This window comes from Myodes glareolus, chromosome 3, assembly GCF_982192425.1.
Source record: "Myodes glareolus chromosome 3, mMyoGla1.1, whole genome shotgun sequence".
NCBI lineage: Eukaryota > Metazoa > Chordata > Mammalia > Rodentia > Cricetidae > Myodes > Myodes glareolus.
The window spans coordinates 90,228,977-90,301,065 of NC_142028.1; the positions used below are offsets into that span (position 1 = coordinate 90,228,977).

At 46.8% G+C, this 72,089-nt stretch overlaps 1 protein-coding gene across 3 annotated transcripts; it reads right to left on the reverse strand.

Moving 5' to 3' along the window:
• Nucleotides 1–3,636: 3,636 nt before the first annotated feature.
• Ak4 (adenylate kinase 4) lies at nt 3,637–60,272 on the reverse strand. 3 transcript variants are annotated; one of them, XM_048453159.3, is made up of 5 exons: nt 59,669–59,913; nt 26,822–26,941; nt 10,671–10,843; nt 7,787–7,905; nt 3,637–7,227 (listed from the first exon to the last, which is right to left on the reverse strand). In XM_048453159.3, exons 1-5 carry the CDS (start codon nt 59,811–59,813, stop codon nt 7,113–7,115), a joined length of 672 nt encoding a protein of 223 aa, XP_048309116.3. In that variant the 5' UTR covers nt 59,814–59,913; the 3' UTR covers nt 3,637–7,112. The 3 variants fall into 3 exon arrangements, with proteins under 3 accessions (XP_048309116.3, XP_085542435.2, XP_085542434.2); XM_085686309.2 differs by lacking the exon at nt 59,669–59,913 and adding an exon at nt 58,722–58,982; XM_085686308.2 differs by lacking the exons at nt 3,637–7,227; nt 7,787–7,905; nt 10,671–10,843; nt 26,822–26,941 and adding exons at nt 59,041–59,323; nt 60,153–60,272.
• Between the last annotated feature and the right edge of the window lie 11,817 nt (nt 60,273–72,089).

Below are 72,089 nucleotides of genomic sequence, written 5' to 3' on the forward strand. Positions count from 1 at the left end.
ATTCCATGGAATCTTTGTTCTATGGGTTTTTATATAAATCCTATCTGTTTCTACAAAGGCTCCAGAGCTGGTACTGATCTCCGATATTTATTTCCCCATCCAAATAAAAATTTGCAGTATTGTGTCCTAGTTATATATGAGTTAAATACAATTTTATCCTGCTTTTGTTGGCTTTATTTTTTTAAGGATGTGTGGACTCAGATTTTAAGTAGCTATTGTTTTCAGAGTCCTTATTTTCTTGCCAAAAATTGTACATACCAATATTAATTTTTAGGCAAGACTTTCATGTGGAAATTACATAATAGGTCTAGTGTATTGGGTTCAAACTAAAGAAACTATTTTTTTTTTCCTTCAGATAAGACAAGGGTCAGTGAGATGACTCAGAGTCAAGGTGCTTGTTACCAAGTGAGCTTGATCTTTGGAAACACAAATGGTGGGGGGGGGGGAAAAGACCAACTCCGCTCACAATACACATAATGGTGTGTGTGCTGTGTGTGTGTGTTTGTAGGGAAAAAGATCAAAACAAGTAAATGAGAAAATAAGGGGGAAATTTAAATAGAGAAAATGGTTTTCTCAGGTCTAAGCAATTTTATCCTTCCTTCTTCTCAGAGTATTGTGGGAAGGACCTATGACCCATGTACCCACGGTTATGTTTGTCCTGCAGTCACCATGAGTCATCTGAAATGGTCTACTTAATGGTGTTATAATCAATGGATCACTGTTGGTATATATAGACAATCTCCAGACACAGTGGCTGCTCTAGCTTCATAAAGCTGGATTTGGCATCCATCTCTATTTCTGATTACTCCTTGTCGGGAAATTGTGTTCTCTCCAGATCCATGGCCTTAGATGTTGGGATAGAGAATGTCAGCACCTGATCAGATATGAGAGAATCTCTCCATGGGAGGCTTTCCTGGCTTTTTAAAGGGACTATCCCCAGGACCCTGGCCAGGAGAGAAACCTGACAGAGAACCTAATTGTTTAGTTCCTTGTCAGTTGATTTCTTACCATCTTGACCAAGACCCAAAGTATCAGGATAATGGGAGTCAGAAAGAGGAAGAGCTGAGCGGTGGTCAGCGAAGTCCCTTAAACCACTGACTGACCGAGTGGACAGGCTTGACCAAATCCATCAGTCTCGGGTCATTCTGAGTAACTGATGCGTGGCCCACTGCCTGGCATCAGACAGCCCACCGTACCTCCCATGATATTCACATCTATGCTCACATCTAACTAGTCACCAAGACGACTCTCGTTCCTTTATTGTCCTCTCTAAAGATATTGGCCCACGAGGATCTGCTATTTGGCCAATTAATTTTCAGTTAAAATCTGAAATGGCAAATACGCACGAACTACAGGTCTATCTGGGGAAAGTGAACAAGTGGGTGATGACAAGCCCCATGAGGGCAGTGGCAGCAACAGGTTAGCAGCAGTGGCTCCCTCTTGTCAGAGATCATTCCACTGTGTCTCATGCTCGCCCCCATTTTCTCATCTCGCTCCTCACTTCCTCCTGGGAGTGGTTCCCTTTTTCTGCTCCTGTTAATCTAATCATCCCCTTCACTGAAGTCACTTCTCAGTTCAGATCTGCGGTGGGGTGGGTGACTTTCTGCCACGCAAATTGGACATCATTTCTGGCAGGGATTCTTACCTGTCTCTCTCCAGCCAAGTGCAAGGCTTTCCCCAGCCAGCCTCACCTGTCTCGCAGGTGGTCCCTGCCTGTCGTGCACACCCAAACCTCCCTGCACACTCTACCACAGCTGCCTAGATGTCCTTTCTGGCAAAACTTAGCTCAAACATGAACCATCCCTTGGCTTCTCCTTAGCGAAGAGTTCTTTAAATGAATGGGTTAATTGTAATGGTTATAATCACTCATGTTCTCCAGACGACTGGGAAAGTCAGGGGTGAAAATGTATTTACATTTGTATCCTTAGAATCTAACGAAGTTTGACAAGAGAAATCAGTAACAACTGGATGGCGAATCGCACTCCTGGGCCCAGCTTCCTTAGTCCTCTTAGGCTATGTCATCCTGCAGTAGTAATAAACCCAACCCAGAGCCAGCAAGATGGCTCAAAAGGTAAAAGTGCTTGCCATCAAACCTGACCGCCCAAGTTTGATCCCTAGGACCCACACTGCAAGGGAGAACTGGTTCTCACACATTGTCCTCTGACGTCAGTGCAATGCAGCAAGTATTTTAGAAACTAAAGTCTCTATAGTTTTTAAAAACCAATTTTATTTTCAGATACTATTCACCCAGTATGGACGGGGTGCATCTTTGCTCTGAGTTTTCCCTTTTAAGAGTCCCAAGGCATTGTTCACCTCACTAGGATTTCTGACTCTTCCATTGTCAGCTCCGAAGTGGCACAATTTGTCTACCCTTACTTCAGTGACATCAGCGAGGCAAGTGTCCAAGGATGAAGAAGCCCAGAGAGAAGGGCTGTGAACTCCTCCACCAAGGAGGGAGCGTGGGTGTCTCAGGCATCTGACAACCTGTCACATAGACATCCCATCCAGATGGCCTTCCCCTGCCCTTCCTAAGGACATGCATGGGTTTAGAACTTGCTTCCAGCTAGTTTCAGTTACTGGAAGGCCCCCCATAGGAGAAGGCCATACCAGGGTTGTGAAAGGACAGTAGGTACTTCTTTCATGGCCCAAGCTCCCACCAGACAACAATTACAAAGGGCTCTGGCTTCAGCTTCTGTAAAAACAAAACTAACGAGCAGAAGATACAATGGAGGGAACCTTCATCTGGCGATGGATGGAGATAGAGACAGAGACACACATTGGAACACTGGACTTAACTCCCTAGGTCCAAATGAGAAGCAGGGGAGGGAGATCGTGAGCAAGGATGGCAGAACCAGAGGGAACCTTCATCTTACGATGGATGGAGATACAGATGGAGACCCACATTGGAGCACTGGACTGAGCCCCCAAGGTCCAAATGAAGAGCAGAAGGAAGGAGAACATGAAAAAGGAAGTCAGGACCGTGAAGGGTGCATTCACCCACTGATACAAGGGGACTGAGCGAATGAGAGCTCACCAAGGCCAGCTGGACTGGGACTGAACGAGCATGTGATCAAACCGGATTCTCTGTGGCTGACATGGGAGCTGACTGAGAAGCCATTGACAATGGCACTGGGTCTTGTTTCGTCTGCATGGACTGGCTTTTTGGGATCCTGGTCTGTTTGGATGCTCACTTTCCTGGACCTGGAGGGAGGGGGGAAGAACTTGGATTTTCCACAGGGCAGGAAACCCTGACCACTCTTGGGAATGGTGAGGGAGGGAGGAGGAGAGGGAGTGTGGGGGAGCAGGAGGGTATTGGGAGGAGGGGAGGAAGTGGAAATTCTTTAAATAAATAAATAAGGAAAAACAACAACAACAACAACAACAACAAAAAACTAACGAGTAAAGGGCAGGGCAAACAAGGAACATGCGGGAACATTAACAAGCCAACAGCAGGAAAACGAACAGGACAAGAAGCATGGCTTGCCACCACCACTTGGTTTAGGTTACATTCATTGTTTGCCTTGTTTACACATTAGGGGCAACTGTGGCTAATGGAAAAGCCATCATGTGGCATAAACAACCAAGAGCAAACTCCTGAAAACTTTAGTGCATAAACAGCCACAAACACTAAATGAATTGATTGCATCAAGCAGGAAAACGTTTATTTCTAGCAAATTGAATACAAATCAATCTTCAAGCAAGATAACAACAAAAAAGAAAAACCAATTAATACAATGAATAGTTAGGATAGCATATACAGAACACATTCAGATACTTTGAATTAAGCATATATGCCAAAATCAGGAACATCAACAGTCACACTAAAGAAAAACAGGCCTGTCAGCTCCTGGAAAACTTAAGCCGTTTTTCACAGGCCAGTGAAGGGAAGACAGGTGGCACTGGGCTAGAAGACTGCCTTGAACTTCGGGAGATCACAGTGAGATGCCATCATAGCAACATATTCCCCCAGAGACCTGCCCACCTCAGAAACAATGAATTCAGTAGTACAAATTCTAACAAAAGTAGAAAAGCCTTGAGCCCGAACATCGCTTGCAGTTTCCACAAAGACAAAATTTTCTTCCCTTCTAATCCCAGAGAGGTAATGATCCTTTCCAAAGTTCGAGACAAGGATCTTTTATTGCAAGACTTGTGTTCCCTATAGCTTTCTGTCACTAGAGATACAGTCTACATGGATGTTATCTGGGCCAATAGCATAGCCTGTCTCCTTCACACCCAACTCCATACAGAATGGCCAAACCATGGAGTGCCCAGGCACAGGTGATGACATTTATTCTGCCAAGAACTATGCAGTTCACCACAACAATTAGGAATAGCACTTATGGATCCCTTTCAGGTTTTAATAGATGGTAGGTTTTCTTCATATGGGATGCATGGCTTCAGATACCTGAATTGAGGCCAGTCAGCCTGGGTCCAAACCCAGCCTTGTAATTAGAAGACTCTTCTGGCAAGTTCCTTTGCCTAAGCCACTCCAATGATGTCTGCCACTCTTCCTGAACCCACAAGCACAACTGGGGGCGGGGGGTGCTTAGGGCAAGACAGACAGCTAACATCCAATAAAAATCTGTGGTTTCTGAAGCAGGAAAACCTGGGAGTGGGTCAAAGCTGTACTGTTCACTTGTATCAAGAGCCTGGGCAAGACTTCCCAACCTGGACTCCTTGATCATCAGAAGGATTGGTTGTGTCTACTTCATGGGAAGAGTCACCAAGATGCTTATGGAGGCCCTGAGAGTACACAATCCACTCAGAAGGCCTCTTTCATAGCACCTTTATGTCATAATACTAGAGGAACTGACACACAGGGTTTCCCAAGCTCTAAGCAAAAGGGGGGTGGGAGGCAAACTGAATGAAGAGCTGGGTGGAGCCTGTGAATTAAGATCAGTCTGGAATCTCAGAAACTACCCAGACTCTTGGCTTCCATCTGAGGGAAAGGCATGCACGGATGGGAAGGACAAGATGCTTCTTTCATTCTACCTCTGTCAAGGTATTTTCAGTATTAACGCTCTTTTGACAAAGTCATTTAAAAAAAAAGAACAGGCAAGTCTGGTACAGAAAACCAGATGTCCTTTTTTCGGCCAATGAACGTGAAAATCAGCAAAGACCTTGGAAAAGACATTTTTGCCTCTTCCTGGTCTCACCAGCAGACAGACACTCCTGGCCCCTAGTGTCCCAGTGCTAGCTACCATAGACTACTGAGCTTGAAATGCAAACAGAAAAAAGACGGAAGAACAGAGTGTGCAGGCAGCGACCTGGTCACACCCCAATCTTTAAAAGAGGTGAAGAAATTAAGTTGGAAGTTATTTCCTCCCCTCCTGAGTTACCCCAAATTCCTTTCAGTTTCTACTTCCCTTGGTTTGTGGAACTAATCTCAGGGTGATCCTCCTCTAGACAGCAAGTAGTTTCCCATGCCCGACCTGCCTCCCTTGGACTTTATATGTCTCCCCTGACCCCTACCAAATGACATCCAAATGCAAGCTTCCAAAAGTAGTCAGCATCAACATTGACAGCGCCCACATGGTCACAGGCCCGAGCCAGGCGTCTCCACTCGAGAACATGCGGAGGGATGCTGGTCTGCATTTCCATCAAGACAGCTGAAGAACATGCACAGGGGAGGACACTGAGAGGAGCCACAGAGTCCAGGCAGCACAGTAAGGAAGACAGACTCATCGGTACACAGAACAGACCGCAGTGAATGGACCGGGGATCCACAGACACCTTCCAAATGTAATGTGTCAACACCACTAAAGTGCTATGCCCACCCACACCCTGCCCCCACAGACTATGAGATGTCACACTAAATCACCAGTAGGAAAGGACACTCCCTGGGGGACAGGCGGGGGCAGGACACCTTAAGGCAGCAGGAAGAAATGTCGCCTCTCTTCCCAGAGAAGAGTAAGAATTATACAAGGTGGCCAACAAGTCTGGAAACCAGGGAAGTCTTTCAAACAAATGTTTTATTGACATGATGATTGACAAGATATTAGCATCTTCATTTCTGGACTTCATGGCCACCTATAGACTGCATCTTTGGAACAGGAAGAAAACGAGAAGATTCTGCGTTCCCACAGTGGCAAAGCCGTCTTACTCAGTGCAGGTGCACTGGATGCCTAGTGCAAGAGGCTCCAAGCCCACAGGCTTGCTCCCTTAACTGACTTCTTGCCATCTGCCAGGATCACTCAGACAAAAAACATTGTCAGCATTATAATTAGCAGCACATTCAATATTCACCTTGCCTTGAATAAAGAAGCCGAAACCATCTCATTAGTCCAGTGATTTCCACGTGATTACTACTTCTATGCAGAAGAGACGATCGTCCCACATTTCCTTAAGTGAACATTTCCCTTGTTGGTTTTGTTTTTTTTTTTGAGAATTCCCAAAAACTTTAGGGAATCATTTTTAATCGTTTTTAAACAATAGAAGGTACAGAGTGGGTTCAAGACAGTCAGAGCAGCTGCTTCACAAAGTGAGCTCTCTGCCTGGCTCAGTTCCCCTGGTTCCCAGTGTGAAGAGAGAGGAGGTTAGAGGGATAAAGGCGGGGACTATCATGTTACCGAACAGCTTATGAAGAGAGCGAGCAAAGGAGAGAGGACACAGTCAGCAGAAACTAGGATGTCTGAGATCAGAGGGTGGAGCAGTCGCCGTGGAGAAGCCGTCGCTGAGTGCAATTAGCATCAATTCAATTATCATCAAGGAGGGTACGGCGGAGGACAAGCCAGGACCACAGTTCTCAAGCTGACAGCGCCGTGGTTCACTAGCCTGTGGAAGGTGGCACGAACCAGAGATTCCACCACCATCGCGTGCAAACAGATCACGACAGCAGCGCATGGCTGCAACCCATCTGGAGTACGGGCTCAACACGGGTGGAAATCCAGCCTGGGCTCGCTGTTGCCCCTGCAGAGCTCTGTGTTCTCTCTTCAAAGGCAGGAGGAGGGTGTCTTCGTGGATGCTTTCTACCCACTAGGTGTTTCCTCATTACTTCATTCACTGAAACGGACGCAAGCTATCTCAGCTAGCTTCTAATGTGGCCAGGGCACCAGGGCTACACGCATGACTGAATGAATGACCACGTCTTCTGGGTTCTTCCGAGGGCAGGCTCAGTATGCTTCTTTGGACTGAATCGGCGTGATCTTGTTTGAGAAAAGGGTATAAACATAGGGCCATATTTTGTTCGTCTCCGTCCCGGAGAATTGGTGGAGCACTCCGCGGCTCCTGGAAGGCAAGCCAAGTACAACATCGTTTAGGGTGTTTAACATCACAGGGCAGGCAGAGAGCCGAGGGTAAAGCAGGCACCACCCCCTGGTCTGTTTATAGTTAGACAGTCACCCTAGTCTACCTGGCTCGCGTGTTTACATGAAAGAATGTCAAAGTATCTAAGGCAATTAAATAAGACAATGAGGGCTGGGTTGGGGGGGGCGCATTGAAGCACACAGATGGAACACCTGCGTAGTATTCGTAAAGCCTCAACTCCAGCTGCCAAAACCCACCCAGCCCTCCTCACCCCCACCCCCAAAATTAGACGTCCGGACATAATACAGACAGAGATAACTGGGTTTAAGCCCTCATGGTCTCACAGGTTCCTGAATAAAGGTGCTGGGCCTCACCTCCCACGGACCACTCGACTACTTCCCAAACCTTCTAGGGGGTATAGACCTCCTTCACAGGCATCTAGCTGGAAGAAGCATTACCTAGCTCAGCCCAATGCTCCTCCCATCAGGCCCGATGGCTTTCTGGCCCAACCCTTCCACGAACAAACTAGGCACACACTCACTTGTACAGTTCGATGACGGGTTTTGCCGCATCCTTGTACCGTCGTAGTTTCGCAGCGACTGCCTCGGGTTTATCATCTTCTTGTTGGACAAGTGGCTCACCAGTGATGTCATCAACTCCCTAAAACATCAGAGGAGCCAGGTAAGTAGGCCAACCGGGTCATTTCCAAGGTCAGAACAAGACCACATGATCAAAGGGGACTCCATCCACATCCACAACCCCGGGCCTGGGGCTACGCTATGCTGGCCTCATGTACCGAGAAGAGCACTAAATCTTCCTTGGCTATTCATATCTTTATAAACACGTGCCAGTGCTACGGCTAAATGGTACTTTTAACACTGTCTAAATTCTGGGAATCCTCCCTAAACATACCTACATAATGCCATGCTGGCCCCACTAAATGTTCCCCAAACTAGTTTTTTTTTTTTTCCTTCTAAATTCTGGCTTCTTATGGTGTATGTGTGAGAAACTGACTTAAAGACAAACTGGGGAGCGAGCAAGGTGGCTCACAAGTGAAGGTGCTTGATGTCCAGCTTCATGAACCTGGACCCACAAGGAGAATCCTGCAAACTGACCTTAGTCATCCACACCTGTGCACTGCACAAGCATGTATCTGTATGAACATGGACACAAACAAGTAACTGTGATAAAGGGGGCAAAAACAGAAAAAAAATTGGTTCTGTATCATCTCTGTCAGCTTTCACACTGCTGCGGAGCAGTCTCTGAAACCAATGGCACATGCTGAGGTTTATCAACATGAGGTTTATCAGTAGGCCTAATTTAAACACCCAGGACCATCAGGAACAAGAAATGAGACATTTAAATATATAAAAATTTCAGTGGATGTAGTTGCACATGCTTTTAATGTTAGCAGAGGCAGGTGGCTCTGTCTCTAAGTTCAGGGCCCACCTGATCTACATCGTTAGCTCCAGAAGAGCCAGGGATATACAAGCAAATCTCCTTTTTGGTACTTTGAATCCCCTAGGAAGCACAGCGATCCACACACAGCACAGCAGTAGCATCAGAATTCTGCTCAAGCCCACGCAGTCCTCTCTAGGGAAAGCTGCAGAGCGAATCTGTCAAAGGCAGGCTAGGGAGGATCTACAAGACTCTGGCAACTCTCATGGACCATGAGAAGCCGCCCGGGAATTTAAAACACACTGAAATCCTGCTGCAGCCGGGGCCCACACTGATGACACATGACAACACACCATTATCACAGGTGGAGTGTCAGCATGGCAGAAACGCAGAGGCCGTGACTGATCTGTTTTACTGATGGCCACAATGCTTAAATTAGCAGCAAACACAGCGTTGCTTCCAGAAGAAAGAGAAGGACACCTGGGCAGCAACCTCACTCTACCCCACCCAGGGAGGGTGGGGGAGGGGAGGGGTTATCAGTGGCTGGTGGGGCTGGCCATTCACTTCCACAGCTCTCTCTGGAAACAGCATTCACTGTAATCAGGGGTTCTTTCAGGTAGAGTTGGGCTTTGGAAAGTAACACTCTAGTAAGTAAAGCTTTTCAGACATTGTAAGAATTGATGAGCATGTCTGAATATGGCCAGAGGAGCCTTTGAGATAGTCTTCTGTTTTTCTGTCTACGCTTTCAAACCCCTTTCTTCTCTCCCCTTTTATTTTCCTATCGCCACATCTTGGGTTACGCTTCAATGGCACACTGTCGACCCAGCCACTCAGAAGGTTAGGACCAGCCTAGTCAAAACAATGAACCTGGGTCTAAGGAATAAGTGAAAGACTGAATGGGCAAACCAATTAGCTAGGGTGGAGTCCTCTAATGCTCATCTCAAATGAACTGGCACCAGTAAGGGCAATATTGGCACAATGGCGACCAGCAGTGGTGATACCACCTTAAAGTAGCTTTTCACTGTTTCCATCTGCATTCAAGGCTTTTTCCATATAAAGATTTGATACCATGTTACCTAATCCAGTCTACAGATAACAGGCAGAATTCATGCATTAGTTCAATCAGTCATTATCAGGGAGTCAAGAGAAAAAAAAATTAACAGAAAGATCATCACAAGTACCTTGAACCAGACATAGGATGCACACCCAGAATCTCTAAGGCCTTTGGAAGACCAAGGCTAGAGAACTTTGAGTTAGAAGCAGCCTGGGCTACCTATGGTCGGTGGGAGGGTTAATCAGGAAATGGAGGTGTATGTACCTCTGTGGTAGGATTCTTAATAAGCGTACACAGGGGCTCAGAGGTTCTGACCCCTAACACGGAAGGGCAGAGAAAACTCTATAGTCATTCTTTTGACCAATTCTGTAACCTAAGACCACACAGACACAGTCCGACAGATGAACATTCCTTTTATTTGCTTTTTTTGAGCAACTGTAAACACTGAAACAAGCGCCATTCCCACAAATGCACATTGTCATGTGGCTCTACAAGGGATCGCCCCAGCACTGAGTCTGAGGTCAGTCTAGTCTACAAAGTGAGATCCAGGACAGCCATACCTACATAAAAGAGATCCTGTCTCAAATAATCAATCAATCAACCAACCAACCAACCAACCAAACAATAACCATCAATAGCTGGGTGTGAAAGCATACACCTTTAATCCAGCACTCAGAAGGCAGAAGCAAGCAGATCTCTGTGAGTTCCAGGACAGCCATGCCTGTTACACAGAGAAGCACTGTCTCAAAAAGTCCTAGCCCAAAAGATAAATAAATAAATGTTAACGGTTTAATAAAAATCATGAAACAAAAAGGAGGATGCCCTTTCCCCAGGCCTTGCTAAGCCTTTACTCCTCGCTCTCCCCTCTGACTGCGACTCAATCTCAACTTTGTCTATGCTTCTTGGCCACATAGACTTTATTTTCCCTGAACAGGATACTCAAGTCCCCTACCCAGCACTCGGTCTATCTTACCAGCACTTGAGGAGGGTTGAAGTCCAAGTTATAGACTCTCCCGCTAGAAGGGTGAATCCATCTTTGGCTCAGACGATCCTTAAGTGTCTCAAAAGGAATATTCAGACTAATCACTAGGTCCACATCACAGATTCTGTCCAAGGCTTCTGCCTGTACTAACGTCCTCGGGAATCCTAAGGGCCAAAACAAAAGATCAATTGCAAGACACCATCCATTGAGTATGGGGAATAATGAAATCCACACAACCCAAAAGGAGCTAACTAATAACTTGTGACTACCTCTGTAAATATGTTCTTTTATAGCCCAGATTACATGCGTGGTCTAGGAGCCACATGATTCAGAGTAGACTGCACTGAACTGAACGAAAGCCCCTAGCCGAGCCGGGGCTAAGCTTTGCCTTAGCCACCCCCATGTGCTGTTGAGCAAGTTGCACTTTCTTCATTTCTTCTTCTGCGCTAGGGAGAGTACAGACTTCTACCTGGGGCCTTTTAGCTTACAGTCTGTTACCACAAGTAACTGCAGGCATGTCTTTGAAATCCTGAATCAACAGGCGCCTTTACCCAGATAATCACCTGGCACTTTTTGCACCGTGTAACCTAACAATCCCATATGGCGCACTTGAAATATGCCAGGAAAATGGATGCAAACTCTCACGATTCCAATATTTGGGAGGCTACACCAAGAGGGTCGTGAATTCCAGGCCAGTTTGGGAAATAAGTGAGACCCTGTCTCAAAAAGGAAAAAAAAAAAATACCTAAAATATCTAAGCCCGACTAAACATGGTAGAACACACCTTTAAACTCAACACTGGGATCGGCAGAACTTTGAGGCTAGCACGGTCTATACAGCAAGTTTCAGGCCAGTCAAGGCTTTATAGAGAGGCGATCTTTAAGCCCGATCGCAAAAGTAACTAGTCCTTTGCTGCAAAAATTATAGGTCTGTATACTTTTCTAAATGTGGAAAAATAACAAAATATAAATCTGGGCTCATGACATTGCCTTTTTCTTTTCATAATAAAGTATGAGTCTCAGTCACAGCGCTGGAAGTGGCTATGGGACAGGGAAGGCTAGCCTGTCTTTTAGTTCATGTCCACTAAACAACAGTGGTTAGAAGGGGCAGACCTTGAAGAGACTCATCAGGACAAGTGTGGTATCCTAGACCAAAGACCTTGGAAATACTCTGAGCCTCCACAGCTTCTGTCATGGGAACTGTAGAGCAGGCTGTCGCTTTGAGTAGACAAGGCAAGGCTTTGAAAATGCCTTTCAACTACTTCCAAGATTTTCAAAATGGAATTCTTAGCCTCAGCTTGATATTCAGGTTTAGGGTTCAGACCTAGACAGGAGTACAGACTACGGTCTTAGGGCCTGGAGGTGGTAGGTGGTGCCTTCTTCAAACTGGTCTACATCGCTGTCTCAAGCTGGTCTGAGCACAGCAAGTCATTTGGATGTAATTCTAACATTGCAGGCTGCCAAGCATTTGGAGAGGGAAAAGCACGGTGAACCTGGCTCTTTAACCACTAGCGGCGGCACATGCAATTTTGAAATGAACAAGCTGAAAAAGAGTACAATGTGAAGACTTATTGACCAAGAATGTCTGTGTGAATGAGCCATTCATAGATGCTAGGGGCTGTGCAGTCTAGTTTCTGGTCAACATATGAGGGCTTGCCCAGCGGGTCTCCAGGTGAGACAAAAGCCCACGGACAGGGACAGTCTCAGTCAGCATGAACCAGTGGCCTTCGGGACAGCACAGAATATTGCTGGGACCATGCAGCCTGCGTGCTGTCTTCTCTCTTGTAATATTAATGATTATCTTGGCAGTTTTAGTGTAATTTTGTCAATCATGCATGGGACGCATATGATCGTTTCTGGAAACTAGCTTTATCTCGCATATTTTCCCCAAAATTCCTTGGGAGCTGAGGTTTCATGTCTGGGGGGTACCAGCTGTCACTTCAGACCCCGGGGAGCTGTTCTGATTCAGTGCTGACAGGATCGGAAGCAGATCACCCCCAATTTTCTGTAAATATGCTTTGAACAATATCGCTCTTGAAAATGTGAGCCTGTGTTCATCACCCTTAGTTTTGAAAGGACAGGATGTACCCGGTTCAGTGTTTGGCCAAGCTAGCAATATGATGAGCGTTGTTCTGGGTTTAAAGATGTGTTGATGTAAAAGCTGGGAAAAACGTATGTGGCAAATTTGTTTTTGCCAGAGGTTAATGTTGGAGGACGGGGAAAACGGTGTTTGTTAGTATGGAAGAGTATGCTTGTTTCTGATGTATGAGTAAAGATGGCTGGAGCTATTCGGGGCCAGTCTCGCTTGTGTGAAACTCGTCTGGTGGACAGGCACTCCACTTCTTCACTGACACCCTTTCCCCAGCTCAGGATCTGAACCCAGGCTGCACCTGGACCACAGCAGATATAGACAGAGGCGGGGAGATTAAATGTATGTATGCATTTGTTTCTCTGATCTGTATAGAAAGTATTTGATATCTATTTGCTCCCAGTTCCCTTCTAGAGATTGACCCTAGGAACTGAATGGGACGCAAACTCCTGGATCAATGACTGAATTGTTAGGGTACTGGCTTTTGAAAAGAACCCCTATATAAATTCCAAGTTAAAATAAGATCCATAAAAAATCTTCAAATAGAAAAATCCGTATCAGTCACATGGTGGTAACTCACGCCTTTAATCCCAGTGCTGGGAAGGCAGAAGCAGAGATCTGTGTGAGTTCTAGGACAACCAGGAATATTACACAGAGAAACCCTGTTGGGGGGGGGGGGGGGAGAAAAACCCATATTTAAGAGAAGCAATTTCTGGAGGGTGTGGAGAGCAACTCAGCAAGAGGGAGGCTGTGAGACCCTGGACTCAAAACTTAGAACTTGTGTTCTAAGAGGGAGGAGAAAGGGAGAGGAGGGCAAGACAGACAGAGTCTAACAGGCTACTACTCACAATGGTGAGCCCAGAGAACCGCGGACCCAGTGCGGCACTTACCCCACTAAACTCAGTTGCTGACAGACCCTATGAGACCTGGGTAGTGTCTATTTCTGAAGTGCCCAGAACTCGGGGAGATGCCACCTGGGCAGGATGGTGAACATGGATGGGCTGCACGTGCACACTCAGCCAACAGGTGGCAGCATTTACAACTTTTCCAGGCATAGAGAATTACAACTGGGCAGTGAGAGAAGCTGACCCTGTAAGTCAACATCTGGGAGGAGCGGATGTGATGATCTCAGGTCAGTTTGGCCACAGAATAAGGCCCAGTTTCAGAGATAACATCAGGGGAAGGGAGAGAAAATTACCTGTGGATGTTTGGGGGACAGGATGCTAGCTGCCTTGTGTCTGATTAAATATCACAGCAAAGCAGAACATTAAGACCATGCTAGCAGCCAGTGCTTGTCTCCCATGCATACACGGCTTACAGGATTGTCTTCCTCATTTTCCTACACCTATCACCAGTTGCCCCTTAACCCAGCCTAAAAAACATGCTCTTGCCCAGGCCAAATAGCCGCTCTAGAAGGCAAGCCTGGAATTGCCACACTGCACCACTAACCACGGCACCAACAGGCCTGTCTCCCAAATCCTCAAGGATCTGTGTGGGACAGTGAGAAGAGGTTAGATTCCTTCTGGCCGCTGGGATTTGGCACCTGGCACCCTAACCACGAGCCTGAGGAGGGCAGCTGGAGCAGGATGCCACGGCAACAGCTGGGGCAGAGGCGAGGGCAACGGAATCAGGCTCCATCTGTTTTTCTAACTTGGAGTGCAGTGACAGGGAGGTGCAGAGCCAGGTTTTACGGCCATTCTCGGGAAAAACAGGACCTCTGCCTGGTGGAAATAACTGAACAGGTCTGCAAGGCAATAGTCAACTAACATCTGCCCGGGCTGGCTGGCACCTTGAGAATAGTCGTTCCCCCTCCACCCCCGCCACACACACACACACACACACACCTATCAAGTCTCTAGTTACTTCTGCCCAGACCAGCGTGGGGCTACTCCCAGTTACAAGCCATGGGGACCAGCTATGGCAGGAGGCAGGTGGCATTCTCCCAGTCTTGCCTAGCGAGGGAGTGCAAATTGTTCACACTAGCCCAGAAATCCTTAGGAACCAGTGTCACAGAGGATCTTTTCTCCTCCCCTTATATGACTATCCCATGTTTACCTAAGCAATCCCTGGAGTCCTTCTCATTCCACCCTTATGAATAGTGAAAAGAGGAAGTGGTAGCTTGGAACGCCAGCAAAAGGGCTGTGGGCTCTGCTGTGCCGAGCACCCTAGAGTCGTCCCCCCCTCCCCCGCACGCCCCACCCCAGCTCACTGCAAGGGTCCTGGGAGACATGGAGAACTCTGGACTAACAGTTCCTATTCTGTGGGCCCGATATTCACATGATGACTCATAACAGCAGCAAAATTACAGTTATGAAGTAGTGACTAGGGCTGGGGTCACCATGAGCAACTGTATTAAAGGGTCGCAGCCCGAGGAAGGCTGAGAAGCACTGCTCTAGAACCTGAAGAACTGGGAGACAAGAGATGTGCACTAGGGGGTCCTGCCCTTAGGAGCTTATGAGAAAATGGCTTAGCAAAGAACTAAGAAAGACAAATGCTGGAGTGGGTTGGGCGGGGGGTGGGAGGGCGTTCAAATTCAGAAACTGTGAGCCTATATCTCCGCCCATGAGAGGGTCCTGGCTCACTTAGGATGGAGAGGACTTACCATTTGGTTTACATGCTCCCATGAGAGTCCATTATTAGAGGCAGGCAAATCTGAGTTTGAGGTCAGCCTGGTCTACAGAGCAAGTTCCAGGCCAACCAGGGCTACAAGAGAAAACCCGTGTGCTGGGGGTATTAAATAAAAGAAGAAATAGGTATGTTAAAAAAAAAAAGTCCATTATTGAGGGATGTTGGGGCAGGAATCATGGAAAGATGCTAAGTGACTTGCTCCCAGGCCCCCTTTCAGCTGTCTTTCCTATACTTTCCAGAACCACCTGCAGAAGAATAGGACTGCCCACAGAAATCAACAGCCATGAAATTCCCACACAGACATTCTCCTAGGCTAGTCTGCGGGACGCCGCTACTCAGATGAGATCCCCTTCTCAGCTATTGTGTCAGGCTAACAAATGAACCAGCACACAGAAGCAGGAGGACCAGAGTTGTACGGCATGACGCCAGCCTGGTTATGAGACCCTCACAAAGTCTGCCTCTTGAAGGGACCTTGTCATAGAAAGGCGAATTCTCATTAGGCAAGAATTCTTGGAAACTGAGAACTCCCACAATCCTCCGGGAGGGGTCTCTGCAGTCTAACCAAGACCTTGGGCTTTACTGCTATCTGTAAGCACGTTGGTGTGCCAGGATACGCGAATGTGTATCTCACGCTTGGCGGGTGCCTGCAGAGGCCATAAAAGCTCTTGGATACCCTGGAGTTAAGAGATGGTTGTGAGCTGTCTTTTGGGCGCTGGATACTAAATCCAAGTCGTCTGCTCTTAACCACAGAGCAATCTATCCAGCCCCAAATCTTTATTCTTAAACCAGTTATTCTAACATGGAACCTCCTTTCCCCAAGGGAAGATGCCCCTGTGAGGAAGCAGGAGCTACCATCTGCCTTGTATAAAGGCTCCTCTGTTTAAGAACCCTCTGTTCTCTGTGCATAGACAAGTTGGGGACAAACTGGTCCCACTGTATCAAGACAAAGGGACAAAAGATTTCACCACAGGCCCATTCATTCCTGCACTTAGGAAACTAGCTGGCCGAACATCCCATGAGGCCTCAGTCACTGGCTGCAGATGAGGTCTTTCTGAGACAGACAGAACGCTCAGAAGCCTTTGCCATGTAAAGTACGACTGTAATGCTGACGACCCCTCTATGAACACAGACACAGGGTCCACCTACACTGTGGGGGGAGGGCAGGGAGCTGAGAAACCAAACAGGCAAATAAACATGATGCCATGTGATTCTGACAAGAATGAATCAGACATAGTACAGTCCAATAATCCCAGCTATCAGGAGGTAAAAGCAAGATTATGAGTTTAAAGTCACCCTTGGCTACATGAGAAAATCCAAAGCCAGTCTGGGCTACATGAGACTGAGACTCTCAAAAAAAATCTGAGTGTGTGTGTGGGGCAGAGGGGGACACCAGAGTACAAATAATATTAATAACATTAACACATGCCTACAGTTTAACCAAACATATGTCTGGAACCCCTGAAGAGTTCCATGCTTGTGGGCCTAAGGTAGCACACACCTTTAGTCCCAGCACTTGGGGAGGCAGAGGCGAGCAGAGCCTCCTGATCTACAAATCCAAGTTCCGGGACAGCCAGGACTGTTACAGAAAAACTCCGTCTCAAACAAACAAGTTATTTCCATGCTTGTAACCAATGTTTATAAAACCTATACCAAAAGCAGGCCTCTTTTATGGATGGGAAAAAAAATAATTCAAAAAGTAGGTTGGTTGTCAGATGGTGGTGGTGCACGCCTTTAATCCCAGCAGGGGCAAAGGCAGGTGGATCTCTGTGAATTCAAGGTCAGCCTGGTCCTCAAAGTGAGTTCCAGGACAGTCAGGGATAAACAGAGAAACCCTATCTTGAAAAACCAAGAGAAAAAGGGGAGGGAAGAAAAAAAAAAATCAAATACACAGAGCTGCATTAGTTACTCAGAAGGCTGGCTAAGGCAGGGCAATGGAAGTCAGCCTGAGCAACTTCACAAGTAATGGGGAAAGAGCGTGTAGGGTATGGTACTTCCTGAGCATCACATGAATTGACTGTGATGAAGAGTGACTGCCATTCCAGCACATCCCAGAGACAGAGAAGGAGTCAAGGCCAGCCTCCACTGTATAGGAAATTGGGAACCAACCCAGGATACAGAAGCACCTATATCAAGAGAAAAATCCTGTCTTTTCATGCCCCTGTTGAATGTAACCTAACAATTATTGCTATTTAGAAAACCATTAGCTGGTCTCACTAAAACTAGACTCACACCTAGTGAAGCTCTGGGCTTTCCCTCAGCATAAATAAAATAAAATTATTTTATTCTTTTCATAAAATGATGAGGATATTGAACGACCTTGTTAAAAAGTAGAATCATGAGGACCAAACTGATGGTTCCGTAGTTAAGAGCACTCCATGTTCTTCCAGAAGACCTAGTTCCTAGTACCCACGTTAGACAGCCTTCTCAGGCACAGGCTCATACATGACATACACCTAAACATACAAATGAACTTCAAAGAAAAATGTTTAAAAAGTAGAATCAAACAGGGCTTGGCAAAAATGATCTGATCAAGTCAGGTGGCAGTGGTGGCACACACCTTTAGCTCCAGCACTCGGAGCACAGAGACAGGCAGCTCCCAAGTTCACAGAGTGAGGTGCAGGACAGTCAGGGCTGCAGAGAAACCTTGTCTCAAAACCCCCTCCCCCAAAATTACCTGATCAGTTTTTATACATAAACTCAAAGGTGTGACCATCTGGGTGACAGTATCACGGCTTCCTACCTGGTCACAAAAATAACCACAAAATCAACCAAACCCAACAAACAAAACCTGACGGCTGTGATTTGCATGACCAGGGTTCCCTAAAGGTTGAACTTTCAACAGCTGGTCTCCGGCTGACAGTTATTTGGGGAGGTTAGGGAGCTTTTAGGAGGTGGAGCCTTGCTGGAGGAAGGCTTCACCTTTCATGACGCCAATTCCATTTAGCTCCTGAGCATGGATGTCACCTCATCTACCAGGTCAGCAGCATATACATCTTCCACCCCTGCTGTGTCAGAGAGCTTAACTGTGCGTCTATGCACTGTGGGCGCGCACGTGTTCTTGTAGGCACACACATAGGCTGTAGCACACCTGTAGAGGTCAGAGGGCAACTTTTCAGGATCAGCACTCTATCCATTGTGGGCTCCAGGTGCTGGGATACAAAAGAGTTCCACAATAGCCTGGAATGGAGTATAACAAAGGTTTATTTATCTGGCGATAAACTCACAGAAAGAGCAGCGATCTGCAATCCTCTGCGTGTGCTGGGAACTGGAACCAAATCCAGCAGCCACAGGGACTGCACAAGCTTCTCGCCCAAAGTGGGCTGGTATCTTAGAGGCTACTGGCTGGAAGGAGCTCCCACAGCATCCAGATCACACTGACGTCATCAGGCTTTGAGTGCTTTCACCAATGGAGTCACCTCACCAGTCATAATCCTTCCTAAACACATTTTCTTTCTCGTTTACTGTCCCCAGCCAAGCGCAGAATCAGTAACACCTGTATTCATATACTTTAGAAATATGCAGAACCGTCTTATCAACACATGGAAGCATTCATGCACTCTCAAAGCAGGGCTGTCCTCTATTTACCCAACAGCACCTCCTCAGTAACCATCTAACCACATTATCACACATCCAGAATCATAGGCTATCACAAGGGCGACGGGGAAAACCACTCTATGAACTCGCTAAAAGATGTGATGAGACGGGGGGGGGGGGGGGGGGGGGGGGGGGAAGAGTACTGCTCCTTCTCAGAAGGCATCTGCTACCCAGTGGGGGATGGCACTCTTCAGAGGTCAGCCTTGCAAAGGAAAATACAGAGAGGAGGTCCAAGCCGGTCTAATCTGCTAAAAACAACTCTGCCAAGGCAAAGCAGAACCCTCAGACCCAGGACCCCTGTTCCGCTCTCTCCCCATGCCTCTCCTTCCAAGGCCTGAGTGGGGGGGCAGGCCTGCCGGGATGTCTCAGGTCTGAGATCACTCTCCTTCTTGGACAAGCAGTCATGGCAAGGCAGTGCATTCAAAAACAGCCTGACTTCTGGGCAGAAAAAAATGAATGCATTAAAAACAGAATTCCCTTCGGAAAGAATCAGTGGGTTTGTACTGCTCACGAGGAAATACAGTCTGTTTAATACAACTTCAGCTTCTCAAAATTTGAGTCTCGTCCCATATGTAACTGATTGCGGGCTTGCAAAAAAAAAAAAAAGTCTGGCAACAGAAAGAGTTTCTGAATTCAAAGTCAAGTGTGTAAGGAACCAAGCAATGTGTGATCTCACGGCTGCCCTTCGCTCTTCACACTGCACAGGCCAGGACGCTCAAGGCCAGCACCTGAAACACTCAGCTGCTGGAATGGGAATTAAGTCTCAGCTACGTAATGAGCTTAAGGTCAGCCTAAGCTGCATGAGACCCTCTATCAAGATAGGGGGAGGGGAAAGAGCATTACTTTCAGATATCATGTGTGCTAACACACCCAGCAAACTGCAGTGTTCTTACCACACACACAGAAGTCTCCATTCTAGGAAACATGATTGCTGTTTGTGATACGACACACCTCTACTCCTACCACACAGGAGGCAGAGGCAGGAGGCTCTCTGTGAGTTAGAGACCAGCCTGGTCTAGAGAGTTCCAGACCAACTAAGGCTACACAGACCCTGCCCCCAAATAAACAAACAAACGAATGATTATTACCAGCAAAGGTTTGGTCTGTACACGTATTCTAGAATTTCATGCCTGTGATGGTCAAAGGACAACTTAAAGGATTGAGTTCTCTTCTCCACTGTTGGGGTCAAGGATCAAACTCAAATAGCTAGCGAGCCTTCGTGTCAGGGACCTAAACCTGATGAGCAAACTCAAGTGCTTTGCACACCTATTTTACAAACTTACATGCCAAAGGTAATATAAAATCTCAAGCAAAAAGGTGTCAGTGAAAGATATTTAAGAAACCTTACAGTTATCTTTTTCTTGAATTAAAAAACTTAAAAATTATTTTCCAAACTGTAAGAGTGCTTTTCATGAAAACTAATGCTATGATTTGGATGCATTGAGCACAGTCCCCAAAGGTCCGTGTCCTGAGACTTAGTAACCAGGAAGACAAAGGAGGGTGCGTGCCTCCCTTGGAAGTGATCACCATGGTTCTTGAGGATTCCAGTTAATTCCCATGAGACTTGTACAACACCAAGGAGTGTGGCACCCTACCAACTCTGGCTTCCTGAACTACATCATGAAACCTCAGGCTTGTGTATGGGCTGTTACTGAGATGCAACTCATCAGGATATGATGCAGGCGAGGGGACCCTCGCTGTGCTGTTCCCTACACCTCAGACATTGACATACTTAGTCCCCAGCTAGTGATGTTGTCTGAGGAGATGATACACGTGTGCGCGCACACACACGCACACACACGCACACACACGCACACACACACACACACACACACACACACACACAGAAACCTTCCCTCACTTCCATTTTGCTGTCTTGCTTTGTTCTTACTGCCATGTCTTCCCCGTCATTACAGACTCTGGAGCCCTAGGAAAAAATTAACTTTCTTCCATGGACTGCTTTTGGTCAGGGTACCTTATCAAAGCAACAGAAATGTAACTACTACACCCACACACAACTTCTAACTAAATAAAAAAAGTTTGTTTATGCACTACTCATCTTAATCATTGCTTTATCAATGAAAGTTGACCAATGCACCAAATAAAAATTTTTTGAAAACAAACCCTGGCCTCAACATAAAGCCAGCCACACTGAACCTTATAGAACAGAAAGTGGGAAGTACACCTGAATGCATTGGCACAGGGAACCACTTCCTAAATATAACCCCAGCAGCAGACACTGAGAGAAGCAATTAATAAATGGGACCTCCTGAAACTGAAAAGCTTCTGTAAGGCAAAGGACATGATCAACAAGACAAAACAACAGCCTACAGAATGGGAAAAAATCTTAACTAACCCCATATCAGAGGTCTGATCTCCAAAATATACAAAGAACTCAAGAAACTGGTCACCAAAAGAACACATAATCCAATTAAAAAAAAAATGGGGTATAGGCCTAAACAGAGACCTCTCAACAGAAGAATGTAAAATGGCTGAAAAACACTTAAGGAAATGTTCAACATCCTTAGTCATCAGAGAAATGCAAATCAAAACAACTCTTGAGATTCCATCTTACACCTGTAAGAACGACAAGATCAAAAACACTGATGACAACTTATGGGGAAAAGGGAGCACTTCTTCATTCCTGGTGGGAATGCAAGGTGGTACAACCCCTTTGGATGTCACTGTGGTGATTTCTCAGAAAATTAGGAAACAACCTTCCTCAAGACCCAGGAATACCACTTTTGGGTATATATTCAAAGGATGCTCAATCGTGCCACAAGGACACGTGCTTAACTATGTTCATTGCAGCTTTGTTTGTCATAGCCAGAACCTGGAAACAACCTAATGCCCCTCGACCAAAGAATGGATAAGGAAAATGTGATACATTTACACAATGGAGTACTACACAGCAGAAAAAAAATAACGACAGTTTGAATTTTGTTAGAAAATGGATGGAGCTAGAAAACATAGAGTGAGGTAACCCAGACACAGAAAGACAATTATCACATGTACTCACTCATAAGTGGTTTTTAAACATAAAGCAAAGAAAACCAGCCTACAAATCACAACCCCAGAGAACTTAGACAACAATGAGGACACTAAGAGAGACTTACATAGATCTAATCTACATGGGAAGTAGAAAAAGACAAGATCTCCTGAGTAAATTGGGAGCATGGGGACCTTGGGGGAGGGCTGAAAGGGGGAGGGGAAAAGGCAGGGAGGAGGGGAGCAGAGAAAAATATGAGGCTCAATAAATATCAATTAAAAAACCAAGAAAACAAACCCTGGTAGCTCTTATCTGTAATCCCAGCATTTGAGAGGCTACAGAGAAGATTACCATGAGTTTAAAGTCATCTAAGCTACACAGTGAGACTCTGCTTCAAAGAGAAAGACAAAATGCGTGTTTCTTTTCCAAGCACTGTGAAGGTAGAACACCGAACATTTTCATAAGGATGGCTCGGGCCAGAAAGAACACACACCATCCCCCATCCGACTTGGTGTTCCCTTGGCCTGCATCCACTGCACCGATTTCCACCCACAGTTAGCAGGATGCCTCTCTGCAGCCATATGGACCAAGACGATGAATCATCTGTCATCCAGAATTCCTCCTAAGACAGGCCTCTACACATCCAATCACCTTCAGCACACTCAGTCAGCACACTCTCGGCTAAGCACGACCATGTTCCCCGCAACATAAGGGGTCGAAAGTAGAACGTGGGGACCAGCAGCCCTTACGCCCGCGCTGTGCCAGATGGACAGATTCCAGAGCTTTGAAGAAAAATCAAAACTGAAAACGACCAGATGGGTTTTCAGAGAGGAAGATGAAAACCGAATCAGTTGGGAGACTGACGCACTTCACTAAAAACAGGCCAGCGCTGTAAACGGACCAGCTATTCTCTGAGAGAACAGGTAAGACAAAAGCTAGCAGGAAGAGTCTGTAACTGCCTGACTCGGCAACTCTGCAAGGCAAAATTTTTAAAGCTTCACCCCCCCCACACACATACACAGGATTTCTGGCCTCCTTGAGATCTGCCTGCCTCTGCCTCCCAGTACTGAGATCAAAGGCGTGCACCGCCATCATCACCAGCTTAAAGCTATTTTTGAACTTTATACTTCATGTAGTAACCTACGAAGAAACCCAGGCCCTGTACACTAGCCACTACAATTACTAATAAAACCTGTTAGGAGTAAGTTACACTCCTAAGCATTTTGCTTCCAGTCATTCATTTCATCCTTAAACTCTTTCTTTTTTTTTTATTTGTTTACTTATTTATTTATTATGTATACAATATTCTGTGTGTGCCTGAAGGCCAGAAGAGGGCACCAGATCTCATTACAGATGGTTGTGAACCACCATGTGGTTGCTGGGAATTGAACTCAGGACCTTTGGAAGAGCAGGCAATGCTCTTAACTGCTGAGCCATCTCTCCAACCCCCTTAAATAACTCTTTCTTAATCCATCTTCCACAACAAATCAAATGCACACAAAAGTACAGTGACCCACCGCCGGTGACACACTGCCAGGGAGGGGAAGAGCTGAGATTCAAGAGGAGCAGTCTGGCCCCACTGCCGTTTAGCTGCCTCTTGAGGAGTTTAATAGACGAATGATCTCTAAAAGTACTTGAATTTTATTTTACAAGGCATGAGGCCTTATGATTAAAGAAACTGGACTGAATTACCGACAAGTACCAGCAAACCTAGAGCTCACCCCAAATACACAAAACCTGCTTGGGAAATGGGTATAGTGGTGCACCCTAAAGGGCCACTGCTGGGGTACAGTGTCACTCAGCTGTGAACCCCACGAAACTTGCCAGGTGAATGATGCCAACTGATGCGCCAACTGATGCGACAGTGGTACCCCAGTTACGAGGATGAGAACCAGCTGCTTTCTGGTTGGCTCTCAGGTTCGATCTACAGGAAGGAATTCACACCTGGCACCGTTGACTTCAAAAGCCTAGTGACTGCTGTTTCGCTAAGTGGGCATGGTGTGTTTCATCTGTCAAACTGACCTTTAAATTTTGATGCTTAGGACCACAGGCTAGTGCTGCCATCAGGCTTGGTCAAAGGAGCTCCTGTTTGCCATGGGTGACAGCTAAAGTAGAAGCCGTGTGCGGTTCAACGTGCTCAGAATAAGTGGCTATTTAGCATTCACCCCTAAACAGGGCATCCGTGTTACCAACCTACCCACACCCACAACCACATCCACAGAGGCTGAGAAACCACCACAGAACTGCAGTGTGTCCTGGCTGCTTTTATGTCAACTTGACACAAGCTAGAACCGCCTGATGGGAACCTCAGTTGAGAAACTGCATCCAGACGGTCTGTAGGCAAGCCTGTAGACCATATTCTCAGTGACTGAGACGAGGGCGCCCAGGCCATTGGCACAGTGCCATCCGTGATCTCCGCATCAGTTCCTGACTCCAGCTTCCCACCCTGACTTGTTTCTGTGGTGAACTGGGACGTGGAAGTGTAAGCAAACTGCTTTTGATCATGGTGTTCAATCACAGCAACGGAAACGCTAATTAAAACAGGGTAAGAATTGTAAGGGCGAGAAGAAAGGGCTGTGGATTGTGCTGTCTTCTAGGCATAACGTGGCCTTTGCACCTTTGAACTCTTGGCGGCGGTTATTACTTACACAAGACCTGCCTAAAACTGGGCCTTTGGAACCTGTCCTGGAGAGGCTGACAAGGCTCTGTAGCTCCCTAAGAACTCCCAGGCAGTGTAGAGGGACTGCTCCAGGGAAAAAGACATTTTTCTTCCGTGGTGCAGCGGCTGGGAAGCTGCCCAGTCTCCCGTAAATAAGCCCTCACCCACGCTCCCTAATTAAACTCACTGGGGCACACACAAAAAATAAAACCGAAAAACAAAATTGGGACTAGTTGGGAAAGGGGTAGATGGAATGGGATGGATGAAGAGCAGAAATGATCAAAAAAATATTATATATAAAATTTCATAATGAAACTCATATAAATAATATATGGTATTTGAAATAATAAAGGTATTTGAATTCTCCTTCCTAATATGAAGATGCTTTTCTTGGTCACTTGGTCACAGTGACATACAATTTGAGTAACATTCACAAAAATCAAAAGGACTTGGTCTATTTCTTGAAAGCTCAGAAAACACCATGCTAAGTCATGGCCCACTTACTCTGGAGTTACTGTCCCACTTAAATCCGTATTTTCTAAACCACCTTTTTGTACCTAGGGAACATCCATCTTCTTCCTTATATCTTATGTGTGTGACTGTTTGCTTGCATATTCGCATGTATGCCATGTTCACGCCTGGTGCCCCGAGAGGCCAGAAGTTACTAGATCCCGTAGGATTGGAGTTATAGGCGCCAGAGAGCTAGCTACATCATGTGGATGCTGGGAACCAAACCTAGGTCCTCTGCAAGAGCAGCAAATGCTCTTAACCACTGGGCCCTCTCCAGACCCCCATTCACCTCCAAAATAATTAATCATTCTTTTATCCTCGAAGAACCATAAAATACGTGTTTTCTCTTACAGTATTTGTAGCTAACTTTTTTTATGTTTCTTTACACAGCTTACTCCTTTCCTGAGACAGCTATTAGCACCTTTAAAAAAAAAAAGTGTCTTAAACTATTTACCAAAAGGGAGGTCAAATAAACATCCTTGAAGACACATCCCTGGGTAAAAATTCAGAATGGAATGTAGTTGGTTATTTTATCTTTGCTCTTTGGGTGCCCACTACCCAGCTCCCAAATAAATACACGGACACTTATTATTACTTATGAATGCCCAGCCTTAGCCTGGCTTGTTTCTAGCTAGTTTTTCTTAATTTAAATTATCCCACCTATCTTTTTCCTCTCCCCGTGCTATATACCTTTCTTCTTACTTCTTAGCGGGTTGGGTGGCTGGCCCTTGGTGTTCTCTCGCCTTCTCCCATCTTCTCCTATTTATTCTCTCCGCCTGCCAGCCCCACCTATTACTCCTGCCTAGTTATTGGCCATTCAGCTCTTTAATAGACCAATCAGGTGTTTTAGACAGGCAAAGTAACACAGCTTCAGAGTTACAAATGCAACAAAGAAAGCGACGTATCTTTGCATCAAGAAACAAATATTCTACAACGTAAGTGAATAACACATCTTTAATATTTCACAACAATGCAATGGCTGGACCATAAGAATACTATACTTTGTATATACTATAATATACAAAGGCCCCACTCTGTGATCCTGTGACCTAGAACCTGTAAAGCCGGAGTGGCTTACAACTTGCTGTAATCACCTGCCTCAGCCTTCCAAGTGCAGAGATAACAGGTATCCCCTGGCTAAGGCTACCAATTTTTTTTTTTGGGGGGGGGGGGTTCAAGACAGGGTTTCTCTGTAGCTTTGGAACCTATCCTGGAACTAGCTCTGTAGACCAGGCTGGCCTCGAACTCAGACATCCACCTGCCTCTGCCTCCCAAGAGCTGGGATTAAAGGCGTGTGCCACCACCGCCTGGCTAAGGCTACCATTTTTATAATCACCTTCCTATAACCAATATACAGGACTTTTAGACACCCCATCTCTGTTAATCAGTCAAGTGCAAAACAAGAAACTCAGAGTTGGAATTTGTACAACCCCAGTGAATGAAAATGCCTCTTAATCTAAGATGGTGCCCAGTGTAACCTCGTCACGGACACCGTGGAAATAAGGCAATGGCAGCACGCTTCTCTCAAAGCTTGAGTTAACGGTCACCAGGCAGAAAATTAAGGTGACACCACACTGGGTTCCCATGCTGTCAAATTATGCATTATCATAAACTGTAAAAACTTACAAGAGTAATCAAGAGTACTGAAGATCAGCCTGCCCAGTTCCCACTCACCGTCTAGCAGCCAGTGTTGGGTGCTCCGGGTCTCCAGTTCTGACACCATTAGACGTGTGATCACATGATCTGGAACCAAAAGACCTTTTTCTAGGTACTGCTTTGCCGTGTCGCCAACTTCTGTTTAAAAGAGGGGGAGAAAAAGAAACACTCAAGAAGGTTGCCAAGATGGGTGTATTGGCACAAGCCTGGAATCCCAGCACTTGGGAGGCAGAGGCAGATGGATCTGAGTTCCAGAGACCTGCCTGGTCTACGTAGTGAGTTCCAGGACAGCCAGAACTGCACAGGAAGACACTGTCTTGAAAAAAAAAAGCCCAAATACCACCCACCCTACTGGACCCCCTCTGCCCCCCGACAAACAGGCATTTATCAGGCAGTGCAGGGAGACTGAATAAGGTTCAACCATCCTCTGGGGAAACAGAGGCAAAGAAACCATTAGCATGTGACTTTTTTCACAACACTGGGGAAATAGATGCAGGTATATTTCTCAAAATGAAGCTGGTCTGTTCTACAAAGCAAATTCCATGCCAGTTAGACCTGTCTCAAAACAACAACAACAACAACAACAACAACAAAAACCCACCACATAGGAAGACATGACAGTCCACACCCGTTATCCCAACACTCAGCAGACCAAGGTGGAAGGATCAAGGGTTTAAAATGAGGCTACGGTAGAAAGACCCGTCTCCAGAACTTTACGGCACGCACACACGTTTCTTTTCCTGAGCCTCAATAATCAGATGACATCTAGCGACAACACAGTTGTAATGGCGATTTGGTGTTATTAGGGAACTGCCAAGTTTGTAAAAGGATGTGAATCTTAAAACATACTTCAGAAAAAAACAATTTCTTGTATATAGGAACCTTTACGTAAGACTGGCAGACAAAGGACAGGGTTAAACCTACCTATTTCTAAGAACTGAACATTTTCTATACAAAAATGAAGTCCTCAGCTGAGCGGGGATCTGAACCGCTAAGAGCCACATACATATGCACAGGTATTAAGTTCTTACATAGTTACAAAACCAGGTAGGTGACATGGCTCCGTGGTAAAAGCTGCCCGCTGCCAAACCTAATTACCTGGGACTTCAACACCTTGGGACCCACAGGGTAGAGAGAACAGACGCCAGCAAATTACCTCCTCCCTCCACTCATGCCATGGTGCACATCTGCACACTAGGGTGGATGGGCAGATGAATGAGCAGGTGGGCAGGCAGGGAGGTAGGTATCTAAGAATATTAACAGTGGGGGGAAATACCAGAGAAGTATGGATAAACAGAATGAGTGGAGTATCTCAGAATATTATAGGAAAGCGCCTGAGAAGCGTTTTAGCCCCATTCTCCCCTTGAATTCGCATAGACCCATTGCATCCCCAGCTTGAGTCTATATTTCTATCCTCAAGTGAAGCACTGAACCACAGGCTGTGGACATCTCGACATCACTCAATCCCTAGATTCAGGAAAGCTGAAACTGCAGGTCCACGTGGGCTATGCAGCCCCAGGTCATACATCTACCACACACCCTCTACACCTAAGGCTCGGGGAACATTCTGGAAGAGGGGAAAGAAAGATTAGAGCCAAAGGACCAGAAGTCTGTTATAAGATTTGTGCCTTCCAACATGACAACTCTAGCCACGTAACCAACAATACAGCTATCTGAACAGTAATGTCTCCAGAGTAATGTCTCCAGATAATCAGCACAGATGGGGAAATCTCTTGGAGCCCCACACATAGAGGTAACGGTGACCAGCCCTAAAAGCAAATACATACAAACATGAACATAGACCTGATGGGTTGTATGTATATATTCACTCATTCTTTTCTTCTTTCCCCTTTTTAAAGGAGACGGGCAGTCTCCATGTAGCCCTACCTGACCATCCTGTAACTCGCTACAGAGCCCAAGCTGGCCTCAAACAGGACTAAGATCTGCCTGTCTGCCTCCTGAGAGTACCACTACTCCTGACTATGTATGTGTGCACGTGTATATATGACAATAATAAAGAAGCCAGGAATTTAAGCGGTGTGTGTGTGTGTGTGTGGGTGAGAGAGAGAGAGAGAGAGAGTGAGAGAGAGTGAGAGAGAGAGAGAGAGAGAGAGAGAGAGAAATATAGGAGGTATTAGAGGTGAGAGAAGATGGAAGAAATGATTAAATCATATTTTAATTAAAAATAAAACACAGGCCCAAACCAGATATGGTGGCATATGCCTAACCACAGCTGTTTCAGAGTTAAGGCAAGAAGATTACAACTTGGAGGCTATCTGGGCTACAGAAACCCGGTCTCAAAAACAACCAACTGCAGCATAGTCAAAGCACCCCAAGCCTGGAGGTCAGGTAACATGGCAGCAAAAGAACCAAGACTCAGCCGTAAGCAAGGATGCACTCTGTAAGGTTTGTAGCTATGGGCGCCTGAGATGGCTCAGTAGGTGAAGGCACTTGCTGCCAGGCTTAACCAGTTGAGGACCTGAGGGTCCCTAGGACTGAAATGGTGGGAGAAAAGAACCGATTCCCAAAGTTGTCCTCAGACACGCCTCGCCATGGCAGGTATACACATGTACGCACACAGACACAAATTTTGAAGGAATCATTTGTATAATTGAGAACTATGTGGTGGGTGATGCTTTGGGTACACAGCCATGAGGAAGAGTTCCAGCTTACCGACAGCAACGTGGAAATTTATTTCCCGGAGAACGTTAGCTGAGGGCCTGACCACAGCACTATGCCTCAGATGGTCCAGTGCTGTCCTAAAGTCCTCACTATTGCCCTCGCCTCCAGGCATCAGCCTGATTCACACACCGTAAAATTTCCACTTTATGGCAAACCAGTTACCCAGTGACTTTTAGTACACACTAGTGTTGAACAACTGTTACCAGTGCCGAGCTAAGACTTTGGTTCCAGCTGCTACTGTTCTTTGCAACACACCCATGGCCTTGTGTCTGAAAGGTGAGCACTCCATCGCCGGTGGACATCGGCACCAGAGCCTAATTTCTGAAAGATCCTGATCCCAGAAACAAGTTCTATGCCCGTGAGCAATCCCAACTTCCTCCCCCTGAACACTGCTGAACACTGCCTCCCTCTAAAGCAACTACTTTCTGACTGTTTACACACTCACACAAGTGTGCACACACAGTAAGAAGGAAGCAAGTGGGGGAGGAGAAAGATCCTAATCCCAGAAACAAGTTTTATGCCCGTGAGCCACCCCAACTCCCTCCCTTCTGCACTGCCTCCCTCTAAAGCAACTACTTTCTGACTGTACACACTCACATGCACACAAGTGTGCACACAGTGAGAAGGAAGAAAGTGGGGGAGGAGGAGGAAGAAACAGAAAGATAAAGAAGACGGACTGAGACTTAGTTCCATATTGTACCTTCAATGTTTATAAAAATTCAGTGCACGTTATGAATGAATGAAAACCCTGGGGATTGGGGGAAAGGTCAATTTTACTCTAGCAAAACAGAGCTATCAGCCCAAAGGCAAAGCTGAGGCAGGTGTATCAAGGAGTTCAAGGCCAGAGGAAGAGAAAGAGGTGATAGGGCTGGAGGTGATAGGTGGGTGGAGTGTTTGCTCAGCATACACAAGGCCCTAGGTACTGTATCAGTGAGGCATAGAACCAAGTGTGGGTGTGTGTGCAAGAATCACCAAAGAGAAGTTCAAGGCCACCCTTGGCTATGCAAGGAACTGCAGGTCAGTCTGGGTTGGACATGAGACCCCCCTCAAAGACCTACTGTCGCATATCCCAGTTAGCATCTTGTTCAAAGGGGCCGAAGCACTGAGATCGATCAGCGGTTGGTGAGGTGACTGACACGTGTTGACACTGGCAGTGCCGGGGGTGAACCCAGAGCCTCACACACGCAGGCAAGTGCACTATCTCTGAGCATTTATAGCCCTGCCACTGGCCCAGCCCTAACGAGAGGGAAGGAACAGAGCAGGCGCATGCGGGGCTCGCTGCAGGTGATTGAGGCACCCACCATACATGGAGATACGGGGCTCGCTGCAGGTGATTGAGGCACCCACCATACATGGAGATACTTCAGGCACTCAAGACGGAGAGCAGACCAGCAAGATATGGGACCGCACGTAGGCGACTCTGACTTAAAGCAGCTTTGGAACTCCCAGACCAGAGGCCAGCTCCTTCAATCGAGGGGCTTGGTGTCAACTCCATGGAAAACAGAGAACCTCAAGGTGGCATGGCAGTGCCTTCAACAGAGGTGTATGCCACAGAACAGGGCACTATGACACTGGAATGGGAAGATGTGAGAGCCCCGAGCCTAAGACAAAAGCCTGACACAAGAAACAGAAGGGAAGGAGCCCTTCGTCTGTCCCTTGAAGACCTCGGTTTGATTGAAACGAAGCTTAAAATAACCCCCGTGGAAGACGTCCAGCACGCACTGAGTCCGCTAGGTTACTGAGAGCAGCAAACGTTCCCAGCTGTTTCAGGCAGTTGTGGCCTCTGTCTGAAGGAGACAGGCAGCATGTCCACTACCCTGACACAACACATGACAAAGACTGGCAATCACGGGACCCGGTCCATGAAGGAAGTGCATGAGAAGACAGCATCTTGTCACAAGACACAGGTTACTCCAAGGACTGTCCCTGCACCTGCCCTAGCCAGGGAGAGCTAATGGCAACATGTTTAGATGAATTACAGAGCCGATCCAATTTCCCAGGGAGTCCAAAAGTTATGCTCCCCACCTCACCCCTGCTGTTTCTCCCTCTCCTCTATACACACACTGGGTTGGGGGGATGCCAGCTAGAAGATGGGGCACCTCTAAGTCACACAGACTGGCCTCTAACTAGAAACCCATGTGTGTCATTCAATCACCCATGTGCTGGGATTCGAGATGCGTGTCACCTTCTCGGCACATCTTTTTAGACTTAAAAATCTACAGAGCTTAAGCCAAGTGGCTCATCCTTCCAAACTCATACTTCCAAGAAAGCTTCATCAGCTCCTAAGATCCCCTGGTCATGGTGTTTTAACCACCGCGACAGAGAGGCGACCAAGGCAATGCTCACCTGTGTTTTATGGGCAAGATTCCAACAGAAGGAAGCCTTGTGTTTTTCTTCCTACAGAATCTGGCAGTTATACAAAAGTTAAAAAACCACACAAAATTACTGTAAAGATGAGTTACATCTGGCAAAATTTTATGGAAAAATCAAGAATATAAGACACAGGGCAGTGGCTGGCAAGAGCAGGAGTGGAAGGGGACATTTAAATGTTCTCTTTCTTACACTAGAAAATGCATCAATTGCCGTCTTCTCTCTGTCTTCTGTCTGTCTTTGTTCTGACCAAGTGAGAGCAAGTTAGATTCAGAAGACAAGCTAGTCAAATGTCTACCATGCAGCAACTTCCCACGATGTCTGGCTGGGTCACTAAAGGCAAACTTTCTGTGCCCATTCAATGCCTCTGAGAAAAAGACCTGGCAAGGAACCAATTCCTTCCCAAGGCTGTCACAGCCTGTGAGTACCAAACACAATGTGGAACGGACAAAATTAGAATCAGAGTCCCCAAACCGTAGCTTTGTGATCCTAAAGACTAAGTGCTTTCTCTTTCCATGTGCAAGAATACTTAGGTACTTACTTGAAAAATACTGCGTCCTCCCTATAACCTGTTTGTCCTTCATATTACTTCGCTAAATCCCTTCCAATAAGAAAATACACTGAGCCGGGTATGGTGACACATGCCTTTATACCCAGCACTAGGAGGCAGAGGCTGGAGGAGCACTGAGTTAAAAGCCAGCCTGGTCTCATAGCAAGTTCCAGGTCAGCCAAGGCTACATAAAGACCCTATCTCAAAAACCTGGAACACTTAAAAGGGAGGTCACAAGGAGGAAAACGCTCACATCACAGAATATTTTAGAGGATCTTGGATAAAGGTGTGTGATCCATGGAACCCAAGTAATGGAGAGAACTGACTCATATAAACTGTCCTCTGACCGCCACAGTACCCAAGTGCACCTCAGAACCCACCAAAATGATGCCAGGCTGAAGACAAGTTCAGCAATGCTCGCCCATGCTATAAAAAACATGGCAGCATGTATCTGTAATCTCAGAGCTGAGAATGGAGGCAACCAGAGGCTCCCTAAAGTTTGCTGTGCAGCCAGTTTAATATAACGAACCAACCCTAGGTCCTAGTGAGAAATTCTGCCTCAAACAAGGTAGACTACACCTGTGAAAATACACCCACATTTGCCCCCAACCATCCCTGTACAACAGACAGAAATAATGTTTGTCAAGGACTGAGGATGTAGCTCCATCTGCAGAGTGCCTGTAGAACCCTGAGTTCTATCTCCCAGGACTATATAAGCTAGACATGGCGGTGTACACCTACCTGAAGTCCCAGCTTGGAAGGTGGAGAAAGGAGAATCAATCACAAAGGTCATACACACTTCAATTACAAAGTTTCAGGCCAGCCAGGGCTACATGAGACCCTGACTTTAAGGATGTCAAAGACTAGGGAAATGGTTTAGGGGAAAGAGCGCTTGCCATGCAGGTGTGAGGATCAGAGTTCAGATCCAAATGTCCATACAAATGACCAGATGTGGTGGCCAGCCTGTGACTCCAGAGCTCAGAAAGAGATAAGGCATCCTTGGAGAATTTGGCTAAACTAACCCTCATCAGGATGCTCTGGGTTCAATTAAGAGGCCTGACTCAATAAAGATGGCTAGAAATCAAGGAAGACTCCCTTCAAGCCCCTACACACCTGAGGAGGCACACATATTTCCTACACACACACACACACACACACACACACACACACACACACACAGTCAAGTTGGGCATGGGGTGACTAATACTTCCAGTTTCACCACTCAGAAGGCTGAGGCAGGTGGATCTGAGTTCAAGGCCAGTTTGGTCTACAGAGTGAATTCTGGGACAGCCAGGGCCACATAGAGAAAATGTTTCAGGAAAAAAAATAAATGAGTTTAAGGAGAGTCTAAACTACAAAGTAAGACCCTGTGTCAAAAACAAGACAAGACCAAGTCCTTTAGAGGTAGAAATTATTGCAGAAATCCCTAAATAGAAGTCATTTTGGTACTTAGCTCAAATGAGTCTTCATCAACTCCTGGCTGAGCCTAGTCCCTAGAGCCAACTAGAAGGATGTCCAATTGGGTAACTGGATGGGAGGTCCAAGCTGCACCACACCCCACACCTCAGTCCCACATAGGTCTATATGCCTGTGGTCTGCACACTTGCCAGCCACTACTGTACACCAGCCATGGCCACGGTGACAGGAAATGTTATGACTGGCCAACAAACCCCAAGGGTCCTCCTCTCCAGCAGGGGATTACAGGGGCATGTCCACCACAACCAGCTCTTTTACGCAGATGCTGGGGATCCAAACTCACATCCTCCTGCTTACATAACAAACACTTGACACCCACCCAAACCCACTGTCAACTTACCTTGTCAACAGCTCTGAAGTTCAGAGATGCCTCATCTCCACACAAAGAATGAAACATTTTCTACATGACAAAGCTTTAAATGTCATCTTCCTGGCAAGTTCTGAGATTACTGACTTAAGCATTAAGTGCATTCTGTCAGTCTCACAAAGACTATTTGGGGTCTGCACAAACTGATGTGGCAGCATCATCACCACAGGTTACCTCAAGGAGCTCTTCTCGGGGCTGGCATCCTTCAACACCCACAAAATGTCTGTGTCCACTCTTAAAGGTTCCAAACTCTGAGGACTCCTATGGATCATCCTAAAGAAACACCTACCACTCTCAAACTAACATGTAGTTGTCCAGGGTCCTATCCAACAACAGAGAAAATCCAGCTGCCCCTCTCCAGCCTATGCCTCCTTCTTGGTGTCTGTAAAACACAGATAAGGTTTATCTACAAAACTCCAAGCCTGGAGACTCTCAGGCTTTTCTAAGGAACATGACAGAGGTAGATTTATAACTTACAATTTTTAAAACTTGGAACTCAAAAATTTAATCCTCTTCATTTTTATTTTTGGACATCATAAGATGTCCTAAAGATCCCTGTGGGGCCAAGTCATGCCTCCACACCTCCTCATAGGCTTAGATGACATCATTTAACTCATTGAAGAATGAGGGTGGGAGGGGGAAGACCACTGGTTGGAACCTGTTTCCTGTGTGGTAAAATATTCAGTTATCTGGGTCTGTGCGATCATTTATCCCTGGTCAAAACCAGGGCAATGATAAAAGAAATTTTGGTTTTTAGCCTACACTGTTATCACTTAAGATGAAAAGAGAAAGAATTTGTAATGTGATTCACATCTCAATGTCTTTTCAAAGACTGGGATGGTTTACAATGACCAAAGGAGCATGTTGTGGAATATTATTTAAGATGTGTTGCATCTGTTTGTGCTGTGGAACATTTGTTTAATGATGTAAAGATGCGTTATACCTTTTAAGCTGCATGTGTTTAACTCTGTGAAGCTGTGATTCTTTGCCTATGTAAAACACCTGAATGGTCCAAAACACAGCTAACAGCAAGGCAGGAGAAAGGATAGGTGGAGCTGGCAGGCAGATAATAAATAGGAGGAGAAATCTGGGAGAAAGAGAAGAAGGAGCAAGAGATCAAGGAAAGGAGGATGCTAGGGGCCAGCCACCAAGCCACATAGCCACACAGCCAGCCACAGAGTACGTGTGAATTTAAGAAACCCAGGAGTGGGGCTGGGGAGATGGCTCAGAGGTTAAGAGCACTGACTGCTCTTCCAGAGGTCCTGAGTTCAGTTCCCAGCAACCGCATGGTGGCTCACAACCATCTATAGTGAGATCTGGTGCCCCCTTCTACATTTATTATGTATTTGTAAGGGCGGCGGTGGCAAACACTTTTAATTCCAGCACTTGGGAGGCCAAGGCAGGCAGATCTCTGAGTTCGAGGTCAGCCTGGTCTACAACAGCTAGTTCCAGGACAGGCTCCAAAGCCAGAGAAACCCTGTCTCAAAAAACCAAAATACTAATATTAATAATACTCTATGTGTCATTTATTTGGAAGTTGGGTGGCAGGCCCAACAAGTGAAAGAACCAAAGAACAAAAAACAACAGCTACAGAAGGAAACATGACCCAAGAGTCAAGGGTCCAAGAGTCCTCCGGCAGCTGAGAACAGCAGGCATCTGGGTCCAGGATTCTGATTCCAACTCTGCCCGAACGACCCCTGAGTAGACCGTCACTCATTGGCCCTCAGATTCCCACAGCTGCCTGATACACTGATCATGGAAACTTAGACCCTTGGACGTTGTGTAAAAGTTGCAGGGTAACTATCCACTCTCACCCAAATACTCTTCAAACTACACCAGCCTCTTTCATTCCCCGAGGTTCCCACAATACGAGAAAGATTATAATGACTAAAGAGTCTGTTTCTATGGACAGATGAGGCACCAGCCACTGGAGCACTCTGGATTCATGGAGTGGAGTTAGAACTCAGACAGCGGCATGCCTCGCACAGTACCTGCTGACAATTTAAGGTTCTTTCAATTGTACTTGGCCTGGAGAGTTTAGGGTCGGTGCTTTGCCTCCCCCTTCTCTCCAATCAGAATGGATACTTTCATGCACTTGAAATCAGTATTTTGTAGTCTGGGCCCACAAATGTGTTGGCAAAGGGTCTGTTCCTCTAACAGCCAAGGCACCGGGACACAGGGACAACAGTCGTGATTCTGGACAGGGGAACAGCAGACCGTGGCTAAGGAAGGGAACACCCAAGCACAAGAGGATCTGCTGTAGAGCCCCTCCCACAGCACATCAATCATATGACCCCCTCCCATGGATTTGAAGAACACAACAGTATAAGCCCTCATTTTTAAAAAAACTTAATAAATCATAAAGATGATGGAATTCCATGAGCCAAGCCAATGCAGATATCTACGTCCTGAGTATTTCCTTGGCCCAGGACCAGAACATATGGACTTCAAGAAACACCCACACCGTGTGCATCTGGGGCGGTAGGCACCACACACTGCAGCTCACACAGCCAAGAAAACCAGAGGCAGCAGAAGAATACAAGAAAACAGACCGGGAGGAGCACTCTGGAAGCCAGTCAGAACTTGAAGCCATGTAGGCTCAGAGGACTGAGGCAAATTTCCAGGCTCAGACCCTGGTACCCACCGTACCAGGCACAATACTAGGCACAGACTATTGTACCAGGCACAATAGTCCTGAGAAATGGGATTCTCCTCCCTTCCTTCCTGGCGCTCTTGATTTTCTCGGCAAAAAACAAAGACTAGGCTCCCTGTAACTTGATCCCAGCCCGAGGACTGCCCCCATTCAGAAGACAGAGAAGAATTTCATTTTTAATCTGACCCATTCCATGGCAGTAGGCTGACGAACAGTTGGCGGGGCCACCCCCTGAGCGGGAAGGATCTTGGCTGTGGATCAGCCAAAGGAGCCGCTGTCCTCCACGCCATCTGTGCAGGTGGTACAAGCTGCCACACAGCTGCCGGCGCATGGCTTTGCCCCTTTCCGTTCCTCAGTGTTCTCATAATAACCTGATGGAGAAGTAAAATCACAAGCCAAACACAGCCTCTCAAAGCAGGCTGGGAAGGCAGGCAAAAGCTGAGGTTGGGGACTTCCCAGAGGGTTTCCTCGGCCGCTGAGGGACACTGACAAGCCAACCTGCAGGCTGTCTTCAACAAAAGCAGCTGGTAGCCACAGCGACAGCAGCAGTCACTGAGCACCGAGTACCTGGTTGGAGAGAGGGCTCCGCAGTTAGGAGCTGCTGAGAGCTGCTGCTGCTGCCCTTGCAGAAGACCGGGGTTCAGCTCCCAGCACGCATGTTAGGCACCTCAAATAATTCCACCTCCAGGAAATCTGATGTCCTCTTCTGGCTTCTGTAGGTACTCACATATACATGTGGCACACAGCCAAACAGATGGACACATAGATAAAATAAATGTAAAACCTTTCGAAATAAGTAAACCTAAGAACAAAACACTAAGGACTGACCAGTGGTGGTTCCTCTATGAGGAAGGCTACCATTTGATTTTTCAAACTAAAAGATGTTAGCTGGGCATGGTGGCACATACCTGCAATCCCTATACTAAGGACACTAAGGTGGGCGGGCGGGTGGGTGACAAGTCTGAGGTCATCCTGGGCTACACAGCAAGATCCTATCCCTGAAAAAAAGTTTTACATAAAAAAACCTATAAACTTTATATTATGTTTGATTTCCTTCCTTTTTTCCTTTCTTTTCTTGTTTTGTTTTACTTTGCTGAGACGGGGTCCTGATTGCACCGTGTAGTTCATACTGACGTCAAACTCAGTCATCTTAGTCAAATGATGACATCTTAGTTTCTAAGTGAAGCTTCTTCTATTGGGGGAAAGAACGTGACGTCTGTGGCCATTCTGGGTTTCCGGCATGGTCTTATCTTTAAGGGTGTTTTTCTGTCAGGTGTGGTGTATGCCTTTAATCCCACCACTCAGGAGGCAGCTGCAGGTGGATCTCTGAGGTCGAGGTTGGTCTACAGAATGGAGTTCCAGGACAGCCAGGCCACATAGAGAAAAAAATCACTTCCTACCCCTGGCTAGTTTCCTTTTCTTCTTTGTGAGAGCTAGGCTGCAGTTACACTACTGTTCCTAGTTCGCAGTTTCAAAAGTAGAGATGCTTGCCAACACTTGGCTTCCACATGATGGGATCCCAGAGTCCATACTGCGGACACGTCACTAGAGCAAAACCTTCGAAGGCCTTCCCTGCCAACATCCTCATGCAACTCACACTCTCCAGTTCCAGTCTGTGGTCTTGTTCACCCAAGCACTCCTTTTCTGTGCTAAGAGGAAGAGCTAGTGGTCCTCCTGCCTCAGCCTCCCCCCTGCCGGAATAGGCACACGTCACCATGCCTGGCCCGTCAATATTTTTTCAATGGTGAGAATAAAGAGCAAGAAAGGGAAGCAAGAATGAGACGCACCAGTGGTGATGACGGTGAATATCAAGCTAGCAAATGTACCTGAAGGTAAAGGTGCTTGCCACCAAAGCTTACAACCTTACATCTTTGGGACCCACGAGGTAGAAGTAGAGGACTGGGTCTCACAATTCACACACACACACACACACACACACACTAAATATAAAAACAACAAAAAAAAAAAGCCCTCAGTATTTACAATGGTCCTCCCTTTCTTAGAGACCCTTTCGGGAGGATAGCTCTATTCTAAAATTTTAATCAAGTTTTTAAAATACCAAGTGTCCAAGCTCCTTCTTCTGCTTCCTCTAGTTTGGCTGTTCAAGGAACACAATCAGTGGGTGTTTGAACCAGCAGACAGAGGCAGGGTTTATCTGGAGAGTCTGAGGAGAGAGGGAGAAAGGCTCTGGGTAATAAATAAAAAAAAAAAAAAAAGCAGCAGGTACCGGAAGTCTGGAAGTGGGATGCACAAAAAGCAGAGCCTCCAGCAGGGCGGAGCAAGACATGCGGACCTCTAGGGTAGGACAAGCAATGTGGATGGTGTATAATGGCCGACAGTGGTGACTAATAACCTACGCCAGAGTGATGCTGCTAACAGGCTCAAACCCCCAGTGCCCCAACCCTTTGGCACAAGCACTTCACAATCAAGGTACTTCAAGGGAAGGAAGTTACGAAAACAGTGTCCGACACAGGATGAAGTCACGCAGGAAAGAAAGACTGGAAAGCAGAAGTGAATTTCCAGGCAAGCAGGAAATCTGAAGAAAAAGGGGGGAGGAGGAGACTAAAGCAGTGGTTTTCAATCTTCCTGATGCTGTGACCCTTTAATACAGCTCCTCATGCTGTGCTGACCCCCAACTATAAATTTTTTTCGTTGCTACTTCCTACTTCCTAACTGTAATTTTGCTGCTATTATGAATTGTAACATCTGTTATTTTCCGATGGTGACCCTTGTGAAAAGGTCATTTGGTCCCCAAAGGGGTCTCAACCCATAGGACTAAAGCTACCTCATAGGGGATGGGTCTGAGTCATGAAGGGAGGGGTCTGAATCATGTCTTTTCTTTGGGTTTCATGCTAAAAAATTCTTCCACAAAAGCCAGGCAGTGGTGGTGCACACCTTTAATCCCAGCACTCGCGAGGCAGAGGCAGGCGGATCTCTATGAGTCTGAGGCCAACCTGGTCTACAAGTTCAAAGGACAGGCTCCAAAGCTACAGAGAAACCCTGTCTCAAAAAACCAAAATAGACTTCTTCCACAAATTATCTCTCTCACCCTTCACTAAGTTGACAAGGTCAGTCTTATCCTTGAACTAGCTCAGTAGCCATGGTAGGCCTTTAACTTGTCATCCTCCTGCCTCAGACACCCAAATAAAGTCATGTACCACATGCTTTTTAAGATTTATTTCCAAGGCTGGGCAGTGGTGGCGCACACCTTTAATCCCAGCACTCAGGAGGCAGAGGCAGGCAGATCTCTGTGAGTTTGAGGCCAGCCTGGTCTACAAGAGCTAGTTCCAGGAAAGGCTCCAAAAAAAGTTAAAGAGAGTGAGAGAGATTTGTTTTCATTATTTTCTATTAATAATGTGAGGGATAATTTTAATTATGAAGAGGGGATGTGCATGTGAATGTCAGGCGCCGATGGATGCCAGGTGTTAAGTCCCCCTAAAGCTGATAATAGGATATAGGCAGGTGTGATCCACTCGAGGTGGTTGCAGGGAACTGAACTCAGGTTCTGCGGATAAATAATCTGTGCTCTTAACCACGGATGGAGTCAGCCCGACTTGCATCTTCTCAGTGTTAACAGACAGTGCTAGAGGACAGGAGAATTAGCCAATTCTGTTAGGACCAGGCTGGGTACCAACTGCATCTATTCCCTTCATAGCCTCCCCAGAATGACGCAACAAGTGACCAGGATTTGTGTTGTGATTTAACAATCTCTGGAAAAATCTCAGACTGCGCTAGCCTAGGAGCACTAGGCGCTCTTGCTGAGGGCATGGGTTTGATTCCAACACCCACAGTGGCTCACAAACACCTAAACGCCAGTTCCAAAGGAACCCAATGCCCTCTTCTGGCTTTCTCAGGCACCAGGCATGCAAATGGCACACAGACACACACGCATGCAGACAAAACACCCATATGCATGAAATAAAATTAAACTAAAAAAAAAAAACAAAACAAAAAAACAGTGAACATTCAGCCTGCTCTCTGGTTATTTCTATTCCAACAGGTTCCTAGACATCCCAAGGTCTAGAGGGTCCCAGCCTCTCGACTTCAACCTGTGAGTTTACTCTAAACAAGTCTCTGGTCTCCAAACCCACATTGCTTTCACACAGCACATACCTGAAGCTGAATGCTCTAGCAGGGAGCCTAATTTTAGAGACACTTCAAAATGTTCACGCTTATTCCACTGCCAGAGAGAGGAGAAAAACAACGCAGGCCCACATTCAGAATTGCCCGGGCTGCTCTCCAAAGGGTTCATGAAGAGAATGATGGATCTGCAACAATGACTTTCCTCCCCTTTTCCTGATTATAAACCAGGCCACCTAAGAGCTTCCAGGGCTGACTACAGCCCCGGCAGTATACACTCCTCACCAGCCAAGGCAGCGACTGAATAAAGCAGCCCATAAAATGAAGTTGTTTTAAAGTCACTCCACTTCAAAGGTATAAATAGACTCCACTGCTTGGCAGCTTAAAATATCAAACAAGTCCCACAGTCGTCCTCCGATCTCCACACACGTGCCGTGGCATGCACATACATGTGCAAATGTGCACCAAGTTTAATTTTTTCATTCTACGAGGCTAAAGATAGGGCTCGCTGGCTAAGAGCACTGGTTGTTTTTTAGATGATTTGGGTTCAAGTCCCAGCACCCAGCTGGAAGCTAACAACTCCAGCTCCAGGGGATCCAATGGCTTCTTCTTGTCCCTAGGGCATCATGTGCACAAATATGCACACAGGCAAAACACTCAGACACATAAATGCTACCACTTTTCATGCCCATTTTGATGATTTTTTTAGTCTATTTTTCCTTGTCTTTTGTATGACTTTCTAAAGACAACTACACTTATGTTGTGTAAATTACAGTAAAATAAACCTGTGAAATAAACCTGAAGATTATCCGGTTGGGCATAGTAGTGCACACCTACAATCCTAGCAACTTGGGGAGGCTGAAGCAGAAGAGGCATGGGCTCTAGGCCAGCCTGGTCTACACAGTAAGAACTTATCTCAAAGAAGAGGACAATATATAGTGGTCACAATGAGACCACGACAGCAGGATCCTAAGAGGGAGCAGCCATGATGGAGTCCTAAACAGACCGCTGGTCTGCGCCACCTAACACTCGGGCCTTTCCTTAGCAAAGCGTTGAGGGGCTGGTTCAACACACCCTCTTGTGGCCTCCCTTCAGTGGCCACTTGTTGCTAGACAGATTCAAGAGATAAAAGTGCCAGCCATGGTGACCGAGGCTGGAGTTAAAGCTCGTCTAGGATATATAGTTGAGCTCCTAGGCCAAACTGAGCTACAGGTCTCCAAAACATTAACAGCGGCAGAACCAGAACCACCAAAAAAAAAAAAAAAATTCTATGGTCCAGAAACACGCTTGCCAGCTCCAGGCGTTCCTGGCCTTTGTCCCTAGCACATCCTGCAGCCTACAGCAGTTGCAGCCAGAGTTCACCCACCATCTGCGACTGCCTTTCACTGTCAGCAGAGAGGGGAATGCAGTTGCAGGCAGCAGGCTGGGCTTGGCTCGGCTCCTCCGCACATGGGCCGGGGTACTCAGTGCTGCAACATGACATTCGAAACACCTCTAGCGCAAGACAAGGATTCAGTCTCCTGCCTCAGCCCCTACTGGGCAGACAGATGGGGATGATGGCATATTCTACAATTTTCCTCTGAGGGCTGGGTGACAAATTCCCTCTCTAGCCCAGGCCGACCTTGAGTTCAGGTTTACCTCCGACTCCAGCAATCCTGAGTTTCCATCATAACTGGGTCCACTACAGGTGCCAGATGCACACTCAGCAGGCCCACTGATGGAAATATTTCTCAGTACGAAAAGAAATGCCAAAAGCTAAAATAAAAAGCTCCAAAAATTGTAACTCAAAACAGGGTTTAACCTTGCACTTCAACAACTCGATTCTCAAGTGTGTTAGGTCTGCTCTTTACTTAAAAAGTTTAACTTCTGGAGTCTATGAGGAGGTTCAGTGGGTGAAGGTCCTTGTCCCCAGGTCCCCCATGGTGGAAGGAGAGAGAGACCTTCCAAAAGTTCTTCCCTGATCTCCATACACGAGCTCACGCATGCTCCATAACTCAGGCTGTCCCGAAACTCCCCATTTTCCTCTTGGCTCAACCCCTCAAGTGCTGGGACCTCCCGACCTCAAACTGGCATTCTGAGCTGGATGCAGTGTATGCACCTACAGAACAGGCTACCTGCCCCACGGGCTGTCATGGAAGGATCTCTGGAGCCCTGAGGCTCGAAGGGATTGTGGACTGTACTAACCTGTGCCTACGCTAGGTTCCAAGGGTGTCACTGGATCTGAAGAGCCTCCTACTTCCACGTGCCGTGCCCTATCCTGGGCGTGGTAAAAAAGACTCTCCCGGGTGGTGGTGCCTTTAATTCCAGCACTGAGGGAGGCAGAGGCAGGCAGATCTCTGAGTTCGAGACCAGCCTGCTCTACAGAGTGAGTCAGACCTATACAGAGAAACTCTGTCTCAAAAAATAATAATGATAATAATTAAATAAACAAAACTCTTGGCATTTTGCTCATTTGTTGTTAAGCTACTACCTACGTCACTGGAGGTTTTTTATTTATTTATTTTTTAGACAAGGTCTTACTCTGTAGTCCAAGCTATCCTGGAATTTATTATTTAGGCTAAGTTGGACGTTAACTCACAACAACAAGCAATCCTCCTGCTTTGGCTTCCCAAGTGTTAGGGTTGTAGGCATAAGCTACCAATCTTGCTTTTTTCAAAGATGCTGAAGAGCTGGCTCAGCAGTTAAGAACAAGTACTGCTCTTACAGAGGACCAAAGTCCAGTTCCCAGCTCTCAACTCAGGCAGATCACAACTGCCTCCTTACTCCAGCTTCAAAGGACCTCTTCTGGCCTTCCTTGGATGCCTGCACTCATATGCACATACCCTAACACAGACATACATGTACACCTAATTTTTAAATAAGTCTTTTTTTTTTTTTAAACCTTATTGGGGCCAGAGAGCTAGCTCAGTAGTTAAGAGCCTTTTCTAATCTAACAAAGATCAAATCTCAGGATCCATGTCAGACAGTTCACAACTGCCTGTCCCTCCAGAGCCAATACTTGCTCTGTTGACCTCTGCAGGCACCCACACATGCACATACATGTGCAAGCACAGATGGGCATACATGCATGTGAGTGCAAGCACACGCAAGCACAAATTAAAAACATTGAAATATTAAAAAGTGTGGGACTGGAGAGATGGCGCTGTACTCTTGAGGATCAGGATTCAATTCCCAACACCCACACGGAAGCTCACAAATACAAATATTAACTTTGGAGCCTGTCCTGGAACTAGCTCTTGTAGATCAGGCTGGCCTTGAACTCAGAGATGCCTCAGTGCTGGGATTAAAAGTGTGCGCCACCACACTTGGCTTTTTTTTTTTATTAACTTTGTGAGTATAGGTGAGTGCCTGCATGTATGAGCACCACATGTGTACCTGGGTCCCTTAGAGGTCAGACAAGGATGCTGGATGTTCTGTAATGAATCATAGGCAGTGAACCACCATATGTGTGGGTGCTGGGAATGGTACCCCACGTTCTGCAAGAGCAACCGGTGAACCACCAAGTCATCTCTAGCTCTCCTCCTCACTTTTAGAGTATCTCACTTTCTTGAAAACTCCTCAGTTAAGTTCACTTGTTAGGGAACCCCAGGGATCCTGCTGCCTCCCTAGTGCTGGGATTGCAAGCACTAGCCACCGTTGTGACTTTCTTTTAGTTTGGATTCTGTGTATTGACCTGTTCTCTAGCTCACCTGACAAGCGCTTGACTACTAGAAATCTCCCCAGCCCTGTATTGGTAACCCTCTAAATTCCGAAACGGTATTTGTGGTATTTGTTTAAGTTAAGGGACGCAATGTAGAGCGCTTGATCAGTGATATCCACCCCATCTCTGACCTTGGGCTCTCAGTGGCGCCCACCCCAGCTCTGTGACCTTAGTTGAGGCAGAGGCTCATGGATCTGAGTTCAAGGCCAGCCTGGTCTACAGAGTGAGTTCCAGGACAGCCAGGGCTGTTACACAGAGAAACCCTGTATAGAAAAAACAAACAAAAAGATGGATGAAGCCTGAAGTGGAGAATGACCCCCAAGGCTGACTTTTGGCCCCCATACACAATACATGGGTTCAAACTCACAAGCACACCTACACATACCAAAAAGAGTAATAATACATGGGAAACAATGCAAATGAACGACTACTACAGGTAACTGGGTAAATAAAATCTCCACGTGTTTGCTGTTGAGCAATGCTCGGCAGTACTGAAGCTGGGAGAGAGGGGATACCCAGCACCTAACAGTTCATGATCAGACAACTCTTGACCTGGCCAAAGGGCTGGAAGGATTTCCAGCCCCGAATCAAAGGGCAGAACAAAATGAGTACCCTAAGGAATTGGAGTTGGAGTCTGACATTTAGGTTCTGATGACGCTCACACACGTTCACACACACACACACATGCTCAGATACCATGCGCTTTAGCAGGGAGAAAAGGGCAGTGAGACAGTGCCTGACTATGGATCTCTTTTGGGACAGACCCGTGCAGACTAGGACTGGACTTGCATTTATTGATCCTTCTACTCCTGCTTCCTGAGTACAAGAATGCAGCTGTGGTTATACCAGGAGTTTTTACAAGGCTAAGCAGGACAGGATATCGTCTTCAGAATGCCTGAAATAACATGAAAATTGAGAGAAAGCAGAAGACAATGGGAAGCCCTCAACAGCTAAAACAGTTCCCTTTAGCCACTGGCGGCGGTTGGTGGTAGTCATCAAAATTGGAGTCATGGCAAAAATTAAACCGTGGCTCACATTTCACATTTGTAATCCCAGCACTCAGTGGCAGGAGTTGTTCGAGGCCCTCGGCAGCATAGGGAGTCCCCAGTCTATAGAGTCAAAGCATGTATCAGAAAAGGCAGGCCTTGAGTTGATGCCAGTCTGGCCTACAGTGAGACCCTGTATTAAAACCCAGAAGAATAAAGAGGAGCTAGGTAGATAAAATAGCTCAGTCAGGAAATGCTCATCACAAGCATGAGGACTTCAACTCAATCCCGCTACACACATGAAAAAGCTTGGCATGATGACACAAGTTTGCATTCATAGTGCTAGAGACAGAGGCAATGGGATTTCTGAGGCTCCCTGGCCAGCCAGCCTAACCAACTGGTGAGTCCCATACCCCAGTGTGGCCCTATCTTAAAGAAAAACAAAAACAGTTGAATGGCTTCCAAAGAGTAACACCCAAATTTGACCCCTAGAAAGCACGCATGCATGCAAACACACATACACAGGGATACTGTGTGTCCTGTGCTGTGGGAGCTCACTGGGACAACAGCTCTGAAGAGAGGCTGTCCTCCCCTCCACTCCAGGCCCACTTTAAATCCAAGGCTCCTTTTCTCGGGATGGACTGGTCCCCCTAACTCTATAACAGGAAGGACAAGAACACCACAACAGTCCACAGGTAAAAACACCATGTGTGTTGAGAACAGCCAGAAGGCAAACCATTTCCACCAGATGTTACTAGTGTCTAGTCCATGATAAAGTGGGCACGGTGGCCAAGGAAATCAGCAGTTCAGCCATGGGAAGCTCAGCCATGGAGAGAAGGCTCAGTAGGGAACTCCAACTGACTGCCTCGGTTTCCCCAGTTGATCTCTGCTGGACGTTGGTGAGTCTCTGATTTGACGATGCTTGCTCAATGGGCTACACCAGGCATCTCCACTGGATACCGAGTTTGAGCTCCTGATCTGATGTCTTGTTAGCTGTCTGCTACTTCTTTGTTCCTTGTTAGTTATTCCGTTGCTCGCTACACTCTTCATGAATTCACTCATTCAAAACCAAAAGCACAGCTTTTCTCCTGACTGCACAGAACACATAACCACTCCCACATACTACATATGTATACATGTGTACACACACACACACACACACACACACATGGGAGGAAGGATGGACGGATAAATGGAAAGGATGGAGGGAGGGGGAAAGATGGGGGAAGGAGAGAGCGAGCAAGCAAGCTAGGTCAGTCCAGCGACATAATCACAGGAAAGTAGGGCTCTTCTTCTCAGAGGTGCCGTGAAACTATTCAGTATCTGAAGGGCCAGGGGATGTAATTTATGTGACACTGAAGACAGAAGCTGGACAAACGGATGGCAGCTTCCTGATGGTCATTTCAAGGACTTGGCTTTCATCTCTGTATGGGGGGAATAAAAGAAAAGTCTCCCAACAATCAGACTTATGCAGCAATGAAAAAGCCACTCTCAATGCCTGGGGGTGAGCAGTCAGCTGCCACAGAAGGGAGCAGGCTAAAATGGCCACTTGGGCAGAATGACCCAAAATCCCTTTCAATTCTAAGACAGTTTAAGAAATTGAATACTTAAAACTTACCAGGTTCATTGCTATGCGTAACGTTTAGTCCCCAAGAACTCTGGAAAACCACAACAGAACTCTGTGGAAAGAGATTTTGTCCTTCCTCCAAAGCTGCAGTCATTTCCCTAAAACTGAGGGACTGGAACTGACGCAGGTGAAAAACCAACCTTTCTTTTGGAAAAAGAGAGAGCATGCCCTAAGATGTTACCCATAGTTACCATGTAAGGACGAACTTGGAACTCTATCACAGACGCTGTCTACACTGGCTGCTCTCTTCAAGAAGACTAATATCAAAAATAAGAATGAACTGAATAAAAAGACCAATGAGCCCGTTTTAACACGGGAGAGACCTAAACTGATAGTTTTCCAGTGGGGACAGACAGGCAGCAGCGCAGGGACAGACGTGCCACAAACCGGAACCACTTTACACCACTAGAGGAGCCAAAGCTCAAAGACAGGCTCGCACTGTGGCGAGCATACCTGCTGCTGCTAACAAGGTGGAATGGGGCAACACCAGCATTCGGGAGGCAGAGGCAGAAGATCTGAAGCCGGAGCCTACGAGCAGGACTCAAAGATCAGAGACTAGAAGGTGGGAGATGGGGACGGGCCACCTGCTAATGGGCACAGGGTCTCTCTGAGACTGGGAAACTTATGATTAGGTGATAATAGTGGCTTTACCACTCTGTAAAACACACTGACTCCTATGTCTGGAGAGCTTTTCTTCGGGATTCTTGTTTTGTTTTCTGTTGTTCTATCAAATGTGGGTCTCACACACAGTCATGTTGACCTCGAACCCACAATCTCCTCTTGCTTCAGCTTCCCAAAGGCTGAGATTACAGGTGTAGGATTCGGAGCTCGGCTGATCTGTGTGGACTGTTTGGTAGAGAGCAAACAGAGGGCCTAACGCGTGCTAAGCAAGCCCATTAGCTGATTTATTCTGAGAGTCTGAGAACTCCCCTTGTAGCCCAGGCTGGCCTTGAACTCACAATCCTTCTGCCTCAACCTCTGAAGAAGCTGGGATTGCAGCCAATGCACACTTAGCTAGACTTGTTCAGTTATTTTTGTTTCGTGGTAGTGGGCAACTGGAACACGTGGCCTTGAAAGGGTCTCGAGACTTATTTGTGGATGTCAGAAGCTTGTTCTCGGCTTTCACCTCGTTTTGAAGTAGGGTCTCTCTTGCTTCTTGTGCATATGCTACAGTCCCACGAGCTTCCAAGTGAGTGTCCCACCTGCCTATAGGAGGGTTGGAATTACAGGTGCACGCGGCTTTTCACTTGGGTTGCTGGTTCTGGGAACTGAACTCAAGTTACCAAACTTGTAGGGCAAGCACTTTTACCCGAGGAGCCCATCTGAACATTTCTAAAGGACCAAGTTTACCGCATGCAAATTTTATCTCAGTAAAGCTAGTTTATTACATATTAACAGCAACAGAAATGCATTTCTTCAGTAAAAAATCTGATCACTCAAAAGACCCTGAGCCTAGGGTCCTCCATCCATACCATGACCAGAATGGACCAGGTTCCTCTCTTTTCCACTTTAACGTCGCTGCTCCACCTGGAGCTCAGGTCAAACATCTCCTCAGAGAACTGCCTTCAGTCTGATCTCGCTGTAGCTCTGTGGTAGAGTGCCTGCCCACCTCGCACAAAGTGGCCTTCCAGTGACCAGTCATCACGGCGGAATACTATCTTCTTGATACACTTAAATGGGACGTAAAACATAAGAAAAGTCACACTTCACCCTGTTGAGCTTACGTCCAAAGTCTCTGAACTTGACTGCCACTAATTAACTTTACTATTTAATCGGTGAGAGGCTATGGCTGAAGTCATTAATAATCAAAGGGAACCTGCCACTGGGAGGAGAAAATGAACGCCCAGCTGAAGGTACAGATGGTACCCACCCGCGGTGGGAACAGCGTGGACGAGCTTCAAAGGCAAGGCTGAAAACAGATCCAGAGAATGAAAGCCGCACCAGGGAAGGTTACATCTGAGCAGTGTCCCCCGCCCACCAGGTCTCTGGCTTCAACACTCCACCCACACACGCACACCTCAGGGGAACATCTTGAGAGCCACAACCTGAACCCTGAGCCCTAAATGCCTCAAGGTCAGAACGAGCTTTGCCTGCATGCCTCCCCATGCCTAACACTGGCACGGAGCTGCTGGCAAATGCCCAATGAAGGGAACACTGGGCTCCGGCAATATTCCAGGTCTCACACTGTCACAATGAAGCCTCACTGCTACCTCCTGGCCACCACAGATGGTTTCTATTTTAGACCTTTTCGGTCCTTTTTGGGATTGGGGGCGGCGTTTCCTTCTTCACGGATGTGTTGTTCAAAACTGTTTTGAGGGTAAACCTCTATCTAGCTAACTTGTTTCCTCTTAACAACCACCCAGCCTGGGCTGGAATTCTCAATCAATCCTCCTGCCTCAGTTTCCTGAGTGCTAGTATTTGGAGTATGTGCCGCCCTGCCCTCCCAACTTCAATTGGCGTTTGCACCTCAACACACCTGTGAAGAGCTAAGCTGCTAGGGTTTTCTGCCACCTGCCAGGCTTCTATCAAATGTGTCCCCTACACCTAAAGACTTCAGATAATTGCAATGGTAATATTAAAAGGTGAAGCTTTTAAAGGTATTATTAGCTCACGAGGCCACCTGATCTCCCTTGAGAATGGGGTTACTTCCCCTATGACAAAAGGCACAAGGCTGGGGGTATAGCTCAGTTATAGTTTACAGCATAGTTCATCGGCAGAGTTACAGCATCAGGGCGAGAGAAGCAACTTACGAGCTGGGCACAGCGACCAAGCCTGCAATCCCAGCACTCAGTGGGAAGCTGGGGCAGAAGGAAAAAAACATTGGCTATAAAGCTTGCCTGGGGCTACCTGGTCAGACAACACGTCAAAAAACTAAAGAAGTGGAGGGGTGGTGGGCATGACGGCTCAGAAGGTAACGGCACTCGCTGCCAAGCCTGGTGACTTCTGACTGCTCCATAACAGTCCCCAGAGTAGAACTGACCCCCACAAACTGTCCTGTGAATGAGCGCACAACCACCTTGCATAAACACACATAATAAATGTTCCAACACAGCAGCAACGAAGTGTTTCACGCAGCACTTAACCTCCTCCCGCCACCCCCCCCCCCCACACACACACACACCGTTCATCCCGTTAGCACATGATCAGAGCTCAGGGAGCCAGCACAGAATCAAAGATCCTGAGGATGCCTCGAGCCTGGAAACCGCCAGTCTTCAGGAGTGTGTGAAATGACCCGGCAAGGTGGCATGCCCCTGCGCCCCTGCGATTCCAGCACGCCAGGAGGCTGAGGCAGGAAGGTCAAATTCACAGCCGGTCTGGGCTACACACCGAGTTACTGGCCAGGCCAGTCAATCAGGCCTTCACAGACCCTGTTTCTGTCTCTCCGCTCCAAGAAATGTCAAAAGGAATTCCCGCTGCTTTAAAGGACAGTGTGAAACGCTTTGTGTCAGCAGGCAAACAGGTTAAGATCCACTATCTCAAAAGGCATTTCTAACCAGGTAAGAGGTAGAAGGATCTAATCTCCCCAAGTTCCAGGACAGCCTGGGCTACAGACAGTTTCAAACTTGCCCAGGCGATGTGGCAAGACCGGGAACTTGAGGCAAACACGTGCTACTCGAACCCCCAGTGCCAGGAAGGCAACGTGACAGGATGAGCCCAAGTCCGGCTCAAGAGTCCCAGGTCTGAATGTCAGCTGATCTAGCTGTCTGACCTAGGGCAAATTGCTCAATCTCTGGGGCCACTTACTTATTTTAGAATTATACAGCAAGAACTGCTACTGTGTGGACAGGCAAATAGACTATAACTAATAGAACAGCAGAGGCAGGCATCCCGAGCCTGCCAGATGCTGCAAACTGAAGGCCAAGGCCCAAGAATCACAAAGCGCCAGGCAGGGTCCTGGTCAGTGATGCAAATCAAAAATTTAAGAAGTGATGCCTATTAAAGTGCCACGTGTAGAAAACAGTTAATCTTCAGCTTCTTCCGGACCTGATGATCAGGACTCATGATGCACTATTTCCACACAGGGCGAATGCTTGCTACCCGGCCATTTCCTGAGTACGAAAGTTCTCGGGCTTTGGAGGTGAGACTGTTAAAATGTAACATCAACCGTCCCAAATGAACTTCATGGTGCTAGACAAATGAGACCTTTTGTACTGTGTCTAAAAGGCCAAAGAGAACTAAATGTCAATGGGGGGGGGGGAACGACATGTAAATACTCTTTAGCACCTACCTATGTTTGGGGGGAAAAAAAAGACCAAACTCAGTTTGCTAAAGGAAGCCTGTGTTTGAATGCCCGACGGCTGGAGAAAGCCCAAAAACTTCACAAGGAAAACATCACTTCAATTTACAAATCAGAGAGCTGTAATACAGCACCAGTTTAGCAGCTTCATGATCATTAGCCATCACTTGAATTCTAGAAAGTTCATAACGTTTCATAAAGTACGTTATACTAGTTTTTAAAGTGTGTGTGTGTGTGTGTGTGTGTGTGTGTGTGCGCGCGCTTGTGTGAGCAACATGCCCCAGTGGGAGGCAGGTGTCAGATCCCCTAGAGGTGAAATTAAAGCCAGTTGTGAACTACCCATGAATACTGTAGAATTCAACTCAGGTCCTCTACAAAAGTACTATGCGCTCCTAACTGCTGAGTCATCTCTCCAGCCCCGATACATTATTCTTATGAGTATCTTAAAGCACAAGCGACGGGAGCTGGAGACTTGGTGCAGCTCAGCAGCCATGCTTCGGTTTGGCCTGTGCGAAACACCATCATGATAAAATAACCCTTTGCTTTGACAGTAGGGATGCTAAGGCAGACTGAAATGAAGCTCTACAAAGGTGTGTCCGCAAACTCCAGTGGCAAACTCCAGTGGCCAGCCAACAGTTCTAAAGGGAGTCCTCGGCTGTGTTATCATAATTCAGCCCATCTCCTCGCCCGATAACGGCTGTCACCTGCCAAATGCAGTTCAAGAAACACCTAGCGCTGGCACAAGCTAGAGTCATCGGAGAGGAGGGAGCCTCAGTTGAGAAAATGCCCCCAGAAGATCAGGCTGTAGGCAAGCCTGTAGGGCATGTTCTTAATTAGTGATTGATTTGGGAGGGTCCAGTCCACTGTGGGTGGGGCCACTCCAGGCTGGTGGTCCTGGGTTCTAGGAGAAAGCAGGCTGAGCCATAAGGAGAATGCCATAAGCAGCCCTCCTGCATCAGCTCCTGCCTCCAGGTTCCTGCTCTGTGTGAGCTCCCATTCTGACTTCCTTCAGGGCAGGATGATGAGCACTGTAAGTCAAATAAACTCTTTCAGCCCCAAGGTGCTTTAGGTAATGGCATTTCACCCCAGCAATACTAGCCCTGACTAGGACCCACTTCCTCTAAAGTGCTCCCCAACAAGGGCTAGCAAGACGGCTCAGTGGGTAACGAGCTCGCCACACAAGCCTGACAATCTGAGTTTGAGCCCCAGAACACACATAAACTTGGAGGGGAAAAAAAAAAACTAATCATGAAAGTTGTCCTCTGACCTATGGGGAGGGGGAGCTAATAACAATAAATAAGTAATTTTTAAAAGGAGTCCCAATACTCACAAGACTGATGCAGCAAGACGGGGGAGTCTGAGACCATCCAAGACTACACTGTGAGAACAGGACACAGGGCAAGCAAGACCCTGTTAAGGTATCCCCGCCCCCTCAAGCCATCCTTTCCCTATGTCCCGAGAGCCAGGCATGCACTCTTGCAACTCTCCAGTTGCCTGCCTGCTTCTCTTGCAGCTGTGCAGTCCTTTCAGAGAATCCACCTTATTCCACCACTTTGTGCCTCACAAGCCACGCTGCCCAGATCCTAACACTCACTGCCAGACACTGTAGTATTCAACACCACCTGCTTGCCCACCAGGAGACTCCAACCCCATCCCCAGTAGCAGAAGACTAGTTATGTCCACGGGTCTCAAAGTGCAGCCTGAGCATCTCTGAGCATCCAGGAGAGGTTTCCAGGGGCTCTGAGGTCCTCCTGCAACTACTCACCGTGTGAAGTAAGCCTTCAGACACTGCAACACAAACTGAAAGCGTCAAAGACACTCTTGTGCTCTTCCACGAGGACATTAAAGACTGGAGCTGGGTTTGGAAGCCAAGAATGATGGCACACACCTATAATCCCAGCATTCAAGAGGCCGAGAGAGATGAATCAACAATTCAAGGCCAGAATGGGCTATGTGAGCAGACCCTGTCCCAAAAAAACCAAAGTTGTGAAAGATTTGAGAAAATTAAGAAACTCAAAGGAAGAAAAAAAAGGGAAAAAGGAAACTAAACTGAGATTGCACAAGACAAAGAAGATTTAGTGACTCTATGAAATGTGCACTGTTAAACCGGATCTTAGAAAACACACTGGTGGATAAGCAAATGGAATTCAGAGGATATCGGAAAATTAGGTGATGACGTCAATGTTAATTCTACTGAGTTATTTGCTTAGAATAACCCACGGAAACAATTTAAACAATATACCTCAGCTGGTCCACAGCTTGCCTAGCATGCAGACGCTCTGGCTTCAATCCCAAGCAACACATAAAACTGGGCAAGGGACTGGAGAGATGGCTCAGCAGTTCAGAGCACTGGCTGCTCTTCCAGAGGACCCGGGTTCATTTCCCAGCACCTACGTGGCAGTTCACACCCGTCTGTAACTCCAGTCCCAGAGCTTCTGACTTCCTCACACGGACATGCACACAGGTAAAACACCAATAAACATTAAAAAAGAAAAGCTTTAAAAAAAAAAAATACCAGCACTGCAGAGGCTGCAGCAAGACCAAATGCCTGCTGTGCAGAAGCACAAAAGCCTTGAGTTCAGACGTCCAGAACCCAGGCTAGACTCAATACGCTGACTTTTCTGTTTACATAGAGCACAGGATCAAACCAAGGGCTTCCTGCACACTAGGCACCTACCAACTAGGCTAGATCTATAGCCCAAGAGACTGTCCGGCCCTTCATTGACTTGGTCCTGGGTCTCACCCAATGGGGAAAGCAGAATGTTGCATACCCTAGAAATCCTGGGCTGTGCCCAAGACCCTGGGATGTACCAGTAGAAACTAACCATTTCAAGTTACTTTAGATGTAATACCGATCCGACTCAGGTCTCCAAACCCATCTACCCTCAAGTCTCAGAAAATTTCACTCTTATGTAAGTTGCACATTTATACTTAATGAGTACCCAAAAGCCTGAGCCCTTTGAACGAGGTCATCTTTTCACGGAGGATCAGCTCAGAGCCTCATTTGAAAAGCTAGTCCATCTGTAAGACCCTGGCAAGAGCTGCAGTTAATATTAATTAAGAACAGAAACAGGTTTCTTCTTGAACATCTTTTCTTTAGTCAAGTCCAAGATGCTTCCAAATGGAACGTCTCCAATTCTTTTACCCTTGAGATACTAGACTCCAATATTACAAGGGGCCTGTTTTTTGTTTTTTTTTTTTGTTTTTTTTTAAAAAATATTTATGTATTTATTTATTTATACAATATTCTGCCTACGCATATGCCTGGAGGCCAGAAGAGGGCACCAGACCTCATTACAGATGGTTTTGAGCCACCATGTGGTTGCTGGGAATTGAACTCAGAACCTTTGGAAGAGCAGGCAATGCTCTTAACCACTGAGCCATCTCTCCAGCCCCTTTTGTTTTTTTTTTTAACACCACTATCTGAGCCTTAAAACAGGATCTTTATATCCTTCAGATAAAACCTAGCAAAGAAAGCTATCACAAAATATCAGCGTTCTGGAGGGTTTTTTTTTTGTTGTTCCTTCTGAGACACATTTTCCCCATGGGGCCTGAGCCCAGGTTAATCTGGACCTATGTACTTCAACCTTCTATATATATTACAGATGTGCACACCAGGCACGCACGGCGTTAGGACTCAAAGCCACCAGTACTTTGTCAGTGCTGGGCAAGTACCCTAGCAACTGAACTACATTCCCACCGCAAATAGAATGTTTTAAGGGGATTCATTCTATAGTGTACCAGCTTTGTAGGTGCAAGTATGCCTGAGTGTTTATACACATACACGCGTGGGTGGTATGAGTGGAAGAGGGGGGAGCTAACACTCCCCGTGAGAGAATGCAGGGCTCAGGTCCTTGCATCTTAAGGCAAGCCTTTTCTAGTTCTTCACTGTGTGTGCTAAGAAAATACAAGCTAAAGACCTGGAGGCGGGTCCTCAAAGAAGGTATTTGATAAGCCTCGGCCTGCACAGCCCAGGCAGTTCAGGGAAGGCCAAGGGAAAAGCAACTATCGCGAAGATAATCTCAAGTCCTTTGTAAACCTCACTCTTAACCACAATCCAAAACTCACCAAACTGCAGCAGCCTGTGTAAACTTCTGGTACAGCACACACACAATCTTAGGACTGGACTTAGACCTTTAGTACAGAAGATATGAACCCTTTTTTGCTGCATTGCAGTTTGCCAGACCCCAATTTCAGGGGTGAAACACATACTATCAGAAGAAGGTAGAGTAAGAGGCACACACCATTGAGCTGCTCCAACTGGCACGTGCCTATAATCCTGGACCTGGGAGCTGGGTAGTTCAAGAGTTCAGGTTCGGCCTAGGCTACTTGGGAAAGTTAAAGGCCAAGCCTTTAACATACACAGCCTCATCTCGATAGACAGATTGATAGGCAGACAGACACAGACAACTTTTTAGGGAAAAGAAAGCTAAAGGTACATCATTTTCGTAAGCAATATGATTACGCTCAAGCACACTACCCAGTAGATATGCGGCCAGTAGATGAAGCGGGTAGCTACAGGCCTTCAGAACTCCACTAACGGCTGATACAATCAACGTGGTACGTGCAGAGGAAGAAGATGGATCCTGCAGGCCAGCGAGAAGACTTCCTTCTCCAGAGCACTGAGGTCAGATAGGCCCTTTCCTGCAGGGCAGCATTCTGCCAGCCAGACTGTGACTACAGGAGGCAAGCCATGAAGGCAAGAACCTGCCCAAATAAATCCAGGCCGTAGCAGATGGCCCGAGCTACTTTCCCATCGAAATTGCTACTGACTTCCTAGGCGTCGTTTCATCGTCAACTTCAGACTTCAACTATAAACTGTATATTCAGAAGGGTTCTTGGCTTCCCTGGGAGGTTAGAAGCAAGCAGCAGGTGGGTGGCAGGAAAACAAAGTGGTCCCTAAGACTCTCAAAGAGACTTCTACAGAGTATGTGACGTCACGTCACACACGCCACTAGGAACAAGCCACTTTCAAAACAAATTGCAGCCTTTTATCACTTCTTTGTCTGGTCGTTTTTTAATTAGTTAATGGGAGAGATTAAAAGGGAGGTGGGGCGGATGAGTCTCCAAAACATTTAAGTCACTTTTACCATGTGAGAAAAGGGTGAAGGAATGAAGGCAGGTGCACGCCTTTAATCCCTGCACTTGGAAGGCTGGATCTCTGTGAGTTCAAGGGCAGCCTGGTCTACAGAGTGAGTTTCAGGACAGCCAGGGCTACACAGAGAAACCCTGTCTCGAGGGGGTGGAGGTGGGGATGGAACTATAGAAATAAAACTTCAAAACAGAGAAAAATTAACTGGTATTTTAAAAACTGAAAACAGGACAGAATGTGGAACACACCTTAATCCCACTCTTAAACAGGCAGAAGTAGGTGGATCTGAGTTCCAAGACAGTCTAGTCTACATAGTGAGACACTGTCTTAAAATTAAAATAAAAACTAAAAAAAATGATAGGGGATGGAGAGGTGGTTCAGTGGTTAAGAGCACTGGATGCTCAAGAGGACCTGCATCCGGTTTCCGGTATCCATACCATGTCTCAACCATCTTAATTCTAGTTTCGGGGCACCTGATGCCCTCTTTTGACCGATGTAGGGACGAGACATGAAAATGGGTCACATACAGATGTAATATTCATACATATAATAAAATAACCCTTTTTTTTAAAGTGAGAAGAAAAGAGAGCCAAGTAAAAAGATAGTAGAGAAAGATATCTCCTCTCTTAAAGTTCTTTTTTAGTTAGTTTGTTTGCATGTTTTTCGACACAGAGTTTCTCTATAGCTCTGGATCCTGTCCTGGAACTAGCTCTTGTGGATGAGGCTGGCCTTGAACTCAGAGGTCCAGCTGCCTCTGCCTCCCAAGTGTTGGGATTAAAGGTGTGCACCGCCAGCACCACCACCCGGCTGGCTCTTCAAGCTCTTTTTTAAAAAAGTGGAAATGGGGCCAGGTGTGGAGGGAGGCACAGGCCTTCTTTAAACTCAGCACTCAGGAGGTAGAGGTAGATGGATCTATGTCTGAGGCTGGAGTGATCTCCATAGCTAGTTCCAGCATCCAGGCTATGCTAATACAATGATGACACAGTTCAGACTTAAGGCTGATGAGCAATCATAAGTCTTTGTCCCCATGTGCAGCAGCCAGGACAGCAGAGCCTAGGAGACAGAGCACCAGGAAGCTGCCTTCCTTCTCCACCCAGGGAGGAGCACCATCAAGGGATGCATCTCCTCAATCAGGCTGCCCTGACCAGAAAGCTGCCAGATTTCGCCACCTACCTCAGTATGAAGGCCATCAACTATAGGCAGGAAATGGTGACTTTGAAATCAAGTGCGTGGCCTTTGAGTGAAGCCAGTCGGCCTAAAGCCACCAATAAAGGTGGCTTCCGCTACTGCCCATCTAAATACAGAAAAGGGCCACCAGTCCTTCATTCCAGAAGTCCAGAGGATGCTATGAAATGGGCTGAACATTACGCTAGCCTTGTCTCAGCTTCTACAGCCCCATCTAGAAGTCCAACCCTACACACAAACAGTCAGGTTGTCCCCTCCCAAACTGTATTCTGAAAGACTGCATTAGAAAAGAGGAGAGGCAAATACTGGAGTACATTAATCAAGGAGCCCGGGAGGCTCGTAGCTCAGGAGTACAGTCTAGGTAGCATTCACACCCGCATGAAGTTCGATCCTCAGCGGAGAAAAAGAATCTAACTGGGGATGGGGTGCGCCCACAACCCCGGCTGGACAGAAGAACGCCTAGTAACTTAATAAGGCTCTATCGTAAATCTAAGGGCTGGGTGAGAAGGCTCCAAGTATAAAGGCGCTTGTCACCTAGGCTGAGGACTTAAGCGCCACAGGCACAGTGGTAGGACCACACAGACATACAAGTATTTTAAATTTTAACTTAAAATTTTAACTTAAAACCGGTTTTGAGTGTCGTTCAGGAGTGTGGTAACTGCCTAGCCTAGCCTATTCGAAGGCCTGAGTTCAATCAATCCTCGGTGATGGGGCCAAAGGGGCGAGGTAACAAAATACAATGTGGTACACTATCTCAGCCACAGGTTCAGAGGGAAGGTGCCCCGAGAATCCAAATAAAGACTGGATTTTATAACCTGCTTCAGAGTAAAAATAAACAGCCTTCCAGATGCTTAAAGTGGTTCATTTCAATCTGCTTTCCAGCCTTGTCCTCCACCCACCTGCCCATACTTACAGATGCTTCTGAAATGCAGATTCAGGAACGATTAGTCCTTAAGGCCCAATAACCACTTGGACACAGGTGAGAGCAAAGCTAGGGAAGGACCTCAGCTTCATAAAGGATTTGCTAATTACGCTCATCTGCATCCTAGAAGGGTAGGCGCCCCGTAGTTCCTCGCTATTGCTTCGCCTTCTCAAGCTTATTCCTTTGGAAAAGGGAGCCGAAAGAGGGGAGAGGGAGAATTTGCAAGCCTAGGGAGAGATGGGGCAATCTAGATCGCCAACTTCACCGCACCCGCCGAGGGACAGTCTCAAAAGGCCATTGGCAGAAAGGCTGAACTCAAAAATGCAATTTATTAGAACGAGTCTCCGGGTCTCCAGGCGGCCAAGTAGAGCTTGAGGAGGAGGGGAGTTGGAGGTGACAGTTTGCCGCGGACGCCTGCAGCGACCACAGGCCTTTCACCGCCGTGCAGCGCTTGGCTCCAGGCCGGAGCGCGCGCGGGGGGCCGTGGGGGTGCGCGCCGCAGAGTCCCAGAGCGCCGGCGGCCGCGACTCCCACAGGTGGGCGGCGCGCGGTCCCCAGCTCCTGGCGGCTCGGCAACGGGGGATCCAGGGTTTCTGCACGGGAGGCGGCGTGAGAGGCCGGTGAGGGATCCCGCCGAGCGGCTCGCGTTCCCTTGGCCTGGAGCGCGTGGTCCTCCCCACGCGCGGACGACCGGTGCAGTCAGAGGAGCTGCCGGCCAACCTCGGCCTCCTTCGGGCGCGGTTAAGCCGCGCGGGCGGGCGGCTGGCTGCATGCGCCGCGGCACGTACGAGCCCGCACGGGCACACGCGGGCGGGCGGGCGGGCGGGGGCAGGGCGCCGGCGCCGACGGGGACCCGTGCCTGCGACCGCCCCGCTCCCGGTCCGACCACCCCGCCGAGCTCGTCTCCACCCTCGCCCCCCCTTGCCCCAGCCCCTCACCCGTGCTAGCCTTGAGGTTCTCCCGCAAGAAGTGGCCGCTGGAGAGATGCTGGAGGCCAAAGTTCTGGGCGATCCTCTGGCATACGGTGCCTTTACCCGAGCCTGGCGGCCCGAGGATGACCGCGCGCAGGAGTTTGGAAGCCATGGCTTTGGAGGGGAGGGGATGGCGTGGACGGCAGCCCGCGCACTTGGCCCGACAGCCCCTGCCTCGGTACCCTCCGCACGCGGGGATTTGCCTAACACCCCTATAGGGCGAAGGAGAGGCTTTTTAAGACGGCCCCGCCCCTCAGCCCCGCCCTCCGCCACCTCCTCGCCCCGGGCCACGCCGGTGCAGGGCTGCTGGGGCCCCCGCCCAGGGAGCTCGGCCCTCTGGGGTCAGAGGTCAGTTAGACCCACCCGGGTCCTTTCCTGACCCCAACCCAGGCGCGTGATCCCGGGGAGCCCCTGCTGGTCCCCGCACGTGGGCTGAGCGCGAGCTGCTCACCGACCGCATCCTGGTGACGGTCGCATCCCCAGAGTGGCCATCTCCTGAATTAGGCGGGCGGGGGAAAGGGGGGGGACACCTCCACCCTGAGCAGCTGGAGAGAGACACACCTCGGCGGAAAGGAGCGCTGCCAGACTTAGCTGGATCCCGCTGGGCGGCGCCGTCTCTGCCCGGCGGGCTGGCCGCGCGGGACTCGCTTCTTACGTAAGCCGGGAGCCGGCTCCCCGCTACAGCCACCGCGCCCCCTCCTCTCCCCTCCCGTCGCGTCCGGGGCCAGGCTGAGGCTGCGGGGGCGAACGGAGATGGAGACGCCCAGAGAGAAAGGAACTGCCTGGAGACCCAATCTATTGTCAAGGGGAAGAAAAAACACAACTTGTTGAGCGCCTACTCTGGGTCCAATGCTAGGCTTTCGGATATTATTACGCAACCTTTGCAGGTAGGGATGGAGAAAGGCTTGGAATATAAATCATTCATTCGTATACTTAAGCAATGTTATACGTTTTAACCTATGTAGGGGAGTCGAACCCCCTGAGACTATCCCTTAAACCAGGGAGCTTACACCAGTATTCACAGCAGGCCCTGGAAAGAGAATAAAAAGTTGTGGGCGGGTCTGAACTACTTTTTGATACCGGGTCTCAAAAAAAAAAAAAAGAGGAAACACCTAAGCCGGGTGGTGGTGGCAGCGGCTGCGGCTGCACTCCCAGCACTCAGGAGGCAGAGACAGGCGGGGATCTCTTGAGTTCAAAGCCAGCCTAATCTACCGAGCGATTTCCAGGACAGCTAGGACTACACAAAGAAACCCTGTCTCGAAAAAAACAAAAAGAGAAGGGGAAAAAAAACCCTATTGTGCGCCTAATGCTGTTTTGTGTGTTTGGGATACAACAATGACAATTCCTGCCCCCATAATTGCAGCCGCAGTTCTGAACCCTTGATGGACTCCAAAACCCAGCGCTCTGGAAATGAGAAATAAAAGGATGCTTTTCACGTGTGCTCTGACTTATAACCAGATGATTCCAGGAGTTCTGTGCCCAAGATGCACTATTCCCAACTCTCACCGACTCAGAGGCTTTCTTTTCCTCTCCCCTCACCTGTGCAGCTCGCACTACAGCCTGTCTCTGCCTTTGTTTGGTTTTGTTTGAGTCAGGGTTTCACTTTGTAGCCTAGGCTCATCTTGAACTCACCATGCTATTACCACAGCTTTCTTAACACCAGGATTACAGGAAAGGGTCACCAGGCCCTTCGTCCTCCTTACTCAATTCTGTTTCCAAGTTGTAGGACCCAGCCTTAACAAGCCCAACAGAGGCTGAGTCTCAGTAGTTTACCCTAAGGCAATACCTGGTTTCAAAAAAGACCACAAACTGAGACCACCCAGGCACCACCCAGAAACAGACCATCCAAAGGAAATTCCTAACATTCCAACTATTGTAGATAGGATCACCTGCCAACACACACCCATCTCTTTTCACCAGGACACCCTTAGACAATTGTCAGCCAACTAGGGGTCCTGAACCTTAAAAATCCCTCACCCCCATCTTTGGGCTACTACAGAAACCCAACCCTAGCTGAGCTCTGGGCTCTCCGACCACTCCAATACAATGGACACACAGATAAGTGTGTAAGTTGTGCAAACTTGTGTAAGAATAAAGGCTCAACTGGACGGTGGTGGCGCACACCTTTAATCCCAGCACTCGGGAGGCAGAGGCAGGCGGATCTTTGTGAGTTCGAGGTCAGCCTGGTCTACAAGAGCTAATTCCAGGATAGGCTCCAAAGCTTCAGAGAAACCCTGTCTGAAAAAAAAAAAAAACTAAAACCAAAGGAAAAAAAAAAAAAGAATAAAGGCTCTTTGCTTTTACATACAGGACTCTGTGATCTGGGTATAACATTATGGAAACCCTCAGTTTCCACCCCAAGTACTGGGAAAATCACCAGCAAACCTGTCTTCCGCACCCTTCTATTTCCTCTGCAGTTACTAGAAATCCTGCTAAACTAAAAGCCCATTTCCGTGACTTGCCCACTTCGGTGGGTCACACCTCCCTTCCTAAGGCTCCAGCCTTCCTTGCACGAATCCTTTGCTGAGTTCTCATCAGTGCTATCCGTAACTCAGAGATGGGGAGGAGCTGCACCCTGGGGACACCATGGGAAAGAGCCCATGATTCCTGGCTGTCCTGTGTCTTCCTGGAGGACACAGGAGACAGCCTGAGGCGGTGTCTTGCCAGCCCAGATCCCCTCATTGCCATTCCACACACAACCCTGGCAAGACAACACACTCGGGCCACCAACCCCTCTGCCAACATTTGTTCCACAGACTCATTTCCTGAAATATCCCAGCATGCTATAGGCCTTATTCTGAGAGCTCCTTCAGTGATCTTTTTGCTGAAGAACAAAGGAAAGCCCAAAGCTGGGCTGTGAGGGGGCTTAAATCTCTCATGTTCTTGCCATATGCGCTTGTAATAAATAGCTAGCTGCTCGTTCTTTACGGGGATTGTCAGACCAGAGCGCACATCAGAGCCACCTGGAGAGCTGGTTAAAACACGTTGCAGAGGGCCAGGGAAGTGCTCGTCACAGAGTTCAGTCCCCAGCACCCTGGCATAAAAGGTTGAATACAGTGCTGGGAGGTGAAGACAGGGATCCCTGGGGTTCATTGGCAACCAGTCTAGCCAGATTGGTGAGTTCCGGGTTCAATGAGTGACCCAATATGGGGGGGGGGGTGGAGCACCTTCCCTTGGCCCTCCACTCAACTATGATAGCTGTCACAGTGATAATGGTGCTGGTGACGAGGAATTTAGCTGCCTGTCTCCAGGGAACCCTGAAAAGACAACTGGCAAACAGAAGTGCTTTTTGGAGAAAACAGTTTGAAGCTGTTCACCTTGACATGATTTTGAAGAAACACAAACCTGATTTTATCTCCTGGTGGCTCACAACTTTAATCCTGGCACTGGAAGAGGCAACTGAATCTCTTGAGTTCAAGGCCACCCTGGTCTAAAATGTCTTCTGGGACAACCAGGGCTACATAGTGAGTCTCTCTCTCTCTCTCTCTCTCTCTCTCTCACACACACACACACACACACAGAGAGAGAGAGAGAGAGAGAGAGAGAGAGAGAGAGATCCTAGTATAGGGTATGGAAAGATGTCTCAGCAGCAGTTAAGAGTACTGACAGCTTTTTCAGAGAACCCAGGTTCCATTCCCTACCCACATGGCAGCTCACAACCATCTGTAACTCCGGTTCCAAAGGGACTGGCCTCCTCAGGCACCAGGAATGTATGTGGTACAAGCGAAACAACCATCCACATAAAGTTTAAATAAAACTGTAAAACCCAATAGGAAATTTACTTTTTGTTGTTTTTTGTGACAGGGTCTCTATATAGCCCTGGATAGCCTTGGCTAAGTATGTAACTCAGGCTGGCATGAAACTCGTGAAGATCCACCTGCTTTTGCTTCCAAGTGCTACGATAAATATTGGATTTGTGCTTATGTTGTTAAAGTTGAAAGAGTGCGTGGGTATAGTGGTACACACCTTTGATCCTGGCACCAGAGAAGCAAAGACATGCAGATCTCTGAGTTCATGGACAGCCAGGGGTATATAGTGAGACTCTTGTCTCCAAAACGAAGGAGGGAAGGTGGCAGGTAAAGTTCTTTAAATATTTTTTAAAAATTTTATATGTATATGTGTGTACGTGTATGTATATGGAACATGTGTGCAGGTACCCTCAGATGCCAAAAGAATGTATTGGACTCACCAGGAATTAGAACTAAAGGCAATCATGAGCCATCTGATATGGGTGCTAGAAACCAAATCCGGGTCCTCTGTGTAATGGTTTGTCCTCTCCCTTTAGGAGACGAGCCTGCCCCCCACTGAGGCAAGCAGCTCTTCCTTGGCTGCCAGCCTGAGCCCCTTCCCTTCCATCTCCCAAAGGGGCAGCTTCTGCCTCTCTCCCTTCTCCCCATATCTCCCTTCCCCTGCCTCATTCTCTCTCTCTCTCTCTCTCTCTCTCTCTCTCTCTCTCTCTCTGCCTCTCTCTGCTCTTCTCCCTTCTCCTCATATCTCCCCTTCCCCTGTCTCTCTCTTTCTCTCTCTCTCTCTCTCTCTCTCTCTGCCTCTCACTGCTCTTCTCCCTTCTCCCCTTCTCTCCTTTCCTTTTCCCTTCCATAACCCACTAAATAAATACCCACTTTCTCTGCATGTGTGTCTTTGTCTCTCACCTGCCTAATGGCTCCCTGTCTGGGACTGACTGCCTTCGTGGCCCACCGTGGTCTCAGGACCCGCTGCCTGATGCCACCACATGGGAACCTGCAGCATTTTATTTTTACCACAACATATGGTACTCATGACTCGGTCAGGCTCTCTCCACATTCCCTCTGGCCCACAGACGAGCTGGATGAGGACGCATGGAACCCTGGGCTCGGGAACGAGGTTTCTTTACAACGGCTCTGAATTCCATCTTCTTGAACCACCAACCTTTACATACACCAGCAGCTTTGGTGGTGAGTTTTCCCCTTCCAGTCAGCCGACGACAGCCTTCACAGCTTTGGTTGAGCCCTTCACTGACATTCATCTCTGGTTGTTTTCCACAGCTAAAAACGTGATTAAACGACCCAGGGTTGGTCTTCCTGCAATTTGGGGCCCAAGGTCTCCTTTCTTTTTCTTTTTCTTTTCTTTTGGACTACCCATAAGTGGTCCTTACCATGAGAGACTGCTCAGAGAGGTCTCTAGCCTCTCTGGCTTCCGAGTCACCCAGATCGAAGCCAGTCAGGCTTTAACACCCTGGCTCTAGAGAGGAGACGTCCTTCCGTAGGCCCTGTGGTGTTCCTTCACAGTTTTCACATTTTCAGCTATGGTATAAACCCTCAAGCTATCAGCCACCTACCTGTGAATGCTCTGCTGCTGTTCTACCAGCTCCGCTTTTCCTCAAACTATCCCTGACACCGCGACTGCTGATTCCACAGAAACCGACAAGATTGGTCACATCCGCAAGGCAGCTGTTGAAAATTCCAGTGCCTTTGTTCCCCGTGATGGCTTGTGGTGTTGCCGCTTGGCAACAGGACGGATGGTGCCTCTAGGTCTCTCTTGATATTATGTTTAAAACTTCTGTGGCTCAAAAAAAGAATGTGGCTTTTCTGTACAACAAGTGACTGCTGCCACTTTAACTGAGGTCAGGTGACTTCACAGCCATCTTAACTGAGAGCCAGGTCAGGTGACCAAGTCCCGCCATCTTTACTGAGGTATTCCCTGCCTCGTTCCCTGGTGCTGACTCTGTTAAGATGATAGCCAGTACAGTTAGGTTTGGACCCAGCTCTCCAGGCAGATTCTGTAACTTATCTATACCCAGTAAACAGCCCTCAACTGCTCAGAGATCTGGGGAATATGGCATTTAAATATTTAATTATTAAAAAACTTTTCATAACGAAAAGAGACAGGTTGGTTCCTAGTAGCAGCACTCTATTTCCTCCAAAGAAGACAGAAGACAAATGGGCACAAAACAACGTCCATCTGCAATTCATTTCAACTGCCAAGCACCGATCACTGGGAAAAACTGCCTTTATCGAAACTGAAGATCTCCAGACAGTAGACAGAATCGCTGGAATTGACAGCCTAGCTGCTCAGGTCAAGGTAGGCTTGTCTTCCTAAAGATTTCTTAGTCCACAAGGTTTTCTGGAGCTTGGCAGGCCCTATGCTAAACAACAAAAGAAAAACATGCCCCTCAGTGACCATGGAGGACCCTAAGGAGTAGTTCTAGGTGCCAACCGAGTAAGTTCTCTGTAGTTGTTTAATCAATGACTCAAGTAAAATTTTATCCTCAAAGAGCTCTGATGCAGTTTGACAGCTGAGATGTTTTGTTAGTTTAAAAGGACAACCTCACCAAACAAATTTTAGCAAAATACAAATACAGTTATTAAGGTGTGAGGACAAGTGCACACTATCAAATTTTTCTCTCATGCTGCCGTTAATAGTCTTAAAAATACTTTTCATTGTGCAAAAAATATCTGCCACATGCTTGTCCTACAGGAGCCGCTTGATTTTGAGGTTGTGTTGTGAGTCCTGGGGATACATCCTCATTTTCTTTTCTCTAACATCATAGCTGAACTTGGCTGACCTTGAAACTAGAGAGCAAGTTAGTAGGTCAAAGACACCCGAAGGGGAGCATCCAGATTCCAGGTTCCCAGCTTTACATTAAAATTACCTTTCTGGAGAAAACCTTCATTTGCCTGTCTTGTCAGGAACCGTATTTAGAAACGTACAATTGTCTTTCTCGCTCCAGAAGATACTTTTCCACACGGGCTCTCTTCACTCTGCTGTCAGCTTTCTCCCCTCTAATCTGAGCAGGCATATCAGTCTTTTCCCCTCTAACACACTGAGCAGTGTCTGAAGCTGCAGACTCTGTGTTCTCTTAATTGATAAGATCTCAGTCTTGTCTTTTGTTTGGTTAATCCCACCGATGGTGAATAAGACCAATTTAAAGCCAAACTGGTAGCAAGCTTTCTCTGCCTAGACCCATACCCAAGTTCCTGGGAAATATCCAAGAATCAAGTATGGCCAGGGGTTTCTTAACCCCTTAATTATTTCCCTTAATTAAGGGAAAACACTTAATTCATTGTGTTTCCTATCAGGTTCAACCAGGGAAATACATCCTGAACATATTTCCTATCTGTGAGCCTCCCGCCCACTTGTGATCATGCATATCCAGTATAGATGAGCCAAACAAACTTGTTTAGGTGGTGAAAACATGTGGCTTGTTATCTCCCATAAACAGCCTCCAGAATTTTAGGAACTATCTGTCCTTGGGCAAGGGGCTTGCAGATCAGATCCAGTTCTATTTCATGGATCTTTAAGGCATAGTAATTAAAACTCAAAATATAACTTTGACTCACACACTCCCCCCTTTGAGTCATATCCTGAGTCAAATCATTGATCCTGGGTTGGATACCTGTTTATATTGGGATATAATAACCATCCGCTTAATGATACCCTGAGAGGAATTATCATTTAGTTAAGATATTAGTGATGTAAAAGTCAATAACAATTAGCAGAAGCAAAAGGGTCAAAGGCCCTTTGATAGCTGACAGAGTTAGTATCGATAAAGAACCTGTAAATAAGAATGAGGTGGTGTGGGAGGTCCTTTTGTTTATGTGTTGCTTTTATATTGGTTAATGAATAAAGAACTGCTTTGAGCTTATGGCAGGGAATAAAAGAACTAGGCATGGAAAGCCAGGCTGTTTGCTGGGAGAAAGAAGGGCAGAGTCAGAGAGAAGCCATGGAGCCCCCAGAGACAGATGCTGGGAACTTTACCCAGTAAGCCACAGCCATGTGGTGATATACAGATTAATAGAAATGGGTTAAATTAATATAAGAGTTAGCCAATAAGAAGTTAAAACTAATGGGCCAAGCAGTGATTTAATTACTACAATTTCTGTGTGATTATTTCGGGTCTAAGCTAGCTGGGCATCTGGGAACCAACAAGCGGCCCTCCTCAAACAGATTGGTGGCTCCTTACAACAATTGGTGTGCCAATGTGGTCGGCTAAAATCCACATAAAACCTGAGAAAATTTAAAAAGGAATTTTAGACACAAAAGAACAGAGTTAAGCATGGTATGTTAGCGGCATTTTCTTGGGTGGGCTCTGTTTGCTAAAAGCAATCAGAGGTGTGGTGTAAGCTTCCGCACTTTTCTGTGGACACCTGAACCTCGAAACAGGCGCGCGCTTTCCTGACCCGAGCCCACGAGAACGGACAATTGTCCTAGGGGTTTGAACAGAGACGACACACACACACAAAGAGACTTGGCTCATCTGCCGAGGAGCAGCGGCAAATGGCAGCTTTATTAAGCATAAGTCGGGTATATATACTGTGGGGCAAAAAGACACCAGCCCCCCATCAGGATCAAGGAAAGAGAAAAGTCAGGGGGCCGCACCCAAGGTCAGACAGCAGCTGAACAGAGGAAAGAGGAAGCCAGGTGGGCGTGCTCAGGCTCAGAGAAAAGCTGACCCGGGAACCTTGCCTGCCAGCGAGAGCCTTGCTCGCAGGTGGAATTACCATGACAGAAGAGTTCTCTCTGAGCTACACCCTTGGGCCATAGGTGATATTAACATAACAGGAGAGGGCAGTTCTATGCCACACCATCAAGCTGATGCAGTGGAACCAGGAAGCAGAACAGCCCTGCATGGCGTCTCGGGAAAAGTGGGGAACTTGTGTACCTACAGTGTGGCTCATTTAAGAGAAGTTTTCCTGATTCAGCCATAGAAAGAAAAAACCTACGGTTTTGAAATGCCTGCTTTCTGGGCCACACTGCCAGCATGAACTTCGACTCCTTCTGGAGGCCCTGCTGTAAAGCACTTGAATGGGATTTGTGGGCCCAGGTGCTGATATGCCCACTTGGGAAATTAGTTGAGACCATGCCCACAGCTCAGTGCCCCTCCCCCGCAGCCTGGGCAGGTGGTGGGATCAAGACTGCTAGGAATGCACAGGCAGGTGAGCATGGTGGATTTCTGCCACTACACACAGAGATATTTTCAGGCCACGCAATGTTCTACATGGCATGTTTACCTATTACTCAGATAAAAAGGGTGTTTATGTGCTTCATGCTCATTCTCAGAGTTAAAGTGCTGAGTGCAACTCCTACCTGGCAGCCCCAGAGCTGGCCGTAATGGTAATGGTACCTCTACCACTTTTAAAGTGGAGAGAGGCGGAGCCAGCATCCAGAGCAGCTGCGACCAAGCTGCTCACCATTTTAAAAGCTCTTCAAGACAGTAAAGAATTACAGATGGAGTACAGCATGTTTTCTTGGTGGCAGCAATTTCTCGGGTCTGCTCTGCTTGCTAGAGGCAAGCAAGGCTTTCATTTAAGAGAGGCTTCCTGACTCAGCTTTAGCTGCAAAACTTTGTGGCTCTTTTAAGAGGTCCTGCCACGAAACACTTAAACGTTGATGAAAAGCTGAACGCACGCTTTTCGGTTTTCAGCCATAGCAGGAAAAAAGCTGTGCTGCTTTAAAATGCCGGCTTTCTGGGCCATCCTGCCAGGGCAAACTCTGACTCTTTCAGGCTGGCAGTCTGACTGAGAGTGGTCTGTGAGCAGAATGCTGCAGCTTGCTTGCTGACAAGGACCTTGAAACGCCATAGAGTTGTGGCAGTGAACACAGCTCTGGCTGGTACCTCTACCATGAGTCTGGAAAGCTAAGAAATGGACTGGGTCTAGCCATCAAAGCCACAGTTTTAGACTCATGTGGTCAGAAAAAGAGATATACAGTAAAAAAAGAGTCAAAGAGGAAGGAAAACCTCTAAATGGTTTACTATGAGTTAAAATATATATGTAGGCTAAAGGTTAAAGTTCTTAGGGTAAAAAAGGAAGAAAGAGAGTAGTTGGGTGTGGTGGTATACACCTTTAATCCCAACACAAGGGAGGCAGAGACAAGTGGATCTCTGTGAGTTCAAGGACAGCCTGATCTACAGAGTTATTCCAGGACAAAGATATACAGAGAACCTGTCTCAAAAAGTAAAAGTAAAAATAAAAGAAATAGAGGTTAAAATAAAGCCACATAGAGATGGAAAATACACAGAGAATCTTGATACTGTGTGTTATTCTGCTCTCTTTGAATTGTTTGAATGATGAGGAAGGAGCAACAGCTATTAAAAGATATTTGTTTATAAATGCTGCTAAACTAATCCAAGATAGATATGTTAAAAATACCTTGACTTCAGAATTTGGATCTAAGGATATGATACTTTGGAAAGGAGGTTCTTCTTTTGTTTTCACAGAGGATGAGACCCTGTGGATAGCTTCTATCCCAGTATGGTATGATAGACCACGCCCTCCTGAAAGGTTGCTGTGAACACCCTCAAAAAATTACTTCACTCAACTGCCGACTGAGATGAACCTGGCAGACAGGTTATACCATGAAAGACCTGATTAACTGCGCCCCTATACAGCAGGAAGAAGTTTGGAGAGAAATAACTACGTCCATATTCCCAAATATTGTTTATAAATATTCTTTTACATTTAAAGGGGGATATGATATAGATATGAATAATTTCATTGGTATGGATTTTAAGGTCAATTTTGTTATATGTATATATATTTCTGATCTTGATTGATGTATTGTGATTGTATAGTTCATTTAAAAATGCAATGTATAATTAAAAATATAGGTTGTTAATGAATAATCATTGATAATAGTCAAGCTTGTAGTAATGTTAGTTTGATTTTCTAGATGTGCATAGATATATTTCAGAGAGACATTCTTCATATCTTTCAAAGACTACAGAACATGGCATTTAATGTTTTAATAACTTAGGACTTTTCATGACAATGAGAAAGATGGGCATCGAAGAGGCTTCTTATGGAGTTTGATAGCCATTTTGGGCAAGAAACTGCTCTTGCCTGAACTGTTGTATAAACTGGACACAGAACCCGCAGAGAGAGGACTGCTGAACTTGCCTAAAGGTGAGATGATCTTTCGAGGTTCTTGATTCATGAAAGAGTCTGCGAGACATTCTGCAGGACACAGCAGATAGTGACTGAACTGCCTTTGAAATTTCCTGCTTCATGGAAATGTCTCTGGATATTATGGGCCTGAAGGCCAAAGATGGGTGCCCCAACAATACAGAGGAACTTTGGGTGACTGTCCAGGCAGCAAGATGTCTCTGTCATTTCTAGAATTTTGGAAGTTGCTTACTTCTTGTTTACTTAGGTAATATTATATCCTTCTGGAGTCTTTGATGGAGTTGAAGAATGGATAGTCATAGTTATAGTTTTCCATTATTATGATAAAGATATAGTTATAAATATTGTGACTGTAATTCTTGCTTGATAACTGTTTTGTTATGTGTAATTTTACTATGTTAAAATGAAAGCTTTCTTTTTTGTTTAAACAGAAAAAGGGGAAATGATGGAGGAGGGTTATCTGTCTATTGTGTTGTTTTCATTGGTCAATAAAGAGACTGCCTTGGCCCCTTGATAGGACAGAAAATTAGGTAGGCGGAGTAAACAGAACAAAATGCTGGGAAGAGGGCTATGAGCCAGACGCCATGGATCCAGCCACCAGGTCAGACATGCTGAATCTTTTCCAGTAAGCCACTACCTCGTGGTGCTACCATGAGATTATTAGAAATGGGTTAATATCAAGATATGAGAGTTAGTCAGTAACTAACTCTCTAGAGATAATGGGCCAGGCAGTATTTACATGAATACAACTTATGTGTTATTATTTCTGGGGCTAAGCTAGCCGTGCGGGAGCTGGGCAGGATGAAAAGCAGGCCTGCCCGCAGCGCTCCTTACTACATACAGATAACTCAATAAGGACAGATTCAGACATAAAAGCTCTAAATGAGTCACAGTGTTGGGTAAATGTAGGTAGGCTTGGGAGAGAGAAGAAAAAGAGTATAGAGAGTTGGGAAAGAAGTAAATCATTTTTAAAAATGTCCTTAAAGAGACAGACAGTACAGGCAGTCATAGATTAAAAGGAGCAATGAAAAATAAGGCATGTAAAGACGGACTATTCACAGTCAGTAGTTGGGTGAAGTAATTTTGGGGGGCATTCATGGCAACCTTTCAGGAGTTTGTGGTCCATCAAACCATATTAGTCTGGAAACAATCCATAGGTTCTCATCCTCTGTGGAAACAAAAGAAGAACCTTTTTTCCAAAGCAACATATCCTTAGACCCAAATTCTGAAGTCAAGATACCTTTATAATATACATGCTGGTTTAGCTTAGCAGCCCATACAATGAAATGCCTCTCTGTACTTAGCTCCTTCACAATCAAAAAATTCAAAGAAAACACAACAATAAACATAGTCCAGACCCTCTGTGAATAGTATAATTAAGAAATATAAATTAATAGATAATCTATAATAGTCAAGCTTGTAGTCATGTTAGTTAGATTTTATAGATGTATGGAGATATATTTCAGTTAGATAGATATTCAAATCTTTCAGAGATCTTCAGAATA

What these genes read in the sequence shown, in the direction of transcription:
- Ak4 (XM_048453159.3), bottom strand. Translation starts at nt 59,813, where the DNA reads ATGGCTTCCAAACTCCTGCGCGCGGTCATCCTCGGGCCGCCAGGCTCG. An exon ending in GAACCTCAAGGCTAGCACGG is followed by an intron (nt 26,942 to 59,668) that starts GTGAGGGGCTGG and finishes TCTTTTAAACAG; the next exon opens with AAGTTGGCGACACGGCAAAG. An exon ending in CCCGTCATCGAACTGTACAA is followed by an intron (nt 7,228 to 7,786) that starts GTGAGTGTGTGC and finishes CTTGCCTTCCAG; the next exon opens with GAGCCGCGGAGTGCTCCACC.